The sequence below is a fragment of the Girardinichthys multiradiatus genome, chromosome 24 (genome assembly GCF_021462225.1).
Source record: "Girardinichthys multiradiatus isolate DD_20200921_A chromosome 24, DD_fGirMul_XY1, whole genome shotgun sequence".
Classification (NCBI taxonomy): Eukaryota; Metazoa; Chordata; class Actinopteri; order Cyprinodontiformes; family Goodeidae; genus Girardinichthys; species Girardinichthys multiradiatus.
Genome location: NC_061816.1, coordinates 8,586,652 through 8,657,308, shown reverse-complemented (window position 1 = coordinate 8,657,308; position 70,657 = coordinate 8,586,652). Strand labels below are relative to the sequence as shown.

Sequence of the window (70,657 nt, the reverse complement as noted above, 5' to 3'; positions counted from 1 at the left end):
AATTCCAATAAAATATATTATGTTTGTGGTTGTAATGTGACAATATGTAGAAAAGTTCCAGGGGTGTGAATACTTTTACAAGCCACTGTAGGGCTTTAAGTTAAGGGCTAAACTGTCTCATTATAGAAATGCTGAACAGATATTAGTGAATGGCATTTTGTTGTTGATATCTTGATCAGATGTTTTTTCTTGTGTTGCATCATTACTGTTAATGAGACACTTCAGATTGTCCTAGTGCCTCAGAGGTTTGTAGGTGCTATTTTATTATGATGCAACAGACGAAGTTACCGTCCAAGACTTTAATCTCTAAGACACCTGTTTAGCTGTTGGGTGAGAATCTTTAATTTGATCTCAGAGGTATTACAGGTTCTGTTTTTGTAACCTGTGTTGTTTGCATAGAAGAGGTTATATTGATTTAAAGTTTTGCACAAAGGTGAAGTAAGATGTTTACAACTATTATTCCAAACTTACTCAGTTTTATATGCTTAGACGGAAATATTACATTTTAATAAGCTTGCCTGCAACAATGTTATTGATCTATTTATGTTGCTGTTTTTTAAGTAGAAGGTTGTTATCCAGTGTGGGCTCTCATTTGTTTAAATATATTTGTCATATTGAAGCAATTAATATAATATAATATATTAATTATAATTATAGTATTATAATGTACCTAGTTGATAAACTATGGAATACATTTTCCTTCTCTTACTTTAAATCTCTTACTTTAAATCCAGCTAAGACCTGACGTAGACATCATCGTTTAGTTGATCATCTTCTATATGCCACCCTCTCAGCTAACAGCTCCTTGAAAATCGCCCTTTTTCAGGGAAAATTCGTTTTTCTGCGTGTCAACCTGCTTATCTTTGGTCCATCCCTGGAGTTTAGTAGCGATTTTATACCTGAATGACTTAAAAGCCTAAGTCATTTAAGCACGGGACCAAGGCTGTCAAACATTTAGAAAAGCCCTGCTTTATCTCAGTCTGTGCGATTATGTTGAAAACACCACAAATATTCATGGTTCTCCACAGCACACACTGTGGAAAAAAACGAACATTTTCATCTCAGTGTGTTTTGTAAAAAAAAAAAAAAACAACAGAATTGTTCAGTGCAGGATGATATTGATACAAAGGTTTTAGGAGTGATGGATGTAAAGGAGGCACGTCATGTGCTGCAGTAAGACATTTAACTACTGTGGTAGATGATTATGGAAAATCACACAGAAAAGTATTGGATGTTGATACTTGAAGTAAAATTCAACTAAGTTCAGAAAATGATCATAAAAGAATAAGATGGTCTCCCACTGGTCTTTTTGTCCACTCATATCTTATGGACCAAGAACTTTAGAAATATATTGTGATTTAGTATTTTGGACTTCAAGTATCTGGGTATTTTTTTCATGAGTGATGGGAGGATAAAGAGGAGGAAAGGGATGGACTCATTGGGCCCTTGTCTGCCGTGATGCAGGCATTACTCTGGTTTGTCATAATAAAAAAAGAGCTGGGCCAAAAAGCAAAGGTCTTGACGGGTCTATCTAAGTTCTGACCCTGACCGATAGTCATAAAGGATCAGGACCAAAGATCAAGACCTCAGATGCAAGCAGCAAAAAATGTGCTTTCCTGTGTAGTGTGTCTGGACTTACCCTTAGAGAAATTAGGGCTAGGTGTAAAGTCCCTGCTTCTCTGCTTGGAATGGATTCTGCTGTGATGCTGAGGGCACACCACTGGGATTAGGCATCAGGGTAGAGATAGAACTCACGGGAGGAACTATGCGTTTCTTTTTAGGTACCCCCAGAAGAGCTGGAGAAGAGTGTCTGGGTTTCCAAATTTCCAAGTTCAGACATAGACTTTCAACGGCAAGGAAATAGCAAGTCTTCCCACAATTATGCTAATAAAGCGTTTGACCTTTTATAACATATTTGTCAGTACATCCAGAAAGTCAAGCAGAAAGAAAGTTGGACACATGTTCTATGGTCATTTCATTCCATGTTCTGGTTTGTTTAAAATCAAGAAGACAATACAAACTCAGAATGTGAGAAATGTCATGTTAAATCTAAAGTAATAATATACAAAGGAGTCATACCATTCTATCTACCATTCATTGTTTTTTTTTACATTAATTAAGGTTTCTAAACATTTAATGGGATTTACCAAAACCACCTACTCTTGTTAAAGTCCACTTTTCCCCTTCAATAAAAGTAACCGGAACCTCTCACTTCCTGTCTATCATTCTGACCTTTTCCCTCAACTGGTTTGGATGTGTGAAGTACATGGAGCGAACATTTAGGCAGGTGCACTATTTTAACAGTCAGTCATTTTCACTCTGAATGTGGAGAAAGTGAGGCCCAAACGAGCCTGTATGGTGCTTTGAGCCTTTTTGGACCATCGTATTGAGAAATTGGTCACTACTTGAAGGTTAATTCTCTGAGGTAATGGGTGACATTTTTTGGTACAGTGGTTTTTGTTCACACTTGCACAGGTGCTGCTGAGACACTTTGATTGTCTGTTTACCTGTGAACGCTTCAGCATGTTCTGGCTGTGTTGATGAGGATAATGGTTCTGCGTCATGGGATCCATGTTGTATTTTTTACTTCAAGCGGTGCACAGCAGGTTCAGCACTGGCTGAATATTAAAAAGCCGAGTTTTAATTCTTGAATCCCATAATGTTGAAAGGAAACAGAACTCATGATCTTCTCTCCAGACATTTTCTCAGTAAGTACCCAGCTGAGATTTATTACAAGTTGTTTGCCAAGTCCTTTGTGTGTTTTCGAGCCTGACACTCTTTTGGTTTTGAGAAAGTTCAACTCTGGCTGCTTAAAAAGGAAAAGTATTCAAACACACTTAACGGTTGCTTCATATTCAGTGGGCGCTGACGGAGATAAATCTGTGCAGTATTGCAGGACCCCAGCCACAGCATATCTCTGCTCATATAGGTGCTGCAGCATCTCATATGTGCTATTCCAGCATGTTTCCACCACCATTATTGTCATGACAGGCCGTGGAAAGTTTCTCTTCCTTCTCATGATGTCATGTGAGAGCAAGACAGGAATCCATGTCCATGGCAGTCCACTGGAGGGTGACACTGTCAGTATGTAACAATGCTGTCCTGTCCACCATCGCTTCAACTGTCAAGAGGGGAGAAAGTATGTAGGGTCCAGTTTTGCAACCAACACACAGAATCTAGGATCAGACACCACAGTAAATGAGTCTTAGGATAAAATCCATGAGTGTCACATCAAGCTCTGTTTTCCTGGCTCCCGGTTGAACCAAATTAGTCAGCTTATTCAGGCTGACTGAAGTAGAGATGTGGTTTGATTGTCATCAGTTGAATGTTTTTTTCCCCACTTGAAGCAAGGCCTGACACAGTGCTTTACAAAAATATGCTGTCTATGTACAACTAGGTTCCTGAAAATTGCAATTTGTAAATAAAGTTGTTTATTGCTCAATCATGCTGTCCAAGCCTCCTTTGCGTCTTACAGTTTTTCTTTCCACATGGTTCCCATTTAATATTTTCATCTATAGGAACATTTACAGGAATCTGACAGCCAAACTAACTGGTTAACAGTGTGGTGAAGCTTGTCATTAAGTGATTTCTGCTGGCCAACATTTATAATGTCTGAAAAAGCTCAACAAGATAAATAACATACTCTGCTTCTTTAGACTATTGGATCATTTTCCTACCCAAGTCTAGGTAGAGTCTTAATTTAAGGTAGAAAATTGAAATGTTTTCACTATTGAAGAATTAGAGAAGAGACAATATGTCTGGCTAGATAGTTCAGGCTGTCAACTAGATTATTTGAAACCAAAAAGGAATGCAAATTAGGTGTTCCAGCAGGAAATTCATCCCAATCTGCCCCCAGATGAAAGGACATCAAATTGGATGTTCTGGAACAACCCAGGAACTGCGGAAACACAACACTGCCATTCACAGGAAACTGCTGGGACACCAGTTCTACATCACTATGAGCTCAGAGGATACTGACCAAAATAAATGCTGCTCTGAATGTGCAGCAGCCTACATAGATGAGTCAAAAGTGTTCTGTTTAATGCTAAGACAAAACAGTTTGGACACAATGACCAGAAATATGTTTGGAGGAGTCCTTTTGAGGATTTAAAACCTAAAAACATCCTACCAACTATGGTGGTAGCAGCATCATAAGGTGGTGGGTTTTGGCCCTTTTTGAACAGGACAACACAAAAACAAAAAAACAGGGCTCAGCATAATATAGATCTATACAATTAAGACAAAGTTCAACAAATACGCATGTATACATGGTTAATCTATCACAACACTGTTTAGTATAGACTGTAGACTGAAGGGAACAGGTCACTGGTGCGGCAAAAATATATATATACAGGTCCTTCTCAAAATATTAGCATATTGTGATAAAGTTCATTATTTTCCATAATGTTATGATGAAAATTTAACATTCATATATTTTAGATTCATTGCACACTAACTGAAGTATTTCAGGTCTTTTATTGTCTCAATATGGATGATTTTGGCATACAGCTCATGAAAACCCAAAATTCCTATCTCACAAAATTAGCATATTTCATCCGACCAATAAAAGAAAAGTGTTTTTAATACAAAAAACGTCAACCTTCAAATAATCATGTACAGTTATGCACTCAATACTTGATCGGGAATCCTTTGCAGAAATGACTGCTTCAATGTGGCGTGGCATGGAGGCAATCAGCCTGTGGCACTGCTGAGGTCTTATGGAGGTCCAGGATGCTTCGATAGCAGCCTTTAGCTCATCCAGAGTGTTGGGTCTTGAGTCTCTCAACGTTCTCTTCACAATATCCCACAGATTCTCTATGGGGTTCAGGTCAGGAGAGCTGGCAGGCCAATTGAGCACATTGATACCATGGTCAGTAAACCATTTACCAGTGGTTTTGGCACTGTGAGCAGGTGCCAGGTCGTGCTGAAAAATGAAATCTTCATCTCCATAAAGCTTTTCAGCAGATGGAAGCATAAAGTGCTCCAAAATCTCCTGATAGCTAGCTGCATTGACCCTGCCCTTGATAAAACACAGTGGACCAACACCAGCAGCTGACACGGCACCCCAGACCATCACTGACTGTGGGTACTTGACACTGGACTTCTGGCATTTTGGCATTTCCTTCTCCCCAGTCTTCCTCCAGACTCTGGCACCTTGATTTCCGAATGACATGCAGAATTTGCTTTCATCTGAAAAAAGTACTTTGGACCACTGAGCAACAGTCCAGTGCTGCTTCTCTGTAGCCCAGGTCAGGCGCTTCTGCCGCTGTTTCTGGTTCAAAAGTGGCTTGACCTGGGGAATGCGGCACCTGTAGCCCATTTCCTGCACACGCCTGTGCACGGTGGCTCTGGATGTTTCTACTCCAGACTCAGTCCACTGCTTCCACAGGTCCCCCAAGGTCTGGAATCGGCCCTTCTCCACAATCTTCCTCAGGGTCCGGTCACCTCTTCTCGTTGTGCAGCGTTTTCTGCCACACTTTTTCCTTCCCACAGACTTCCCACTGAGGTGCCTTGATACAGCACTCTGGGAACAGCCTATTTGTTCAGAAATGTCTTTCTGTGTCTTACCCTCTTGCTTGAGGGTGTCAATAGTGGCCTTCTGGACAGCAGTCAGGTCGGCAGTCTTACCCATGATTGGGGTTTTGAGTGATGAACCAGGCTGGGAGTTTTAAAGGCCTCAGGAATCTTTTGCAGGTGTTTAGAGTTAACTCATTGATTCAGATGATTAGGTTCATAGCTCGTTTAGAGACCCTTTTAATGATATGCTAATTTTGTGAGATAGGAATTTTGGGTTTTCATGAGCTGTATGCCAAAATCATCCGTATTAAGACAATAAAAGACCTGAAATATTTCAGTTAGTGTGCAATGAATCTAAAATATATGAATGTTAAATTTTCATCATGACATTATGGAAAATAATGAACTTTATCACAATATGCTAATATTTTGAGAAGGACCTGTATATCCCTTGAGGGGATCTGGAGGTTTGGAAAAGATGAATAATATTTTACAGTTGAAGTTACCAACTTTTTAGGTTCAGAATGGAAAGTAAAAAGTAAAAGTGTGTCTGGCCTAGTGGTTGGGAAACTTGTTTGTTGTTCATGTGGTTGGGAGTTCAATTCTCCAAGAGCATGTTGGAAAGGTTGAATTCTAAAATCAGTATTGACTCACCTGATTTGTAAGGAAAGACTGTTAGATTAAATGGCTTAAATTGTTTAATGTGGTGCATTGGGATTCTGGGATCAAATATTTGACATTATTATGTCTTATTAAGGTAAACAGGGAAAGTAAGGAGTCTAAAGATGAGGGGAAGCAAGTTAGATAGACACACAAGTGGCTTTAGAGACTGTGATGCTTGTTTGGTCAGCTGGTGGTAGGAGATTCAATACTCACAGTGAGAAGGGTAAATTGGAAATTATATTTAAGTGTTCAACTTGTAAGGAAAGATTAAGTATTTTAAAGAATGTCTTTTATTTGTAAGATTGATTGGCTTAAACTGTTAGAGTGCTCTTTTAATCTTCTGGGTTTCAAAACCTCAACATGATGAAGCTTTTGCAGGTAACCAAGAAAATAAAGAGCCTAAGGAATAGTGAAAGTTGGTGAAAGTATGTGTCTGGATAGCTCAAAATGATGAGAAGCCTGTTAAGAATTCAGAAGGTTCTTCGTTCAATTCCTGGTAGTAATCACATCGTGTTCATGTTTACTAAGTAATCGTGGATGTCGAATATGAAAAGATAAATGCACTATGAGAACAAGTCAAAGTGCCAAGGCTCTCATAGCGTGACCTGTTGGTCCATGACTGTAAAAATTTAAAGTAAGGTGTCATTGCTTTGTTGTGTTTCTCAGATCAATACTCAAATATGACAGTTTTCAAGGTAAATCTAAAAAGTAGAGAGTCTACAAAAGAGTGAAAACATGGTAAGGTATCTGCCTGATTAGCTCAGTGTTTAGAGAGGGCTGTTAAGAGTTCACAGGGTCCTGGGTTCAAGGTACATCTAGAAGTTGAAAGGGCTGGAAGAGCAGGTCAGAGTATGAATGTTTTTGGTGAGATTGCCAACCACCTTTGAAATGATTAGAGCTGAACTTGAGTATAATGCAGGATGTCTCAAGGACCCGATGAAGCTCAGAAGCTTTTGGTGTCGGAGTTGTAAAAGATAAAAAGATAAATGTGCTGTGAGAATTGGTTAGAGTGTGAAGGGTCCTGGTAGCATGGTGGGATTGTTCGTGACTGGTAGTTGTCAGCGGTGCAGTGACTGGTTCAAATCCTCACTGGTCCTGGACTTTCCGAGATGTAAATGGGGGTGGGGGTTATATGTCTGGTAGATCCAACAACCACTGACTAATATGCTTAACAGTAACACTGGTGGACTTTATTAATACTGTTAACATACTATGTTTGTTTAACATGGTTCAAGAACCAACAATGACTGTCAGTTCTGAGAAACTGCAACTATATTACTTGTTGTCGTTCTTTATTTAATCTTGTATAATAATTTAGTCAACAAACGTAGAATGATTGGGTGCAGGGAAGGGAAGGGAAGGGGAAGGTGAAGGGAAGGGAACAGTGTTGCTTGGACATCAAGGACTAGGGACTTAAAGGACTAGGCTAATTTTTGTTTAAGTAGGGTAGGTAGGTAGGTAGGTAGGGAAGTAGAGCACAAAGGAATGTTTGGATGGCAGGTTAACAAAAAGAATAAGTTAATTTAACAGCCTGGTTATCTGCAGCACTAAGAGACACACTCTAGACCTTGTCTTTGATTCAGTTTTATCTCCAAAGCCGGTTATAATATCTTTATACAAGAAGCGATCCAGGCCCAGTGAGGATTTGAACCAGACACTGCACCACTGGCGCCTTATGGTCATGAACAAGTCCACCACTAGACCCTTCACACATTATTGATTTAGGGTTACATAGAGAGCACGTTATTAGTTGTGATTCTTGGGGATTGTAATCTTTCAGGTCAGCTGCCCTGAAAGATTGAAGTCCTCTAAAATGGTGGGGATGATGATTAATTCCCACCCTAACCTATCGTCCTGGCTCCCCCTTGCCGTAGCATTGAAGACATACCTCCTAAACCTCTAGATTCTTAAGTTTTGACTTCCCTGTACAAACTTTGGAACACTGAGTTTGAATGTGTTTCTTGGTGAAGGATTGGAGGTGGCAGGGTTTGAACCCAGGATTATCGGGTCCATGGCAGAGTGCCTGGAATCACATGGCCAACCAACCAGTTGGTGAGCAAGGAGATCTAGCTGGTACAAATAGCACAGTGACATTAGGATTTTTTATTTATTTAAAAAGTACTTAAGATAGTAGCTTATACATACTAACTGTGTGAGAAGAAAATTTATGTGAAAGATTGAAGTTTGCTATAGGCTGGGATTGAACCCAGAATCATGGCACTCACAGCACAGCAGGTGTAACCACTCTGCCAACCAATGAGAGCACATGTATGGATATCTAGCTGATAGAAATAACACAACCAAATGGAGGTCAGACAAATAAGTAAATATTAAATATACACAAATCTTGTAAAATAAAAAACATCATATTTTTCTATATTTTCTTTTTTTTTAATAAAAGGACTTCATTAAAGGGAAAATTATAACAAAGAAAAATAAACAATCCATCTGGTTGAACAATTGGTCTGAGGAATATTTTTAGTTAATGTAGTTACAATACATCACCACCAGAGGGCAGTGACCAGTCATAATCAAACAAAAGGGTTAAACTTCATATTATTCACTTATTTTGATTTAATCCCGCAAATAACAATCTACATATTTTATACATGTATGTTATTAGAGATGGAGAATCAATATTAACACAATCAGAGACCTTTCAATGTCAGCAGCATTTAATTGATCTTTTCCCTCCTGGGAGAAGAGAAGCAACGTCTCTATCTAAATATTTAGACATAAAATGACAAATAAATATTTCCACCTTAACTAACTAGTATAGTATAGTTCAAGTTACTATTAATTACTATATTCTAACGTGTGTCTGTAAAGAACAATGGTTTCTTTGAATGACAAACATCCAAACTTTGATTCTATATTGTGAAGACAAATTATATTTGGAGTGTGATTGGTTTCATTCGGACATAACAGAATATAGTTAAAACTACAAAACTTAGTTTAAACTAAATTCTGTCGTGAAGGGAGAGGAACAGTAAAACTAGCAGATATTAGCGGTAAAACTTCCTGTTGGCTATAAAACATTGCAATCAATTATTGTTGGTCCTCTATTGTAGAGCTGTTCCTTTACCATGAAAAGTACATGTTAGCATTAGTTATTGATTCAACTTGAAAGGTTAAAGTTTCAAATAATTACTGTTAAAACGCTTAGGATATTTTGTTTGCACACCGTTTTAGCTCCAGTTACAGATTCAGATACAGACATCAAACAAATGTGATTTATCCAAACCAGTTCAGGTGAAAGTCCTGGCAAACAGGAAGTGAAAGTTACCTTTATAAACAGAGGTAAAGTGCAATGAACTAAAAGCAGCTCCAGTAAATAGAAATACATTTATTTCTTTTTAAATATTTATTTTAAACCTACATAAATATTTTTTCACTACATATGCAGTTGTGTATTACATACTTTTTTTTTTTGACATACTGCTTTTATAATGGTGTTGGTGCTTGAACGCATTGAACGCTTGAACCTATTCTCTTTGTTTATGCTAAGATAATAGGAGGAAATATTCGAGGAATGAAGAGATATTTCTGTATCAGCAACGTCATTTCCTCAAAGTAACAAACAAGGCATGTTTCAATCAATTCATTAAATGCCTTGATTTCCACAACACTGCAATATTCTTGGTTATTTTAATTTTTACAACTTATTGTTGCTGCCTGTTGATAATATAGCTTTTAACCCGGTAATACATCCTCCCGTACGGTAGGTGGCGCTCTATACGGATAGACGAAAGCATCTTTCGACACCGACATGCGGTTGTTGATTGGTAGAACACAGCAGACCTCCTGTTTTAGTGAAACTGAGAGTTTACATATCGTTGCAGGGTACTGACTTTAATAATTGTGTAAATGTTGAGGATTCCGGAGATTGCGTAGCATTTTTTTAATATGTAGCAATAATGCGCAGCTGTTATCCCACGCCGGTTTACTCCCATGCTGGACGCGGAAGCTTCCAAGACGTGTACGACCCTGCAGAGGACTCGTTCCTGCTGATTGATGCGCTGGAGAAAGACGCAGAGAGGTTGCTGCACATGAGGTGCGACACATGGTTGCATTTGAACCCCGCTGTCTGATGTTTCATTGTATGATGTTCCTCTAAACGTGGGCTGTCTCCGCGGTTTGCAGCCCCTGCGTGTGTTTGGAGGTGGGTAGTGGGTCCGGAGTGGTCTCTGCATTTCTTGCATCAGTGGTTGGACCTTCAGCTCTTTACCTGTGAGTTATTTTATACCATGCACAGCTCTTAAATACTAGTTTCTTGCTTGAATACATACAAAGTAGTAACAATTATTGAATTTTTGATGGTACTCCTAAGAACTTGTCTGGCTCCTTGTATTTACATTAATTTATTTTATTTGTAATGTGATCTCACGGAGAAACCATCTTCTAGAAATGCTCCCATGGTCCATTTATGGAGCTGAATGTAACACCCAAGTGAGATGTTATGATTCAGCAAATAAGTAAAGGACAATTTGAATGATTATAATGAATCTGAACTACCTCTGATCAGCTCTAGTACATGATTGCATTGCGTTTAGTGCTTACAGATGAGCTGTCAATGAAGGAATCCAAGTGTGACAATTTTAGATATTAGACCGTAAACTAGAGGTTGATGTTAATTTTTGCCCCTATTCATTAAGTTTACAGTTTTTGGTCAATATACCAGTATTTAATTGATGTAATTGCTCAATTTTCTGTTGGGATCACAACTACCACCTCTATCATATTTTCTATTTTCATAGGTTTCTCCTGTATATCTACTGATCCTTCCTGTTGATCTGTTAGTGTGTTCAGACGTCTAAAGCTCATTATTACTTTGGGCTTGATTTAGCTTCTTTATGCTTCATATGTGGGAGCATAGCTCACATTTCTTTTATATTATAGGGTGCATACTAATCACTTGATTTGATTTAATCTGGACTTTATTGCGTTTTTTTGATTGTCTTTCTCGTAAAGTGGTTTGATGTATTTGTTGTGAACTGGTGCTATATACAGTCAGGAAAAAATTAGGGGAGTGAAATCTTCACATATCAATGTGTATTCTGGTAAATCTAGTGATTCAATCAGAGTTAAACATAAATATGAACCCATTTCAGTCATTAAACAAAAAATGTGTAATCAAGCCAAGAAAAAGACTACAAGGCAATGTTTTTCCAATTTAGGTGAACTTGTTTTAATTGTTGCTGTCAGGAGTGGCACCCGGTGTGGTCATCTGCAGGTTTCAGGTTTCCTACGCAGTCCTGAAAAAAAAAAAACAGGATTTGATATTCCCATTTTTGAAGTCTAGATGAACACAGAGAAATGAAAACTGAGTAAGGGGAAAAGTTTAAGCTTTTCACGTTGATTTTATTTTTGGTTCCGATTGGCTGATTTGTTGTTTATGTTTACAAGCAACTGAAAAGGATAAGACAGCTGCTGGCTAGCTCAGATTTAACCTGCACTTGTCCTTGATCTCTCTAACTGTGTAAGTGTTTTAATGTTCTGCACGTCTGTTTTCCTGCTAGCTGCACCGATGTGAATCCTGCTGCAGCGCAGTGCACAGCCAGAACCGCTTCTTGTAACCGTGTCTCACTGCAGCCCGTCATCACAGACCTGGTGAGACCCCCACCTCCTGGTAGATGCAGCACTTAATTTTTAGTGTATCATCCTGATTTTTTCACACTTCTGTTTTAAGGTGGAGAGTCTCCTGCCTCGGCTGTGTGGGAAAGTGGATGTCCTCCTCTTTAACCCTCCGTATGTGGTCACCCCTTCCGAAGAGGTAGGTAAGCTCTGTCCAGCTGGGTTTGTACTGCTCCAAAGATGTGAATGTCAACATGTTTTTCCTTTTCCTTCCAGGTGGGCAGCAGAGGTATAGAAGCTGCCTGGGCTGGTGGAGAACGAGGCAGAGAGGTGACCGACAGATTTCTTCCTCTGGTTGCTCAGCTGCTCTCCAGTGAAGGCCTGTGTTACCTCATCACCATAGCTGAGAACAATCCAGGTATGTTGGCTTTTCTCTGCAGCAATATATAAAAGATTCCTTGCGTGAAAAATTAAGTCATTTTTCCTTCCAACAGAGGAGATCATGGGGTTATTGCGCCAAAATGGCCTGGAAGGAGAATCCTGCTTGTCCACCAGAGCTGGGAATGAAAGGCTGTCTGTCCTGCGCTTTCACAGAAACCAGCAGACATGATCAGCACTACAGTCCTGGGAAAGGTAGGAATGTTTGTTCGCAACACGAAAATATTCTATTATCGATGCACTCACTGGGCCACTTTATTAGGTGCACCTTTCAGTTGCTAAGGACACAAAAATCCTTAAATAATCAGGGTTAATTGGTTTCTCACAATTAAATGTTCTACTGAAATTGTGTAGCGCGAAGCGTAATGGATGAGCACTGCTGCCTTAGCGCCATATTTTATCGAACCCATCGACAATAAACGAAACTCTCGCTCTGTTATTGTTGAATCAAGTGCAGTTTATAGTGTTTATCACTAGTGCTATGAAAGTTATCCTGCTGTATAATTAATACATTAATCAGTCTCACAGTTCATTAAACAATCAATAATAAATCTAATTTTCTTTTCCAATGAACGATCAGTTATTTACACAAATATAATTCGAACAATAAAGAACTTCATTAATGGACTGGTCATATGAAAGCATCTCCACCTGAGCTCAGGCTTGCAGCCAGGATAGCACTCCAACCTTTTCCCTCCATCTGTTGAAGGAGTCTTCTCCACGGGCAGCCTGGTTGTCCTGAACGATGGGCGGAGGGAACAGGTCTCTCACCAACAGGATTGGATGTTTGGATGGATCGAGTCTTTAGGATCTCACCTGGGACCATGTCTCATCATAATGGCTTCCTGCCATGTTCTTGATGACACCAATGGAAGATGACCTCTGTCTCAGGACACATCGTGAGAGTTGGCAGCAATGTGAAAAAGAAACACCCTCAACTAAAGTTTATCAAGGGAGGATTATTTCAACACAAACTCTTAGGATATTATTGTAAGAATTATATTTATGATTTGGTGACACCACATTGTTTTAAAAGTGTGACAGTAATTTAAAATCAGCTCTAAATTACCAGACTCTGTCAAACAGAATCTCACCATTGTTAACTCTAGCAGCCTCACTATAACAAAAACACTGGAGTTCACTGGAGATTCAATTAATGTGCAATTCATCAGATTTACTGTTCAATTTCCATGTTTACTCTAAACAAAATCTGAAAATAAATGATATTACGGCAGGCCTGGTTTTGCAGCTCTGAATCGATTCATATTTCAATATAAACCAAATAAAGTGGCTGGTGAGTGCGTTGTAGAAAACAGCAGAAGACAGGTTTCAATTTTCCTAGCTAGTTTTAATGTTTTCCAACATGCAGATACTCAGACACCATCACAGGTACAACACAACCAATCAGGCTCAGTGTAAGGCAGAGCAGCGCAAATCTAACTGGAATGTAGTTTTCAATGCAGACTCCATGCTTGGACTCATGGATTATTGTAAACAAAACACAGAATTGTTAATACTTTACATCCAGTTTTATGTAACATTTGTAGACAGTTTTGATCTATGGCAAGCCCTTTCAGCATTTATTTGATATCTATTGTCTTAGCCTTGTGCTGCACTAGTAGCGTTCATTGTTTAGTCATTTTACTAGTGTTTGAAATAAGGGGGGTGCACTAAGGCTTCTGATTGGCTCTTCACCTTACTTGCATGTTACTAGTATGTATTTGAAATAGGCCAGTGTTTGTGAGCCGTGGTTCTCCAGGCTCACTGTCCTGCATGTTTTAGTTACGGCTCTGATACCAGAAGCCATTCATTTGTGTGGCAGCAGGGAAAACACCCTAACCTGCGGGACAGTGGGCCATGAGGACCAAAAGCCAATCAGAATCAACTTTATTGCCAAGTTCGTACATACAAACAAACAAGGAATTTGACTCTGGTACATCTTATGTAAACGCTTTAATCAGGAGCTGCACAATTTAGCTCTGCTGCTTCCAGACAATATGTCCGTCCTCCCCCAGCTGTACCGCTCCACTGGCCACCAACTCCATAGCTGTGGGGAAAGCTCGGTGTTCTGCCTCTCTGATTCGGTCAGACAGACTCTCCTCAGAGTCACCGACCTCCACTGGCACTGCCTCCTGCACAATAATGGCTCCTGCATCCACCTCTTCCTAGAAAAAGGAAGAACATGTTTACGGCAAGTCCTTTAAGCATTCATTTGACTTACATTTGAAAGGTTTTTCTAAGTGGTTTCTGTACACTCTACTAAAGTCCCATCAAACTTATTCTCTATTGATTTCTGTCACATGTCTAAGTGCCTGCAAAGTTCAAATTTTAAATGATTATCAGTTTTGTGGTAATTAGTAGCCTGCTTATTAAAAAAAACTTCATTAAGATGTTTTTTTGTTATCTATGAGTCTGAGGGTAGTTCACAGCTCTGAGATGTTTCAGGAGCTTCTTGCCTGTTCAGCCCATTTCAAGTCACCCAACATCATCTCCATGAAATCAAGAACATGGGCTTTGACTAGGCCCAGGATTTTTCAGTTCTGTTTCAGCTGTAAGTCATGGTGGGTTCTACAATCGTCAACTGGACAGGTCCAGCTGCAACAATGCACCGAACAAACCATGACACTTCTACCTCCAAGCTTTAGTTTTCTGAACTTCAAAATACCCTCAGCTCAGAGGATATTTTGGAGGTGGAAGTGTCATGGTTTAGGGATGTTTCACTGTAGCTGGACCTGGCCAGCTCATCACAGAACCCACCTTGAAATGTACCTTTCAGCTGATGGTGCTATTAAAGTAAATAAAAGGTGAAGCAGATATGGACACTAAAACATACAAGAAAATAAACCATGGACTAACTGAAAATTAAGAAATGCAAAGTCCTGGGCCTAGTCAAAGCCTGTAATCTGGATCTCGTTGAGATGATGTTGCATGATTTAAATGCTGAACAGGCAAGAACCTCCTCAAACATCTCAGAGCTGAAAAGTCCATCAGAAGCCACACATCTTCTTGGTATTTTATACACGTTAACATGTGACTGAGACAATAGAGAGTTTAGGTCTGAAGTAGTGTATTAACAAAATCCCAGAGTAAATTAATGCTTAAAGGACTTGCCAGAAACAGGTGAAACAAAGACTACACATCAGTACTTTAACGTTGCCTAATAAAGAATTAAGTATCTAATTTTATTGATGTGTTTGAACTGATTGTTTTGTCAGGGTGGAACAATTACACTAGTTACAATGAATTTTAAAGATTGCACTGTTCTACTTTACCCAGGCTCAAATATATACATACACTTCCTCTAACATTTGTTTAAACGTCCCACAGCGAACCACAAACCTTTTATAACCACAATCAAGGTTCTAGCTTGGTTCTGGCTGGATATTTGACAATTCTCTTATGGTAGAACTCATTTACATTGGTTGGTTTCCTGACACACTAAGCTTTAAGCACAATTTAGTGGCCTCAACTTTCAGCCTCGCTTCAATAAAACTTGATTAATATGTTTAGAAGCAATCCAGGAACAACCCAGGTCCAGTTTTACCCTTCCTCAATAACAAAAAGGTCTCTGAGTAAGAGAGAAGCCCCTTCTCCAAAAACTGAGCCCTTAAGTTCAACTAAAATATGCAGCAACATAAGGAACTTTCTGAAGAAAGAAAAAATAAGATGATGGAGCTGTTTGGAGCAGTCAAGGTGAAGCCTTCCAACCAAAGAGGTTCACCAACTGTCAAGCATGGTGGATAAAACAGGTTAACATGAAGCATTTTGAACAACCGTGACCTCAGTCCTGTTGAACATGGGTTAAAATCCTGGTGTTTACAAGTAAAACAACTCATTTCAATCAATTCTGCCAGGAAGAGTGGTCAGATATCCAGCCAGAAATTATACCAGAGGTTTGATTGTTGCTAAAAAAGGTTCATGTTGTCTCTGCACCTTGATGTGGGACATTCAACTAATCAAAGTGTATATTTGAGCTTGTATGTATAATTGTGGCCTACAACAACTTAAAACTTGTAGACCCAGTAATTCTTTGTTGGCGGTTCTAATATCATCCCACCTAAAGAAAATAACAACTCAAATGCATCCTTACATCCAAAATGTCATTAATTATCTTACAAAACCCTAAACAGGCCTTTCAGCTTTAGTGCAGAACCTGCAGTGACAAAAGGAGACTTACTGCTACGAAGTGGACGGTGCATCCAGTGACTCTCACTCCAGCCTGCAGAGCCTGTTTCTGGGCATTTACACCCTTGAATGAGGGCAGCAGGGATGGATGGATGTTCACTAGTTTACCTGAAGTGAAAAAAGCAACACATTCATTGGTAGAAATCCTGTGGGGTTCAGATTTATCAGGTAATAATCAACTGAAACAGTGCGTGTAGATGTCAGGTTTCAGTTGAACATAAAACAGCATTTTGATACCGGTCCATTTCTTGACAAATGTTCCAGTGAGGATCCTCATGAATCCGGCCAAACAGACCAGCTCCACACCAAATTCCTCCAGAACTCGGTCAATGGTGCCATCAAACTCTGCTCGGCTCCCATACAGCTTGTGGTCCACCACCTGGTTTGGGGCCAGAGTGAGAGCAGATATGACATCCCACCAATACATTGCAGTGAAGATGCTGCAACTCTGCAACTGTAGGTTCTTGTCAGACGTACCCGTGTTTGGATCCCAGCCAGAGATGCCCTCTTGAGACCCTGAACACCAGGTCTGTTGGAGATGACAACCACAATCTCTGCTGAGCTGGACGAGCATTTGGCCTGCTCTATCAGGGCCTGCAGGTTGGTACCTGGAAGGTCCAAGAGAATCACTTGTAACACAGTGCAGAACATCGTCCTCTTCTAGAAGACTTCCTTAGGTCCAGCACTGTGATCCATCAGATAAAACACACCTGTGCCGGAGATGAGGACCCCCACTCTCGTCCTTTTGCGTGGCGTGATGCTGTTTTCGTGGCATTCACTATTCCGGGCCTCCAGCTGCCCACCAGCAGATGCATTCAACAAGCTTTGCTTTAGATTATGGACCACCACAGCTGACCCCCCTGCGAGATCACAACGGTTTATTTCAAGCTGCACTTTACAAATCAGAGGGTGTTAAATGCTTTACTTTCTCACCAGGCTGCTTGTGAGCCAACGAACCCACAATCCATGCCTCGTCATGGACCTGAAGCTGGCGTAGGACCCTCTGAGCATCGGGCGGGGCCACCACCAGCACCGCCCCGAGGCCGCAGTTGAAGGTCCGGGTCATCTCCTCATCGCTCAGACACCCTTCTTTGTGGAGCCAGGAGAAAACTGCAGGGATGCTCCACCGGGATGCATCTGAATCATGAATGTTTTTGCAGATTGTCGATGTCAACACTTTTTCTACATTAAAGTTGCAAACAAGCGATCAAGTATCTGTGCTTTCATCTCACCTAATTCTACAGCCAGCTGCTGGGGGAGAACCCGGGGGATGTTTTCCAGGAGCCCCCCGCCGGTGATGTGTGCGTAGGCTTTGATAGCACCGCTGCGCAGGATCGGCAGCAGAAGGCGACTGTAGATCTTTGTAGGAGTCAGCAACACCTCCCCTGGAAGAAAAATCAGGGGAAATATCGCTGAGCTGGCTGCTTATTTTATAAAAACAACATTTAGGCGATAATGAATGAACTTTTCACCCAGAGAGAACATCCAAAGCATGCAGATTTTAGCAAAATAGAACACACCCAGGGCGGCTACTAATAAAATCAAATATAGTCCAGAGACGATATCGTCTTTAAATGCAGGAATAAAGTGGTCTGACTTGAAGGTTGAAGGTCACTCACCAACGGTGTGTCCCGGTTTGCCAAATGGAGCAGGGGAGCTGTAACTAAGCTTGGCCCTCTCCAGGACTTTGCGGACCAGGCTGAAACCGTTACTGTGAACCCCTGAAGAGGCCACTCCGATCAGCAGGTCCCCCTCAGCGACGTCTTCCAGCCGGGGAAGCAGGGACCCCCGCTCTGCCGCGCCGACGCAGAAACCAGCCAGGTCGTACTCTCCTGAAGCGTAAACGCCTGGCATCTCTGCTGTCTCTCCACCTGTTTGGTGTTTCCAGACAGGTCATGAAGTCTTTATTTGGATATAGTAACATCTAAATCATCACGATTCTGTATATTTTTACCCAGCAGGGCACAGCCAGCCATCTCACAGGCCTTGGCGACGCCGCCGACCACAGAGGCGGCCACCTCCACATTAAGGTTGCCACAGGAGAAGTAGTCGAGGAAGAACAGCGGCTCTGCGCCCTGAGCCAACACGTCGTTTACACACATGGCCACCAAATCCTGACCGAGACCGCCATGTTGTCCACATGCCTGAGCAACCTGAAAAACATCATAGAACCAGAACCTCATAAAACCTGCAAGCCCTGCTTTGTTCTCTCAAGACCCTCCTGCTTCCCTTCTGTCCACCGTTCCTGTTTATGGCCTGTCCTCCTTTTACCAAAGACCGATGAGGCTTGTATTTCTGGTGAAAAGGGGCCAATCTGAGTAAACAGTCATTTAACAAAAGAAGAATGAAGCTTGAGCCCACCTTTAGCTTGGTCCCAACACCGTCTGTCCCCGACACCAGGATTGGGTCAACAAACCCTGCAGCTTTTAAATCAAAGAGACCAGCAAAGCCTCCGAGATCTGCCTTACAGCCTGACAGACAGAAAAGGGGACAAGATGACTACCTGGACGGAACCCAACATTTCTTAGACTTTGGTTGAAGGAGAACAGTTACCAGGGCGGGAGGTTGACTTGGCCAGAGGCTTGATCATCTCCACTAGCTTGTTACCAGCAGCAATGTCCACTCCACTGTCCTTGTAGGTGAGACGCCTGCTGGAGACATGATAAGCACTCGTTGTGCTGAGAAGCTTTGACCTTTAAGTTCCAGCTTTACCAGGAATGAGAACCCTAGAACTAATCTAGAAAAGATTCAAAACGTAGCTATAAATTAGACCATAAAACACATAAGCTCCGCCTTCCATCCCCTGTTGCTGCACACTGCCTGTCAGATGGCCTTGGTTCCTAACTCTGGTAAAGTTTGGGTTTCTATTTCAGTTATTTCCAAGTAAGGAAAAAGAAAGAAAGTACATCCTGATTTATTCTCCATCCTCGTCTAAATCACCTTTTGCTATGAGACTAAACAGTAAAGCTGGAAAGTACTTGCAGACCAGAGATTTTTTAAGATAAAAAACATGATTTGTTTTTTTTTTTTACTTTTACATGCTCAATAAAAAGCTAAAGATGGAATATTTTAACCAAAGAAATACAGTATTCAGATCTTTGTAGAAAGAAGTGAATCTGTAATTCATGCAAGATCTAAAATATATATTTTATAATTTGTGACATTTTAGGATCAGTTCTCATTGGCTGTTCTCTGGTCAGTCCAGTCAGGAGCCGTTCAAATCCAATCCAAGGGCCAGAAATGGCCCCTGGTCTGAATGCTCAATTGTTCCTTCCCTTGTGTACTACCTTTTTCCTTACTTGAGTGTCCTCTGTTCATTCCTTTCCTCCTTCCTTGTATGATGAATGAAGTTCAAGAAGAAGGAGGTTAGGACCCAAGGATGGAAAGACAAGGAAGAAAGGTGGGACGGGTGGAAGGAATGATGACATCAGGAAAGTCCAGAACTACAAATATTTTTAACATCTCGTGTAACATCTTTTTTTCAGACTTTTCCAGACCTGGAAACGATTCCAGGGAGTGTAGGAACCCTAAGATCAGTGAATTTTACTGTTACACTTCCATTGTTACTTTATTAAACAGCTAAAGGGAAATAAAACGTCTATTTCTGTACTTTCTGTGCAATAAGACCCTTGAATGTTGCTGTAGTTTATATGAAAAATTATTTGCACCTAGTCATCATACCCGTTATATCATTATTTGGGACACAGAATGCTGCCGTTTGACTAGTTTTTCTGCTTTTATCAGGTTTTGTAATCCCTCATATTTCATCCGACCCAACAGAGTAAACTAAATGAGAACAGGGTGTAATGCACAGAATTTGAAAGAGAAATTCAATGATAAACAATGTGTAACATAAATGGGTTTGCAATGGAAGTAGGAAGGGAAACAAACATACCTGTTTCCTTCAGCAGGGGTAAGAATAACTGTTGCCTTAAAGAGTGAATATAACATGTTCTACATTCTGCATAAACACCCTGATACCATGAATATTTTACCACCCCGTGAGACTCTCATACCAGCCCGAGTAGATATGACCAGAGTAAAGTAAGAAACAACAAATGCAAACTGTTTATTTTTAGCCACATTAACACGGACCTGTGCTGGTTCAGGTGGGCAATGGCCCGGTGGGCGATGTCTCGCCTGTACACGGCACCCGGGAACCCGATGGCGGCCACTCCCTGATTGGCTGCCTGCAGAGCGGCCTCCAGGGTTGACCTCACTGCCGTCACAGTCAGGACTCTGCCACCACTCGACACGATGTTCCCGTCCTTCAGGGCGGTGCCTGCGTGGAACACCTGCAGGCCCATGTCCTGCACCTGGGATAGACCTAAAGGACGCCAGAGAACACAGCTTCAAACATAGAAAGCTTCAACATCAAGCTTAAGATGTGAATCCTGCATGGAGTGTACCTGTGATCTCAACTCCTTTCTTGTAGGAACCTGGGTAACCAGAACTTGCCATGACCACAGTGACCGCAGAGCTGTCCTGCTGCCACACGGGGACGTTGGAGGCCAGTTTGCTGCTCATGGTGTTTATGATCACTTCATACAGATCGCTCTGCAGCAGAGGCAGCAGAACCTGAAACAGAAACAGCATTTAATATCTCACAGAGGACAATTAGAGATATGAAGTAATGGCGAAGCCCACCTGACATTCAGGGTCTCCAAAGCGGCAGTTGAACTCGAGGACCTTTGGCCCCTGATTGGTCAGCATCAGGCCTGCATAAAGAACACCTGGAAAACAATAAAACAAACCAGATGAGCAATTAACGTAGATTATACGTTGTTCCTGCAGATAGTAGATAAAAAAAGAAACCCTTGCCCATATAAGGAGTTCCTTCCTCTCTCAACCCATCCACGGTCCTCTGCAGGATCATCTCCCTAACTTGTTGCAGCAGCTCCTGACTCACCTGTGTGGGATAAACCAACAGCTCTTAACTACAGAGAAGCAAAAGGAGCAAACTGTTCACAGTAACCATCTCCTACCTGCGGTGTGGGACAGTAGGCTCCCATTCCACCTGTGTTTGGTCCCAGGTCTCCATCCTGAAGACGCTTATGATCCTGAGCCGGAGGCATCGGTGACACAGAGGTCCCATCGCTGAAGCACAAACACTGCAAGAACCACGGCAGGAACAGTCGGCATCATTTGATTTCAGAGCAGATCGGGTTTGAAGGCGATGAAGCAGGAAATGTGGACTTACTGACACCTCCTCTCCCTCCAGAAGCTCCTCAACCACCACCGTTTCTCCTGCTGATCCAAAGGCTCTGTCCTGCAATGCAAAACGGCACAGAATTCTGTTAAGAGGGAGATATAAATCACCTCAAATAAATTCTTAAATAAAGAACGGTGATCAGTCAGCCAAACTAAATAAACACATCGCAGCGCTGCAGTTACACAAATCCCTGCTTGGTTTTTGGTTCCTTTGCACAGAAGATAACTCATCAGGAGCAGAAGGCAGGTTCTGTTTTTGTATCTAGCTTAATAATTATATGTAGAATAAAAACATTTAAAAAACTGACAGGCATCGTTCTTGTAAAAATAAACACATTTGAAATTTTCTTACATGCATTTTGTCTTAACTTCATGCAAAAATAAAAGGTAGTACAGAGCTGAACATGAAGTAATACCAACTCACCTGGTGTGAAACCTTTTGAACACTAGGTGGCGCCTATTAGGTGGCATTGCACAATGCAAGGTGCAAACTAGTAGATGAAATTGTGGCATTTTTTGATAGTTTTTGTTAACAATTTGGGCTGAAGTTTAAAATTTTTATAAAAGTCACACCTTCAACATTTTTGACTCCTGTGTAATTTGATTGTTCAATTAAATTCAAACCATGTGAAGTATGAAAGTCAAGGATTTTAGCTTTTTGGGACCAGCCAAAAATTGTATTTAGATTTTTTAGGATCTTATTTTTATTTTTTCTCATTTTCAGATCAAGTTGGAATCAAGAAAAGTGGCATTTTAGGGGCACAATTTCTGAAATTATTCCGATGTATGGTGGCAACTCACAGTATTCATGTAAAAATTGGAATAACATAATACTATATTTCTACGGCAAGCTATTGGAGCATTTTTTAGTGCAAGGCAAAAGGTGTGACTCAGATCCTTGTGTTGTAGGAGGTTTAAATATGTTCTCCATTGATGCCTTAATGGAAACGTAATAATCTGAACTGCTTAACAGGTTCAGTCTCATTGTTACCTGCTGTTGTTACATTAGTTCGGCGTGGAGTGCTTTACATGGTAACTTAATCTACCCACTTTCTGTTGCAGCACCAAAGTTTGCTGCATATTGACAGTATGGTAATAATTCATGCCCAGATACACAAAGAAAACTTCACAGCGTGGTTTTCACAACACCAGCCGAGTTTAATCGGCTCCTACCTTCATGATGTCCATGACAGCCTGGCAGGCTTCATCCTGGTCCCGAGCTACGATGACTCCCTTCCCCGCTGCCAGACCGCTGGCCTTCACCACCAGAGCTGGAAAATCGGCACTGGAGGGCCAATGAAACCAGATTCAAAACCAGACTTTTAGCCCTGTGCTTTGAGAACATGACCCGTAGGTAACAACTGACCTGCGGATGTAGCTGCAGGCCTCCTGTGGGTCCGTAAAGGAGCCGTAACGAGCCGTCGGGATGCCGTGACGCTCCATGAAGGCCTTAGCAAAGCTCTTACTGGCCTCCAGCTGAGCAGCTTTGGCAGAGGGTCCGAAACATGGCACCCCTGCAGCCATCAAGTCGTCCACCATACCTGAAGAGACACTACATGTCAGGACCACAGAGTTTTGAGTCCAGAGAGAGAAAAGCTGATGTGAAGATGGACTGACCTGCTGCCAGTGGAGCTTCTGGTCCAACTACAACCAACCCAACATGGTGGTCCTTACAGAACTGAGCCAGAATGGTGTGGTTACTCACGGAGACCTCTGCATGGAGACATCCAGAGTTAAAAGCTTCAGCTGAACAGATCTCATTCATATAAGCAGGATGAAGAACATGGTTCCATCAGGGGTTCAATTAGGATTTTTAGTCAGACTTTATACCAAGTTTCTGAATATTTTCTTATTTATCTCAGGTCACTTTACAAATAAAATGTTTTTAACTCAAAATCTGGTTTGTGATTTTCTCCTCATTCATTACATGCATCAGAGGTTAAAACCTCCGTAATTTTCAGTGTTAACAGATAAATAGGCAGCAGGTGTTTCAGGCACTTTAGGTTAAATAAAACATTAAGGACTTTTTGCATAAATGGGGATAATCTTGTAATTCCTTTATTTTTTGTTGGATTTCAAAGCACCTGTTGCATTTTTTTTCTCTTATGTGTTTTGGTCCTAATATTAATCAAACAAAATTGGAAATTTGGCATCAGAACTCCAAGAATCATTATCTGATCACTTCTGGATGTTAACCCTCTAAGGTCGCGTTTCCCAACCTCTTTCTCTCCCTGAATGCGAAAACACCAGAGTGGATGAATTTCAGGCCTTTGTTTCCACCTTTGAGAAGCAGGCTCTGTGTAATTTCCTCCCACATCATGTTGCAAACGTGCTGAAAGATGCACATTTCATGCTTTGTACTCTGGTTTTTCCACATTGCCAGCCCATGGAGTGAAAATGTGTGCAGGCAAAGGTCCAACATAATAGATACTATCATTTTTTATTTCATAAACACACTCCTAATATGTAGAGATGAGTAAAAGCAGTAAATCAGAATCAGCTTTATTGCCAAGTTCGTACATACAAACAAGGAATTTGACTCCGGTACACTTTGCTCTTTTGTTCTGTTTTTGTATTACAGAATATACAAATTTACAATTTACAATGTACAATATACACATAACTAATAAAAAAAGGTGCATTTGCAACATCTATATGCTGTTGTTTTGTACTCTATTAAATGTTCAACATAGAAACAGCCTGGGGGAAGAAACTGTCTCTGTGGCGGCTGGTTTTAGTGAACAGTGCTCTGTAGCGGCGGCCTGAAGGTAAAACTCTAAACAGTTTATGTGCAGGGTGTGTGGGGTCTGCAGAGATTTTAGCAGCTCTTTTCCTGACCCTAGACCTGTATAAGTCCTGGATGGAGGGAAGGTCAGCTCTGATTATTCTCTCTGCAGTCCTGATTATTCATTGCAGTCTGGACCTGTCCTGTTTTGTGGATGAACCAAACCACACTGAGATGGATGAAGACAGGACAGACTGAATGATGGCAGTGTAGAAGATGACCAGCAGCTCCTGTGGAAGGTTGAACTTCTTGAGTTGCCTCAGGAAGTACAGTCTCTGCTGGGCCTTCTTTCAAACAGTGTCTATGTGTGAAGACCATCTCAGGTCCTCAGAGATGGTGGTTCCTAAGAACCTGACGTGGTCCACGGCCGATACAGTGTTGTTGAGGATGGTGAGGGGGGTGTATGGGGGAGGTGTTCTCCAAAAGTCCACCACCATTTCCACAGTCTTGAGTGGGTTGAGTTCAAGGTAGTTCTGACCACACCAGTGTATCAGCCGATCCACCTGCTGTCTGTATGCAGACTCATCACTGTCCTGGATCAGTCCAATGACAGTGGTGTCATCTGCAAACTTAAGGAGTTTCACGGACGAGTCCGATGAGGTGCAGTCATTTGTGTACAGAGAGAAGAGGAGTGGGGATAGAACACACCCCTGGGGGGCACCAGTACTTATTGATCTGGATCGGGAGAAGATGCTCCTCAATCTCACCTGCTGCTGTCGGTCCATCAGGAAGCTGCTGATCCACTGACAGGTGGAGGCTGGGACGTTGAGCTGGGTGAGCTTCTGGTGGAGGATGTCTGGTATGATGGTGTTGAAGGCCGAGCTGAAGTCTACAAACAGGATCCTGGCGTACGTCCCTGGGTGGTCGAGGTGTTGCAGGATGAAGTGTAGACCTAAGTTAACAGCATCATCTGCTGACCTGTTTGCTCAGTAAGCAAATTGCAGGGGGTCCAGCAGGGGGCCTGTGATGTCTTTCAGGTGCTTCAACACCAGCTGCTCAAAGGATTTCATGACCACAGACGTCAGGGCTACAGGCCTGTAGTCATTTAATCCTACGATGGTGGGTTTCTTGGGAACCGGGATGATGGTGGATCGTTTGAGGCAGGAGGGGACCTCACACGTCTCCAGTGACTTGTTGAAGATCCTTGTGAAGATCGGAGGGAGTTGATGTGCGCAGGCTTTCAGGCATGATGGGGAGACGTTATCAGGTCCTCCAGCTTTCTTTGTTTTCATGCACTGAAAGAGCCTGTTTACATCTTCCTCGGAGATCTTTAGTGCAGGTGGAGGATCTGATGGTGGGGGGTTGGTTGCTTTATGGGACGAATTTGTTCCTGAATGGGATGTGGAGGAGATGATTTGAGGTGTGAATGGCTTCTTGTCATGTCTGCAGTAGAAGCCATTCAGACGGTTGGCCAGGAGACAACTCTGTTCAGGATGGGTGGAGGGGCTCCTATAGGCAGTCAGGTTAAATGATCCAGTTAAAGTTTAATTGTTCCTTTTAACCATCTAAGTGTTATTTTAATATGTGCAAAACAAGTCAGCAGTGTTTTTATCATCATCCAAAGACATTTTATAGATTTACTCTACCTGAAGTTCATTACCTTAAGGAAACATTGTGCAATAAGTGGAAAAAATGTTTTTCTGCTTTTATTCAGCTTCATCCTTCACAAAATGGAGCATTATGAAGCTGAATTCCTTCTGTGAATGGAAGAAAATCTGTTGAAGTTATAAGTAAATAACACAGAGCTTGCTGTGAGGGTAATGTTTGGCTTCCAGAGAATAGCTGCAGCCTTTACTTTAAATCACTGCAACCAAATTTATCTTTGTTAAATTGGAAACATGAAAACCAAACCTTTGCTCGGACCCAATATTTGAAAGGATCATACACTGCTCAAAAAAATAAAGCAAACACTTAAACAACACAATATAACTCCAAGTGAATCAAACTTCTGTGAAATCAAACTGTCCACTTAGGAAGCAACACTGATTGACAATCAATTTCACAAATGGAAAAGACAACAGGGGGAAATCTTTGGTGATTATCAAGACACACTCAATAAAGGAGTGGTTCAGCAGGTGGGGACCACAGACCACTTCTCAGTACCTTTGCTTTCTGGCTGATGTTTTGGTCACTTTTGAATGTTGGTGGTGCTTTCACACTGGTGGTAGCATGAGACGGACTCTACAACCCACTGAGCACATGTGACAGACGTGACAGAGTCTGGAGACACCATGGAGAGCGATCTGCTGCCTGCAACATCCTTCAGCATGACTGGTTTGGCATTGGGTCAGTAATGGTTTAGGGTGGCTTTTCTTTGGAGGGCTGCATGGCCCTCCATGTACTCGCCAGAGGTAGCCTGACTGCCATTAGGTACCGAGATGAGATCCTCAGACCCCTTGTGAGACCATATTCTGGTGTGGTTGGTCCTGGGTTCCTCCTAATGCAGGACAATGCTAGACCTCACGTGGCTGCAGTGTGTCAGCAGTTCCTGCAAGATGAAGACATTGAAGCTATGGACTGGCCCGCCCGTTCCCCAGACCTGAATCTGATTGAGCACATCTGGACATCATGTCTCGCTCCATCCACCAACGTCACGTTGCACCACAGACTGTCTAGGAGTTGGAGGATGCTTTAATCCAGGTCTGGGAGGAGATCCCTCAGGAGATCATCCGTCTCATCAGGAGCATGCCCAGGCGTTGTAGGGAGGTCATACAGACACGTGGAGGTCACACACAATACTGAGCCTCACTTTGACTTGTTTTAAGGACATTACATCAAAGTTGGATCAGCCTCTAGTGTGTTTTTCCACTTTAATTTTGTGTGTGACTCCAAATCCAGGCCTCAATTGGTTAATAAATTTGATTTCCATTGATAATTTTTGTGTGATTTTGTTGTCAGCACATTCAACTTTGTACAGAACAAAGTATTCAATGAGAATATTTCATTTATTCAGATCTAGGATGTGTTATTTGAGTGTTATTTTTAGGCAGTGTATTTTAAATACCATGCATGCAAACGCTGCATGCATTTGGTCAAGATGCTAAGGCTTGAAGAGTAGTGGGATAAAAATGGATAAGTCAGGAAAATGTGCATTAATCGTAATTTATATAGCAAAAGTATTGTAAATACGTGTTTGGGTAATATCATGGTGCCATAACTTACAATGAAAAGTGTCTTACATTTACCTAAACACACATGTTGCCACGGTGATACTACAACGTTGCACGTGGGAGAAGTTTCCATTATTTCATTAGCAAATAAATTGTTTTACTCGTTGATTAGGGTAAATATTTTGGGAAACAATACTTACAGACTGTTTTTGAGGAACAAAATGACAAAGCGGCCATCTTTGGAAAAGTCTGCAAAACAGTTTTGAATAGCTTCCTGAAACTCATGTGATAAATGAAAGCACTGCTATTGGTCCCTTATGGTCTTGCCTCTTTGTTGACATATTACATATTTCAAAGGGATGTGACAGACAAAAACTGGTTTGGTACCACAGCGGGTTAATCAGTCCAAAGTACAGAAGAGAGGTGTTAATACTTAAGAAGCTTCAAAAGCTACTGATAAGATGATTATTCCTTTCAATAACTAAAAGAAAGCACAGCTCCAAGTCCATATTTACCAGAGTTGCTGATCTTGCCACAGTTGGCCGTTCCTGCGTTACCCGGAACCACCAGAACTTGCTGAACCTGGGACGACTGGGCCAACTTCCATGCCAGCGCGTGTTCCCGTCCACCACCTCCAACCACCAGCACTCGCTCTGCCATCACAACTGAGGCAGAATAACTCAAACTCAGCAAACAGATCCATTTTAAAGGCAGATTTTCACTTCATTTGTGAAGTCACCATGTAATTGCATGCAAACGCTGACCTATACGGCTATGAGAGGAGTAGGCACGGAGCTGTACCAAAGCAGTGACCTTTTCAGGGGGATGGAGTACTATAATATCTCATAAAATCTAGCAAACAAGGATGCAATCAGCTGGAACTAAAACACAGGTCAGCTATTAGATGTGGACAGACACTGGACCTTTAATCAGTGAACCCAATCTGCAGCCCCTCACTTTGTGCAGCTGTGTGCAGTCAAGGCCAGATTACTGCAGAAGCACTGTCTAAATAAAAGACGACCTGACTAATCAGTGGGATAAGATGCTAAACAAAGAGCTCAGTGTTTAACTATTAGCCAAACCAGTAACTTTGATTGGAGTCATTCTGCTCATGTGACCCCATGCCACAGATCAGACAAAAAAAAAAAAAAAATGCATGACAAACTTGAAGCTTTTAGGAAAACTAACAGTGGTAGAAATGCAAAAATATTAGCTGTAATCAGAGATTTTCAGTTATAAACCACTGTAATGACATGCATGCATTCATTCTATTTTAATAGAAATAACCCACTCATTTATCCAGTAAATTTAAACTCTGAGCATTAATGCTTCATGTTGACTTTAAACTGATTTTGGCAACAATAAGTCAAAAAGCAGCAAGAGAGACTGACCTGATAATGTGAAGCAGGAATTAGTCGGAGCCAAGTTCACCTGATGTGTAGCCTCTGCTCTCTGCGGGTGGACTGACCCTTCGTGGGGGCTGCAGGGGAAAATATCACGCAACACACAACATGAACACACACTACGTGGACCCAGAGTGACACAGCAATGCACGCAGACCAAAAGCTACACAAAGTTAGCAAAAACAGCCCGAAACACGGACAAAAACAAACACGTGTGTCGCTTCTTACCTTCACTGCGAAGCAAAATGAATGGGGGACAAACTTTTTGGATCCTCAACTTCCTTTGGGAGTGGACGCGCAAAGCATCATGGGAGATGTAGTTTCTTCGCTGCAACAAACTGCTAGCTAAAAACGCTAATTAACAAAATTATTCTTCGTTTTTTTTACTCCTTGTAAATATGCTTTACTCGCAATAAATTAACATTAATTAATTAAACACTGGTATGAAATGTACTCTGGCTGTCATTCTGGTTAATTTTATAATGGTGCAACTTATTTTTTAAGTACCAGAATCTGTACATCATTTTAAATCTTTGTATAATCACATCATTTTCACAAATCAAATAAGCCTTAACTGTACTACTCAAACACCAAGTAGTCTTTTTACTGAATACTTACATTTTTTGAATCACTTCTTTTTACTTCTGCTTCAGTAAAACTATCTAATAGTGCTATTCTAACAGCCTGTGTTCAAAAGTGACGATTCATTGAGGGAGATGTGGAGGACCTTGAGGGAACGTTCCCCGATGGTCCCTCGAAGGTCAGACTGTCGGCTTTGAAAATTACTGCCTGGGACTCTTTAGGGAACGTTTCCAGACAGTCAGGATTGTACCCTAAAATTGACTGTAGTTGTAAGAAATGCAACTAGCCTTCAGGAACCTTTTTGGATTGTTCCTGGAAAAAATTGTAGAAACTTTTGAGTAACTTCAGAGAAAATTTCCTGATAGTTCCTGGAAGTTCACAGTATGAACTTTGAAACTAAAATTTTTTTAATCTTTACAAAACATAGCTTAAAGGTTACATTGCAGCAGGTGTCGTTAACATTTAGGGGACCGTTGGAGAACGTTCTAATAATCTTAATGGGATCTTCTCCAGAGGTTATAGAGTAAAAGCTTTTGGGATAAATCCCAGAAGGTTCTCTATAAGTTTCATTGCCACATTTGTGGTAAACCTCAAAGAAACCATTAAAGAACATTCAGTGTTTCTAATATATCACACTGCCATCTCCAGGAAGCATTCAGAGAACATTCCCCCTACATCCCTGCCATAATGTGACAGTTGTAGTTAACGTTTAGGGAACCATTAGGGAGCATCGTTTCTATAATGCAACACTCTCACGCTTTGAAATAAACCTCTAAAAAACATTTAGGGAGCATGTTTCATCTTCCTGGCTGATGAGAGGTGCTGCATAAATATTTCCACATAATATCCAGGAGAGAAGCATCTACCGATGCGAAGTGCACCAGCTCTTCAGTAAAGCCTCCACATAACATGAGGCCGTCTCCCCTGTGCTCTACTTTTTTCCTCCAAATCCTCATTATGGTCAAAACCTTCAATATTGGTTTCATCTGGTCTCCAAAGATGAAAGTTTTGGTGCCGCAGTGCATTTGCAAGCTATAACCGGGCTTTTTATGCTCGCTTCTTGCTCTCCAACGGGTCTTTCAGCAAATGTCGGTAGAGAACTCATGGATGAGACATTCTCACCATCTTCAGCCAGCATCTGCACACTATGTTGCACTTAAACCTCTGATATTGAACAAAAACAGGGATATGAAAGTACATAGAGTCACCCTTAGTTTACATATTGTATAATTGTCATTTTTATGGTAATTAGTTTTGCATTTATGTGATAACACATTCATCTTTGAACACTGAAGTGAGTGAAATCAATAAAATAGGAGAGAATAAGTTTATTTTTAAAAAGAAAAATAGAAGATCCACGTAAACATACCGGAACAAACAGAATTATTCTGCTATATGTTTAAACATGTGTGAAATATGGAAATACAGCTAAGAATGCAGCTTTTCTAGATCTCAGGTGGGTGAAATGCAGCTTCGAGCTGAAAGTGGAGCAGAAAAATGAACCAAACCTCATGAATGGCCGTGGCGCAGACCGATGCTCAGTAACTCCATCATCTTTAACACCGTTTTGAAAACTCAGATATCTAAGATGGAGCCGAGGCATTTACTGCTTCTGAAAAAAATCAATAAACATAGAAACTCAGCTCTACAGTTGACTGGATAAAAGGAGCTTCTTTCTATTCCAGCTTTATTCAGCTGCCTCAAAGCTGCAGGAAGCAAGGATTGAGAAGTATTTCTACAATAGGTTGTCTTAGTCCTGGAGTGACATGCCAGATGTCACAACAAAGGAACCTCAGGAGCCTTGAGGAGCTCTTGTGCCAGCTCCGTGTCTCTTAGTGCGAACAGCGTGATCCCTGAACTATAAGCTGCTGGGATGGTAATATGAGTCATCTTGGGTTTATCTTCTTCCAGCTCCTCCTCTAAGATCATGTTTCTCACTTGACCTGATGATAAGAAAGAAAGACGGCATCAAACATGGTGGTTTAAAGATTTGTAGAAGGTGCATCAAAGGCAGCTGCTTCACCTTCGACATCCAGCTCCTGCCAGCGCGGGCCGGACGGGTTCTCTGAGAGGCCGGACAGCGAGCAATCAGGCATTAATCTCTGCAGGACGTCTTCTCGACGAACCAGCAGCACTGACTGGCTGCAGAGTCTCTGATGCACCTCGTCCTCACTTACTGAACGAAACACAGGACAGCGTTACTACACATGCTTCAAGTGAGAAAGACCAGACTTCCCAGAGTTCTCAGACCCTTGTGCTCAGTTTAAATTAAAAAAAATGTACGGCAGATATTTTCTACATCTGACTGGCTTTAAATATGGAGCCTGGAAAAAACAGAAAGAGGAAGAAAAGAATGGACAAAGGAAGGAAGGAAGACATGTGCAAGTAATAGAAACAAGCAAGAAAAAAATATATGGAAGCAAAACAAAGACAGCCACAAGGAAAGAATGATTCAACAAAAGACATAGAAAGAAGGATGCCCGATCCAACAAATTAAAGGAAATAGGATACAATTAAGGTAGGAAACAAAGGAAGGGCAGAAGAAAGTAAAATAATAAGGGAAAGATGGGATAAAATACAAGGAAGAAAAGAAAGAAAGGTTGAAAAGACAAGGAATGGAGGACACAAGTAAGGAATGAAGGTATGAATAAAGCAAGAAAAATGACAAAAAGAAGGGAAAGGGAGGTAGAAATAAATGGACAAAAGCATATTAGAAAACATGACATGGAAGCAAAGACAGGAAGAGAGCTTGGAATAATAAGAGAGAAATAAACAAAGGAATGAAACGAACCAAGAGTGGAATAAAGAAATAAAAAAGTACAGACGGACATGAGGGAGGAAAAAGGAAGAAGCAAGGGCAATATTTAGACAGCAAGCTTCATGTTCCCTTTCTATAGGTGATGCATCTCACTCTGTCTTCTAGGTTTAATCCCGTCTCTTTCCAACTTAAAGCCTTTAAAGGAGCTGTTGGCATCTTCCATCCCATAGATTTCACTACTACCTCAGAACTTATGTGCAAAAAAAGAGCTTATGCTGTCATTCTCTCTTCAACATAGAAAGTACTCCTGGATCAGTGCTTCTGTGTTCTTTCTGTGTCTCTGCTCTGTTCTCTCAAACCCCCAGTCAGTCATGGCAGATGGCCGCTCACACTGAGCCTGGTTCTGGTTCTGTTGGATGTTTCTTCCCATCTTCCCATTAAAGGGAAGTTTTCCTTTCTGCTGTCTCTACATGCTTGCTCAGTATGAGGGATTGCTGCAAAGTCAATGACTCAATGCAATTGGCTGGCTTTCCTTACACAGAAACATCTTCAATCATTTGAAATAATAAACTGAATTTGACTGCATTGTTTCTTAACTACGATCGGATAAATGACTCTATGCAGCATTTCTGTATATAAATGGGATCTGTTGGTTCTTTAAGATGTCTTGTGGTAACAGTTACTGATAATTGGATCTAAATAAATTAATTATATTAATTATCAAAAGACTCCAGTAACATCCGTCTGGTTGGACTCACCCACATCCAAAGGGTTGGTCATAAAAACGGCATTGGGTGCGACTCCAAATATGAGCTGATGGTGCCAAGCGTCGGGCACCTCCTCGCCCTCGGGCACAGCCAGCTGCATGTTCATGGTCGCCACGGGGACAGCGCCCTTTCTGATCCAGTGTGCGAGCCAGCGGACCAACCTGAAGCGGCGACGGGGATAAAGGTGGAAGAACCTGCCAACCGCCTTCCCGTTGCTGGCCTCCAGAGCGCCTTGGATAAGCTGAGCGTGAGTCGCGCCTTTTAGATGTTAGAAATGTTAGATGTTAGAACAGATGTTCTGTTTTACACGTTGTGACAAATGGCTCCTTGCAAAACTATCCCAACCGCTTGAACGTCTTTGCATTTTTATCCCAGTACAACCACAAACTTTAATGCATTTTATTGGGATTTTTATTTTTTAGACCAACACAAAATGGTGCTTGGTTGTGAAGTATTTACATCGTTTAGTAATTAAATCCACTCCAACCAAGTTTGAACATCTCACAGTTCCATCATCTTAAAAAGGAAAGACCATGGCTCAACTGCACGACTAGTTGGGAAGGAGAGGATTTAATCAGAGAAGCAGCTAAGAGCACCATGGTAACTCTGGAGGAGCGGCAGAGATCTGCAGCTCAGGTGCCACAATCTGTTGACAAGACCACTAGTAGTAGTTTGCCAAAAGCCAAGTAGAGTACAAAGTAAACATGTAAGAAGGTACTCTGCTCAGATGAGACCAGAGCAGAGACCTTCTAGTCTCAACTCCAATGCACAGCACACTTTGTAGCCTTCAAAAATGTTAGGAAACACAATAATGCATTGCATTGTGTTGGAGAATCAAAAAAATCCCAAAACCATAAAATGTTCATACTTTCGCATAGCTCTGTATGGTGACGGCCTGCAGTAAAAGAGTAAAGCCATACTTCATGCAAACACAACCCATAACATAAAATATGACATGTTGGCAGCAGTTTAAAGGCCTTCTGCAGGGACCAAGATCTCACCAGCTTCACTGCGGGACAGCAGGTAGTCAGGCAGCGGAGACTCGTTCTTCCTCAGCCGGGTTTGGACGCAGCGGTCAGCTTCTTCTGGGGCCACATCAAGGCCAAGGGCCTTCAGGACATCCACCACTGATGTGGCCCCGCAGGCTGATGCTCCAATCTGCAGGGTCTGCCTCTCTAGTGCCTCCTGGATGGACCACAGCATTGCTGCAGAAGCCTCCTCCTCCTCCTCCTCCTGGTCTGCCTCCATCTGAGCTTCACCTGCACAGGGATCAGTGTAACAACATTACAGAGCACGAAAGCACTAATTTCAACTCCACCATCCATTATAAGGTGGCTACAGCGACACCTACTGTCGTTTATTTTAAATGTTTCAGTCGGTTTGCCGCTGCTCCGTTTCAGCAGCAGATTATCTGATATTTTCTTGCATGTTCTCCAAGACCGACAACCACCAGCTGACTGAAACAAGGCACAGTGAGCATGCGCACAGCACACACTGTAACATGTTCGCTGCTTCTTATCTAGGATAGAGAAACAACGCGGGAACTAGCGCCCCTACTGGTCATGAATCCCAACTGCAGCCTTACTGAAAGAATTTTCTATATGCATAAACAATATGTTTCATTTTTCCATAATTTAAATACGCTGATTAATTTACTTTGAGTTAGATTTGCTCTAATTGCATTTTTTATAGTATTTGGTGACTCTCACAATAAATCAAAAACGTATTTGCAACCTGATTTAGATATCTAATGAAGGTCCCTCCACACCTGTTGGCACCCATGAATGTATTTGATTTTTTTTGCTGCAGCATAATTTCACATTAAAATAATTTGAGAAATCTGTGTTGATATGGTCATGTTTTGGCTCAATATTCTGCTCAAACACCAGATGAAAACCCATTTGGACCTTTCTGGTAGAGTCCACCACATTGATGCCATGAAATCTTTCCAGGTTCCTAGTGCTTGTGAAGCAGAAACAAACCCATAGCATCCCAGATGCTTTGCCGTGCTCATCCGTGGGCATGCTTTTCCACTTCACACTTTGTTGAAGCTCTTTTTGTTCCAATTTTAGTATTCAGTTTTCTTTTGGAGTCTCCCAGGATGATAGATCTTTACTTGAAAATATTATCCCAATCTGCCAAGCAAAAGTTCTCTAAATCTAAGACTGTAAGGACATCTTTCATTGACAAAATCGAATCGAAAAAGTAAATTCTTGTAAAATCTTACTCATGCAGTTGAACTTTTATTGCTGACAGCAGGAATAAACTCAGGAAGATTGAATGCTGAAGAATATCAGGTTTCAATAGTTTGCACACTTAAAGGCAACCTCCCATCCTCCTTTGTTTTTCACTTTTCAACAGGTGTGTGCACACTTTCCATGAAGAGTCTTGATGCATTTCCCTTTAAGTCCAGCAGATGTCAGTGTAGCTCCATGATGAGCTCAGAAGATACTCTGATGTGGAGCACCTCCTTTCAGACCTGAAGTTTTAGGTCCTCCTCAGCAGCAGCTTTGCTTTGGTTTTCCTCTCTAATTGTAAACTCCAAATATTTAGTAGATATTTCCTGTGATTAAAAAAGCATTTGCAACACTGACTCTTAATACATTCAACCCAGTCTAGATTGATGCAGAACTTGGAACTAAAAACTATGAATCGTTAAAATAAGACAGCCGTTTCCTCCTAATTATTTTGGAGGTAAATTGTGCAAACAAGTAACTCTTCCTGGAAAACCACGAGCCACATAAGATTCCTGGATGAGTTCCTTGATGCCATCTGCTGGCAATAAGGACACCAAGTGAACTTAATACTGTCAGTTTGATCCCTCACTACTGTAACGTGATCATCGCTGATCCAGCATCCTGGTTGGTATTCCTCTCACCTCCACCTCCTCCTGCGTTTTCCCCTCAGTTACAGTGCTGAGCCTGAGCAGAGGGTGATTAAACCTGACTGAGCTCCGAGAGCGTGATCCCACAGCTGATATAAAGCAAGCCAGCAGAAGGGATGAGTGAGGAGGAGAGGGGAAACCTTCACGTGTCTGGAATGAAAGATGGAAACAGAGGAACAGCCTTCACCTCAGGTTCACCTTTCACCATCTGCAGATGTGGAGGAGTTTCAGGGATTAGCAGCAAGAAAACCAGACTATGTGCTCATTTTATAAATAATTTGATCTTAATGGCTGCTTGAGATGCGATAAGTAGTTATCAGCTTGGCTTTGATCTAACTAACTCGGCAACAATCAGTATAGCTGCACACAGGCTGGTTTTTACAGAAAGTGAAAAAAAGTGGTTTTTCAAGTCATTAACCATGATCTACAATTTGTAATTAAGTTGTAATATAATCACTGATACACATTGTTTTAATCTGCATTAAAACAAAGAACTGATTGAGTGATAATTGTTACATAATTTCTTGAAAAACATCAATGGTATTTCACTTAAGCAGAGATAAAGCCCGATTTATGACAGGCTGCTTTTAAAGCTGGAAACACTGATAACACAAGTGTAGAAAATATTTACACTGTAAACAATGTTTGAAATTAAATCAGACTAAACCTCACCTGTTTAAAGGGACTTAGGATTACCATAATTGTTTCTATTTTCTAATTTCCATAGTGTGTGGTAGAATCACCTTTAAACTATGAGATATGGGACTGAAATCATCATTTTGTGATGATCACATGGACTTTATTTCCTTTAAACTAGTTTGTAACTAACTAGACGATATAATTAGAATCATTGTTAATTTGAAAGACTCCTCTGACCTCAAGCTTTGACTTCCTGACTCATGTCTTGAGATGCTGCATCAATATTTCCTTCATGATTTCATTAATTTGCAAAGTGCACCAGTACCTCCTGCAGCAAAACACCCTCACAACACAATGCTGCCACCCTCGTATTTCACAGTCAGGATGATGTTCTCAGGCTCGCAAGATTTAAACTTTTTCCTGTAAATCTAAAAATGTTTTTTTATGACCAAGCACTACAACTTTAGTTTCATCAGACCAAAAGACATGTCTCTGAAAATGATGGTGTTGTCCCTGCATGCATCTGCGAACTGTAATCTGACTTTATATGGCTTTTGGAGCAATGACGTCTTCCTGTCTGAATGACCTTTCAGTCCATCTCAGTACAGGACTCTGGGTCACAGAACCCGTCTCCTTCCTGAACTGTATGATGGTTAGACCTTCTCATGCTGTTTATACTTGCATATACTGTAATTATTCAAACGAATCTGCTTCTAATTAACTCAGATTTTGTGGATTACCCAATCAGAAGCTTTACCAGATACTTAAATACTCGTACTCGTAGTCTTCCGCTTTATCCGGGACCGGGTCGCGGGGGCAGCAGACTCAGCAGAGACGCCCAGACGTCCCTCTCTCCAGACACCTCCTCCAGCTCCTTCAGGGGGAGCCCAAGGTGTTCCCAGGCCAGCCGAGAGACATAGTCCCTCCAGCGTGTCCTGGGCCGTCCCCTGGGCCTCCTCCAGGTGGGACGTGCCTGGAACACCTCCAGAGGAAGGCGTCCAGGAGGCATCCGGTATAGATGCCCGAGCCACCTCAACTGGCTCCTCTCGATGTGGAGGAGCAGTGGCTCTACTCCGAGCCCCTCACCCTATCTCTAAGGGAGTGTCCGGCCACCCTACGGAGGAAGCTCATTTCAGCCGCTTGTATCCGGGATCTCTTTCTTTCAGTCATGACCCAAAGTTCATGACCATAGGTGAGGGTAGGAACGTAGACCAACCGGTAAATTGAGAGCTTCGCTTTTCGGCTCAGCTCTCTCTTCACCACAATGGACCGGCACAGTGCCCCCATTACTGCGGCAGCCGCACCGATCCGTCTGTCGATCTCCCGCTCCATTCTTCTCTCACTCATGAACAAGACACTACTTGTTCATGACTGAACCCTACTTGAACTCCTCCACTTGAGGCAGGAACTCCGCTCCAACCTGAAGAGGACAAGCCACCCTTTTCCGATACTTAAATAATTTAAATTAATACTAACCATCATCTCTCTCATTATTCTGGCATCATTCAAATAAATTTTTTTTTTTTGATAATCCAAACAGATTTTTTGAGGTCTAGTGACCAGGTCAGCCTTTTTAGAACAAGTGTGAACGCTCATATCTGGCCCGTATCTGACTTTTTCAAGTCACATTTGAGCCACATTCATATGTGGTCCTGAATCCGACTCGTATCTGATCTCTTGGAATGTGACTCCAGTGGGAATGACCGAGGAGCATTAAATGTGACTTTGACATCACTTTTCGTCGCATTCGTCACAATTTTGCGCCGCCCAGCAGGAAACGGTAGCAGTTAGCAAAACAAACAGGGGAGCTCTTTAGAGCTCATTAATAAACAGAGATAAAATTTTATTCAAGCCAAATTGAAAGGCTCAAAGGAACTGTCTGAGGTTGGACGTAGCTTGTATTGTAAAATTTGTATACAAACAGAGGACTTTAAAATGCTATCGAGGTTCCGAGCATGTGATGATCTGCGCCTGCTGCAGTCCGATACACCGGATTGCATCAAGTCTTCTGCCTGTGGAGATGAGAGGAGAGGCGCTGACATATATGATTAAAAGTTGCCCTCGACATGATAAAGTTCTGAATAAACTCGGTTTCTGTAAAAATGTCAACATCCCTGCCCCCCATTGCTGGCTGTGTCTCCACATCCAAACAGTTTGTTGTGCTCAATTGGCAGTCAGATCTCCCTAAAACGGAACAATAAAGAGTTTCACTCTGCTTTTACTCGTGCGTTTCCTACACAGCACTCGCTGTCACAATAAATGGCTTCTGTTGTGCACTTAAACCATAACACCTATGTCCCCGTGTTTACTGCAGTGCTGCGCTTGACGACGCTCGTATTGTTCCTATGCGCATGCGGGTCAGTTTGGAGCCGCAACATTTTCAAAGTGATGTGAACGACCACACAAAAAAAAAACAGATTCCAGAAAAAATTGGATTTGAGCATTAAGACCTGCAGCGGGAACATAGCCTTAGAGTCTCCATCACAAAGCCCTGATCTCAGGCCCATAGATATTATTGGACAGAGCTGGAAATGTGTGTGTGAACAAGGTGGCCTACAAACCTGACCCAGTTACACCAGGTCTGTCAGAAGGAATGGACCAAAACTCTTGCTAATTATATGTTGGACCCGAGAAATTCTACCAAATCAGGAAGTATATGTAAATCTCTGACTTGAAATGAAGTTCTAGAGACAACAGAGTCACAAATACAGGAAACAGAGTAGAGCAGAAGGTTATCCTGTTTGCGTCCAGCAGTTACTTAAATTCCCATGTCCTGCAGTGAAACATCTCCTTGTTGTTCCAGAAGTTTCTCCTTTGTAGATTTTATAGGATGCACAACAACAAACAGACCTCTAAAGGAGACCAGAGACTCTAAACATACATGAACATGCTGCAAACATTATCCAGAAGCTCTGTGAGCATTAAAGCAAACACCTGGAGGCTCTTCAAGATTGTTTCTCCTGCTGGATCCACGTTTTCCATCTATTTACACCCAGAAAGGGTCATTGCTGCAGATAGCTAAATGTGCGCCCGAGGTGAAGAGTTCATAAAGACGCAACAATCAGAGCAGCAGCATTCTTAGTTAATCCTAGCCTCGCTGCATATAGAAGCGCTGGGGAAATTCATGAACCTGTCAGCTGTTTACAGGCCCCCTGCTCGTCCCGTTGGGATAATACAGGAGTCTATTTAAACACTATCTGCATGACCTCTCGGTGCACAGCGGCTCCTCGGGGATCTGCAGGATTAACCGGCGCCTCTAAGGTAAGCTGAATCATTATAATACAGCAGCAACGCTTTTGAAAACACCCATAACAGCGCATTAGCATTGAAATGAGGTAGCACTTTGTCAGGAGGTAGTTCTGGGTCACGGAGACAAACGGCGAATGGTGCCGGAGGGACCAGCATGAGCAGCAGCGTCTGTAATGTCAATAGATGCCGGATCGTTTGCAGAAGAGCACGAATTCTGCAGATGATTCACCTGAAGACTCCTCCTCATATGCAGTAAAATTTAAAGGTCCACACAAAGCCGACTTGCATTCTCCATTTCAAGCGACTGTAAAACATTCCCCACTTCTAACTTCCTTTTATATAGGCCATTAAAGCTGAAAACCAGTCCAGCTTTTACTCCCTTCCTGCAGTAAAAGTCTTCTGAAATCCAAAAGGCAGGTGCATAAATAATAAGACAGAACATTGAGTCTCTGTGAGGACAGAGCTTTTGTCTCCTGTCAGACATGAGCTGGATTATGCACTCCAGGAAACACTTAAGTGGCAGCTCCATGGGGTTTTACTCCAGTCACATAAATCCTGATTTGCAGGTAATTAAAATGATGGAGTGAAGTCAAAAACCTGTGATTTTTTTTCCTTTAATGCTTCACTTGACTGTAAACTGGAAAGCATGGATTGGTCCTTCCGTCTGCAGGAATCCAGGACACTATCTATAACTAGATGAAGCACTTGAAGTCAACTTGCTAAAGTCTTCAAACCCCTTAAACTTTGTACAACCTACTTTCACTGCAGCAAATCTTTTAACAAGCTTTGGTCATCATGATAATTATATTTTAGCCAATTCTATGCAAAAAAAAAAAAAAAAGCTAAAGCTTTGTCAGGTTATATGGAGAGCATCTCTAAACATCAATTTTCCAAGTCTCGACAGAATCTGAATTAGACTTAGGTGTTGACTTTGACTAGGCCGTTATAACACATGACTCTGCTGTGATCTAAACCTTCCATTGCATCTCTAGCTGTATGTGTAGAGTTGTTCTCCTACTGGAAGGTGAACAACCGTCCCAGCGAAGATCTCCACACCATAATGCTGCCACCACCATGTTTCATTGTACGGATAGTGTGTTCAGGGTGATCTCCTGGAACCACAGTACCTTCTTAGACATGGTTGATCTTCCCACAACATGGCTTGTGGCAAACTGCAAACAGGACTTCTTCTGAATTTCTTGACACCATTTCCATAAAGGCCAGATTTGTGGAGTGCATGGCTAATATGCCACCTATTGAAAGATTCCCACCTGAGCTGTAGATCTCTGCAGCTCATCCAGAGTTACCATGGGACTCAAGGGTGCTTCTCTGATTAATGATCTCCATGTTTAGGTGAAGGGCCATGTCTTAGTAGGTTTAATGTTTCTTCCATTTCTAGATGATGGATTGTGCGGTGGCCGGTGAGATGTTCAAAGTAATATTGGAATATTGATCCTGCTTTTAACTTCTCCACAGCTTCATTCCTGATCAAGATTTTTTTTTTTTTTTCCATTTGATAGTTAAGTCCTAGTTTGTGTGAGACTACGCATAAAAATTAGGGTTGTAATGTGACAAAAGTTTGGTAATGGTACATCAATTTTTCTGCATATTTAGAGGTGATGAAAGCCTCACATTCACTTCACCCTGTCCAACTAAACCCTGCTGATTTGTTTTTAGCTGATCGTCCTAATGAGGTGGCTATTCCTGCAGACACAATTGTTGTCCAGTCAGCCACACTTAGCATGAACTCTGAAGAAACAACAACAGTGACAGCTTGCCAGGAGCCCCGCAACAGCTGCACGCCTCGTTCAGGAATACAAATCAAAAACTGCATGCCACTCCCAATTAAATCTGGGAGAAATTCTTCTGGAGAACAACTCGCCACGCAGATGTGACATGTTTCATCAGAACATCAGGTCTCTCTGTACGGTGCAGGAACAAAAACAGACGCTCTTTGTGAATGCCTGATACTGTTTGTCTGCAACGTGGCAAAAAAAGGCGGTTTATATCCTATTATCATGTCTAACCAGCATCAGATCCAGCGCCGTCTGAGGAAAACAAATGCTCTACATCAGCAGCTAACGGCAAAAAACAAACCGTCCTTGGCAGATAATGCTCCGTCAAGTTCCTGCAGCCTGCTGATTTTCCTCCCCGCGAGACATTTGTCAGGCGTCTCCGACACAGGGATAATTTCCACTCCGTGCTCGTACATCACGGTGTTAAGGTGATGAGTTCTTTTCTGAAGCTGTCGGCGCTAAATAGCTCTGCTGACATTCCCAATCATGCACATGACATTCACAGAGCGACGAGAAAACTTTCCATCTGTTTACCTGCATCCTGATGTAGCCGAGCGGCTATTCTCACATGCTGCTACAAGGGAGATTGACTGAGAGGTGCTCTTTTGTTTCACAAGACAGTCTGGCATTAGATCATGATGCCTGTTGTGGCAGCTGTCACCAGAGAGCCTCTGCAAATACAACTTCTGAATTTATTTTGCCGCTCGGCCAAAACCTCTGACATTTATCAGCATTCTCACCATAACTGGACTCAAAAACCCCATTTGACAACCAGATAATCTGAGAGGCTTTAGGCAGCTTTATGTAGGACCATCTGCTCTTTAGCAGGAAGAGAGCAGAGCAGAATTTCCTCTTCGGTTAGAGCTCAGAGTGAAACTCATCTGGACTTATTTCAAAATGAATATTTGCAAATACGTTACAGAACTGAGAAAAACTATTGTCCTCCTTACAATTTTCTTCTGTTTTTGCTTTTTTTAAGAAATGGACTGAAAATTGTTGTCTCTTCTGTTCTTAAAAATCTTCTAAATAAGGACACGGTGTGCTGCTTTTGGAGATGTTTTGGCCTACTTCATGTTGCCAGACATGTCCTATTGAAAAGATTTTCTGGCATAATCAGATGTGGGTGTGGACAGTTAATTTGAACCAAAACATTTGGTCAATCAGGTCATTCAGGATTCAACCAGGGGTGTTATTACTTTTTCAGCTTGGTTTGGAACACCTTTTTTCCTGTAATAAATTAAACTATCATTGAAAACTGATTTAAACACTCTAATAAATGCATTTTTTTTACTGGAAAGTTACTGATATTTGCAAAATTATTTGTGAAAAAACTTTTTGAAATTATAAAAAGTTTTGTAAGGCATCACAATATATTCCGAACATTCAGTTTTAAATGAAAAGTGTCAAACATTGATCCAAATGGCTCGTGTCTTAGAATCCTCCCACTGTTTATGTCAGAAATTTGCACAAAGAATATGTTGTGGGTGATTTTTTTCTGGTCATTTTTTTTTCTATTATAACTTTTGATTCAAATCAAATGTAGCATAAAGGCCCCTTTGAAGAGCGGATGTGTGAATATGAAGCTGAAGTTTGGGGGACTACAAGCAGGTAGATTAACAATATATTTAAACAATGGCAGAGGGGGGTTCATATCCTTCTTTCAATAAACACTGAGCGTTGCCTCAGATCTGCTCTCATCAAGTTTTTCTCTCAGACTTCACTGAGGAGGGCTCATTGTCTGAAGTGATTGGGCCTCAGAGGAAAGTTTAAAACTCTCTGTGTGTGTGGGTGTGTGTGTGGTGCAGAAAGAGGAAGGAGAGGGAGACAGACACCATCTCCTGATCTCCAACCAATTTCTATGCAAATGCTACAACTTGATTTGGACTAGGCTTCCATTGTTCGCCTTGTGCAGACGGGGTTGGTTTAAGGTGGTGCTGACGCCGTGCGAGCCCGGCTCATATTTCCTGACCTGACAAATGCATCACACGGTGAGTGTGATGCATTTTAGCGCCGCATCGCGAGGCTGGAGGGCAATACTTTAACGCGGCTGTGACAAACAGCTACAGGGAGGGAGAATCGTGGGGGAGGCCGGCAAACTAATCACAAGACTGCGGGGAAATGTTCCTCTTACCCAATGGGCCAGAAAGCTGGGTGCTCATGTTTCTCAGCCAATGCATCAAACCCCAAAAGCATCACTCAGGCGGGAGACATCACCATCTGCTGAGTGCCGTGTTTCTCTGCAGCAGCCGGGTGGCGTGTTTCATCAAAGGGCAGAGGCACAAAAACAAGATCACCACTGCTGTTAATGGCTGTTGACCTTAAAACCGCTCTGTATTATAACAGAATAAAGCCGTTAAAGGGAACCAATGCAGAAGAGCTGGCCCCTCTCTGCCATGAAAGTGGCAGAGAAAAGAGGTTAGCAGAAAGAAAGAGACGTCCATCTCCGCTCGTTGATGGAGGCAGCATTGTTAGGCTGCAAAGAAGTGTGGTGTCATCTAATTTCACTGATGTGTTTTTGGAAGGTATCAAACATCAAAGGCAGCATAAACAGCAGCGACCTTGCATCCCGAAAAAAGCCGAAACCCCCCACGTCCTCTGTGGGGAGAAACGCACCACACCTTCGATGAAAAACGCTGCTTATCTAAATGCAAACATGCACCAAAGAGAAGCTTTACACTCGTGCCATCAAGGCGAGGAACCAAGATGAACATCTCCAGCTAATTATATGCTCAGACAGGCTCTGGGAAACATGGAGCTGTAGATCAGCTGCACTCAAAGTCTCGCTCTGGGGCCACTTTCAGCCTGATGGAAACTTCTGAGTGGCCCTTGAACATTTTCCTATGTGCAACCCCCCCATCCAGGGCTTGATTTCACTAAAAAAAGCAAGATCCATTATTAATGTCTAACAACGTCATCTACATCTCAACTACATAATCTGTTGCCATATTATGTTTAAATGCTCCTGTTTTAATACACTGTAATGATGATTGCTCCAAACAGCCAATAAAATAGCTCTTTAAAGTGCTCTCAAGTGTTTACAAGGACACATTTACTGTGAGGAAATATGTGCAGCTGAATGTTTGTGCAGCAGTTTTAAAATTGTATGTTTAATGGTGGATATATATTTTATTCTTGAGCTGATTCTTGCTAACTTGGCTGCTTAGAGAGAATTTTTTACTGTTGGAGAAAAACAGAAAAGTTTATTAAGGCTGAGACTGAAAAGTAACAATCAGATAAAATCTTTCTCATTAACATGTGGCCTAAAACCCGAGCGGAATGGATAGAAAAAAAATTTTAGGGTTCCTAAACATACATTTAAAATATTAACATTTCAAACTTTTACCAGCCTCAACTTTACTATATTAGAATTTAAAATGAATATAAAGAACTACAGAGTTCACTTTAAACGTCCAACAGATGTTTCTACAGTGATCAGAGATAAAGGACAAGGAATTAAAGAACAAAAGAGAAAAAAGATGCAACAGAGGAAGAATGGAAAGGATAGGTAGGACAATGATGAAGGACATGAGGAAGGATACTAAGGATGAAGGAAAGGAGGACACAAGAGAGGAAGGAAAGAAGTACAATAAGTACATAGGAAAGACTGTCACAAGAAAACTATGGCTTCATTTCAGGTGTGATAAGTTCTGAGATGTAAAAGCAAATAATAAATTAATGAAATCACATCTGTGAAACCTGGTGGTGGCTGTATTATGGACTGGGCCTGAATAGCTCTTTATACAACAGAACGGGCTAGCATCAGTTTTAGGTTCAACACAGTACACACAAGTATAAATAAATACAGAAATAAACCAAATCAAGTGTGAAACAAAGCGTTGGTGGTATCATGGAACAGGATGACAATTGCATGTTCTGTTCGTTTTTAAAATTGGAGAACATACTCCTAACTAACCAACCAAACATCCTGGTGGTAGTATGATGGTCTGGGCTTGATCTAACCCTCTGCCAGAATATGATGGCATCAATTAATTCTGATAGGGTCCAAGAGTCTGAGAATGAATCCACAAGTGTGAACATTGTGGTCATAGTATTATGGTCAATGTGAAAGTAAGCTGCGGCACCAAATAACCAAAGTACACGTGTAATTCCCAGAAGACGTTGGTAATAAAGGAAATAAAGTTCATGTTTTGTAATCAATGCTAATTAAAATGTTGCTAAAGGATGTAAAGTTAGTAGATTAATGTGTAGTATTGAACCCACAACCATTAAAGAAGCTCCTCAAAGCTTTATGTTTAAAAACATGCAACATAACAGCGTCATTGAGATTTGTCATCATAAGCTGTAACCTTGATCTGAACGCTACAAGCTGCCCTTTAGTTTGGCTGCACTGACTGAACTCTAACAAGGATAGAAGGTAAATTACTGCAGTAATGAATCTGTGTCGTGTCGGGGACACGACTGGATGAACATAAATTTCATTTATTGCCATGCATTGTGACAAAAAAACTAACAAACCAGAAGCATTAGAGCATTAAAACGTGAAACGTGCTCAGACACTTCAAACATGAATTTTACTCAGAAATCCTGAGCTGCTCATAACAAGCAGATTGGATTTACTCAGACCATTATAGGCGAGAGGAGGAGATTTGGTGACACGTTTAACAAACTACACATGCTGTCATGGAGCAAAGTATTTACAGCGTCTTTTAATTATGAGGTTTATCGTTTTAGGAGATAAGAGCCTTAACCCTCCGGGTCCTGGGAGAGTTACAGTGTCTTTTTTTAATTTTGTTTACATAACTTTGGCTGCGTTGATGAAGCAGTCCAGGTTGTGTCCCCTCTGCATTAAACAGCGCTAATTCCTCTAACTGAAAATGTATTTAATTATTTAACTATTTAACTACTTAACTACTAACTGACTCTATCGTATGAATGTCTGAAACTAACATCTCTTCAGCAACAGTGACAGTGGAGAAAGAAAGGTGGCCTGAACCAGAGTTTTAGGTCAGTGCTTTTCATCAGCAATGTGCTCCTCGCTCACTTCACACTGAACTTAAATGATTTTAACGACATCCAGGTAAATGTAACCAGCACTGGTGTGGAGACAAATAGGCCTAAATCCAATCTCAGCTGTTGGTGGCATGCAAGAATAGTCTTTGTAGCAGTAGACAAACAAGCATTCACTAGTCATCGGTGTTTTCTAACAGATTTACTTCTATGGTGCATTCAAGTACAACTTGTACATTGGATTGTTTATATATCAAAACAACTCCAAAGTATTGTAAACACTGAAAATAAAATGTTGACAGTCTTATTAAAAAAATCGCTAAACAACACAGATGATTTTCAAGTGGTTTTGATGTTTATTGACAAAATCAAAGCAAATATCTAATCAGTTCTATACTGATAAAACCAATTCATTGTCATAAAGTAAAACTTATTCCTAAAAAAAAAAAAATAAACTACTTTTATGTAGTAATTTAATTTGTTATTATTTGATTTGACTATTTATTTAATTATATGTTGCTGGAATCTCTTCAGAGTTTAATGTTGTGCTGTTTTCCACCTGGTGGACATGATTTTTGTATATACTGTAAATCTAATTTTCAATTTCGATCTGGGAAAAAACAACATTGCACACAAAGATCTAGAAATGATAATCAGTGTAGATGTGGGGGAAATTTAGATTTATTTTAAAGAAAAAGAAATAAATGAAAATAAAAAAGATTTTAATTTCCTAAACTGGTGTTTTTAGGGGAAAGAATTTCTGAAAATACATGAATATTATTGATGTATAATGAAGCTATTTAATAATCAAACCATTTAAGTTGATACAAACTGTTTCTATTCATATTGCTTCCCTTAAGACTGCCTAGTTTGTGTTGAAGAGACCTAGATGACCTAGAACAGACCTAGAAGAGTTGTTTATTTGCAAACAAATTTGCAGAAACAGAAATTGATCTAATTAAGTTTGCTGATAATCTGACACCCCAGGTTAAGAATAACAACCTCCGCCCATCCAAAAAAAGGTTTTGTGAATTATCTATAAAATAAACTTTGATTGCTAAAACTGATATTTTAAAAGGGGTAGAAATTCAGAAAATTCATGAATATTTGTTATGTATGATGAAGACAGAAGTTAGAAATGGCATTTATGGTAATTTTTTGAATTGTCCTTCTCAGTTGCACATTTCTTTTAATCTCATTCTGCTATTTTTAATAACTATACACTATTATTTTCTTATGTTGTTAATTGTCCCCTATTGTTACCTTTATGTGCTTCCATTTGCCTTTTATTTTGCTGCTGATGTTCCCACTGAGGGACAATAAAGGATATTTCTATATTTTTCTTTCCTTTAAAAGAGCATTTTTGTATGTCCAAGGTGGACAAAGAAAGAGAACCTTGAGGGTTAAAGTTAGGTTAGAAGGTCCAATAAAATAGCACCACCACCTGTAGAAGGGATGCCTGTGTCGCATACTGTGACCTTGACATCATTTAACCTGCATCTGTCAGTCATCCAAAAGAAAACTGTAGCAGGTTTTAAAACCTCTCTATTCTGCTCACATCTCGCCTGTCAGATTGAGAATAACTTGAGTTTCCCTCAATCTGCAGATCAGAATCACCGCGTTCGGCTGATGGTCGTTTCTGAACCACCCAGTTAACCTCATTTCTTTCTCGGGACTAATGAGCATCAGAAATCAGAAATCTGCGGCTCAGAGGAAAATTGCTCCGTGCATTTCCCTTTTCTCCCCTCGCTGGGTGTCTCATTACAGCGGCTGGAACCAGGTAGGAGAAGAATTTCCAGAATTACCCACCTCAACTTTACCCCAGGACCAACATGTATGAAGGCTTTTAACTCAGAATCTCATTAGTAGTAACTTTTACAAGCCTCGATTTAGAGAGATAATGAACCCTGGAAGGTAATGAAGTTTGAAACGGGATATTTTTTAACCATGTAGTTCTCATCCAGAAGAGCTAAACATGAAGAGGTTCTCACAAGATTCCTTAAGCTACACAGCAGTCGAGCTGCTTTAAATCTGGAAAGTGTCCTGCAAGATCAGCTCATTTTAATTTGAAAGCATTGTCCTCTTCCACACTGATGATTAAATGACAAAAACTACCTAAGGATTTTTAATAATAAAAACGACAGCTTGACAGGTTTATCTTCTTAAAGAACTGCACCCAGTCCAGGTTCCTACGCATTTCTCGTTCTTTCTTAAAATTTGCAGAGCTTAGTCCTGTGGAAGGGAGGAAGGACACTGAGAGTAATGAAGGAATGAAAAAAGGACAAAATGAGACTAAAGATGAAAGGAAGGACACAAGGAGACTAGGGTAGGAAGTAAATAAGGAAGGAAGAATCAAGAGACTGAAACAAGGACAAGGAAGAAAGGAAGTCAGAAAGGGAAAAAGGAGAACACAAGCAAGGGAGGACACAAGGAAGCTAAGGAAGACCAAGATGGAAACGAAGGAAGGACGCACAGAAGGGAGAACACAAGAAAGTAAAGATACAAGGAGACTAAGGACTAAGTGAGGACACAAAAAGACTAAAATAGGAGGGATATAAATAAGGAAGGAACGACAGATAAGAGGGAAAGACACAAGGAGACTAAAGGACGGGGCGACCAAGGAATTAAGTAAGTATGGGTGCAAATTAAGGACACAAGGAAGAAAGGAAGATGGGGAAAGAAATGGGGAGAGAAAGATGGAAGGAAGGACAGAATGTAGGATAGAAGCAAAGACAACTTTTAGACAGTGGGATTGGGAATAAAGTCTGAAAAATATTTTTCTTAATCTTCTTTTTCCACATTGTCCAGACCTGGATATACTGAATCAATTTCTATGCTTTTCAGGACTGTGTAGGAATCCTGTCACTCTCACCATCTCACTTGATCCAAACTGCTGAGACTGACAACTTTTAGCTTCTTCTTTCATTGTGTTTTCTTCTCCCGTCTCTGCAGCTTTAAATTAAATTATGAATTTGTAACGCACCAAAGCTTTCAGATGCTGACATGAAGTTCATATTTAATGTTTCAAATCCTTTGACGTCAACGTTGCTACAATCAATAAAAAAAACAAAAGCTGTAGGTTAAATTCTCCTCATCTTTAATTTTAAAAGGTGTATTCAACAAGACAGTACAGCGCCGCAAATCGGCTTATTTATCATTGAAGTTTTTCTTTAAGTAACTCTCAGCATTTATTATCACCAAGGTGTGTCAAAAGACCCTTAGTAAAGTGCTTTTGAATTATTAATTCCTTTTTATTTTAACACAGGGTAAGAGTACAATTGAGTACCGTCCCAGTAGGAGTGGGATCGGTAATAGCAAGGCGGCCTCATGGTCCAAAGTCATGATTTAGAGACACAACATCTGCACCATAAGCACAGCTACCCCATGCAAATACACACTCAGGTTTTCTACTCATTAGAGCAGGGCAATCCAGGTCTTTCCCAATATTTATCTACACCGAACTGACAAAATGTTCAAAAGATAATCTGTGTAAAATGACCTAAAGCGTAATATACGGAAGTATTTTTACGATTTGTTTTTCATGAAACAATGGGCAAATAGTATGCAAATTTCTATACATTGTGATCAGAATCCCTTGCAGAACCAGAAATAAACACCGTGATGTACTGTACATCAAGATGAGATTTGTGTATTGGTAAACTCACTATGACAATTTTTCACAAATCTTCATGCCACTTAAAATGTTTATTGTGACAATATTTAACCTTTGGGTGGTGCTTTAAGTTCTTGTAGAACTTCTTTAATGTCTGATGGTGCTTAGTGGCATATTTAATGGCATTTATTGAACTATATCAGTTATTACAAGGAAAACTAATTCACTACCAATAGGCTCACATTACTTATAATATATCCACTAATTTAACATATCATTAGCCTCAGATCATAATTGCCTGAGATATAAACGTCTCCCATATTTGTCAAAATATGACTAAGGCAATTATGATCTGAGGCTAAAAATATATAATAATTTTTCTGCTAAAATGATGAAGGGTTTGCCATACTTATACTATACTGATTATATGACCCTTGGGGTGTTACCATGGTTTATTAATAACCGTTGGGTCAGCTCCAAAAACGGATTATATGACTTTAGGTGTTGCCATACCCAAAACTACAATTCAGCTTGCCATACTTGCAATTCAGGATGATATTAGTATTGAGTTTGCCATACAGGATTTTAAGACATTAGGCTTTGAAAATGGCTTACATGACCATCAGGAGCTATAGGTGTTTTATGATCACCAGGCTTCCCCCACATTAGACTTGACATACACCCATTCAACATACCCATTGAGCTACCGAACCTGAATTTATAACTGTTGGACTGGCCATACTAGATTTTATGACCGTTGAGGGAGCACACATGATTCTGTGACAGTTGGGCTAGCCATATATTTATCAGGAGTATCATACAGGAAATGCGTCATCCGAGTTACATGACAATTTAGCTTGCTGTATATATTATATAACCATTGAAATTAATATATATGTTTATATAGTGACTTTGTAACTATTTGACTTGCCATTCAGTGGTGTAATGGCTAAGCCATCCCATGAGTATGTGACCACTGGGCTTGCCACTCCTATTATGTGACAATAAACTTGCCTTACTGGATTTTATGAGCACGGAACAAGCTGACCTGTTTGTCTAACTGTTAAGCTTGCCATACATGATTTGTGACCGTTGGGTTTGCCATAAATGAAGGGTTTCTACTTCTCACGCTCCAATAATGAGGTGGATAGCTATGCATAATGCTTTAACCAGTGATCTTTTGCTGCTCAGAACACAATCAATAAAAGCAAATGTATATTCTGTTCTGAATAATAGCGTTGAAGCAAGAACTGAAGTGGTCAGGTGTACCAGTGGGATGAGAGACCTTCATGTATGGCACGAGCCACAGGTTGTACCACAAGAGCATTGGATGTATTTATCAGAAGCTGTTTATCATCTCCAAAGCTCCACCAGCTCTGACTGACAGCCCAAGTCATAAAATGAAAACACATTTAAAGCTGTGACCTGCACAGATGGTTATAGTTTCACTGTAGCTGAAGAAGCTCCAGCGAATATTAAAGCCAACATGTACATCCTACATTATCATAGAGAGCTCAAAAAAGCTCTCCTTTACATGCTTGAATGTATTCTACCTAATTTGATCAAAGTACTCATAAGCCGTCTGATATTTTTCATCAAAATGTAACCGGTCAATGTTTCATCAAATGACCCACTTTTGATGCTCTGTCTTTGGTGTTTAAACTTCTTCAAAATGCCAAAAAAAAAAACAACAACAACACAGGGACACAACGTCAGTAAGCCAATAACTTCAGGAGTTATTCTACAGTATAGAGATTTTTTTGCAGCAAACACAGCCCTTCATCCTGAACGCCCCAATTCTCCATGTTGTGCTCAGCGAGAGCCGCGCTCCGGGCTGTGTACACGTGTGAGTAAAAACCTTGCGGCTGCAGCCTGTAGAGTGCAGCTGCTGTAGCTGTAAGCCAAGTTTTCAGTGAGGAATCAGACATTCATTTGCCTCTGCCAGACTCCTAAGACTCATGCCGATGTGAATGGGAGCAAGACACAGAACGAGAAGAAGGGCGTAAAACCTGCTTATAGGATGTATAACTGACAAACATGGTGGTATTATGATGGTTTGGGGCTGCCTTGATGATTCAGGACCTGAATGATTGATGATGGAAGAATATATTTACTCTAACAGAAAATGTTGGAATGTAAGGGGCGGTGTGGCAGAACAGTGAGCGAAAGGACACCAGCAAGTTCTGTTTTGAATGGCTAAATTAAACAAAATGAAAGTTATAGAATGGCCTAGTCAAAGCTTGGTCTTCAATCTGACAGATCCTGTAGCATGACCTTAAGCACCTTAATTAAAATTAGTTTGATCTCAACCATTTAGGTAGTATGAAAACAAACCAAAAACAAAAATAAAATGCACACTAGGACAAAGTAGAAACCAGCTTTGACACTAGTCATGTTTCACATTAAACACTGTAATTATTACAACCAAAGCCTCAAATAGAACAGAATAATGTGCAAGCTGCCAAGAGACTGCTACTTCATAAGAGGAGAGGCTTTGTGGGACAGAGAATGATAAATGGCTTTATTTGCCAAGAGCAGTGAGATAAAGAAACACAGGGAAGAGTATTTGGAGGAACTTGTTCCAAACAGAGCTCTTGTACCAAGTTCTAGGAGAAAATGTATGAAATTTCACCTTTGCACAAAAACATTCTGAATAAGTTGAAGGAGAAATCTTCAAAACACAGCAAGTATACATTATACATTATTTGTGTAAAATGGAATAGTTTCATTTCACTAATAATTTTCTGATGTTAGATAAATTATAGAGATGATCATAAGAATGCTCAAATTAAATTTATGCATGGTCTCTAGAAAATGGTTGGTAAAAACATCCTGAAGAGTATGTGTTGATATATGTTTGCAGCAAAACATCTTAAGGAAGGTATCTACTGACACATAGTCGGTAATAAAACCTAAAGATAAATATGTGGTGATATAAGTCGTGTTAAACACCCTAAAGGAAGATACAAATTAAGAAATCAAGTCGAAGAAGAAATCACGTGGTTAGGATGAAACATTCTTAAGACCAAACATCTTTGAGATGGCAAGAAATGAACACATCATTGGTTTGAAGCATCAAGTCAGGTAGGAATTAACACACCTTCAGTTTGAAAGGGACTTCAGTTGTGTAGAAATCAAGAGGCTGTCTAAAAGGTCCCCATTTAGGTAGGAATTGACCCACAGTCCGTTTGAAAGGTCAACAAAGTACAAAATGGTGGCAAAAGTGAGATGACTAGCATCCAACTTTGGTCTTTAAATCATTCAAGCATAAAAGGCTCCTAAATATAAGGTATTTCCTACTGTTATAGGTCCCAGCATAGCCAGTGTTTTAAAGCGTTTACATATAATTCCTGATGTTTGTTTGCAAATCTTATTTACCAGTACATTAATATTTTACGGATTGTGCTTTTAATTTGTTTATTTAAATAATTTTATTGCCATGACTTCAATTTTTGTCTCTGCTTTTAAACCTGGGGTTACATTCATGTTGTTTTCAACTGTGGTGACGTCAGCCATCTTCTATGGTGTAGTATGTTGGTGCAGCAGCTTATCTACAGCTGAAAGGAAGGGATTAGATAAGCTGATCAGGAAGGCCAGCTATGTCCTAGGAGGTGGTGCAGGTGGTGGAAGACAGAAGGACTCTATCACTGTTGGACAGTGTCTCCCACCTCATGCATGAAGCTGCTGCACAACTGGAGAACACCTTTAGTGGGAGACTTTCAGATACTGTTCATCTGGTCGAGATAGTTATAAAGCCCAAATCGTCTTTTGTCCTCCACTATCCTCATCTTTTAATCACACCCTTAACAATTAGCTGTTATGATCAACGGCTGGACAAAGATAAAAAGTAATCAAAGTTCAAATAAACAGAACTTGGTACATTAGGTTAATCTATAAACATACTGTCACCATGCTAGAGTAATTCAATGCTCACAACATGAGAAGGACCCTGTTAATATTTAGCTTATAAGAAAGTCTTTGTTCACTAACCAGCAACACCAATGCTGCAGAAAATATGACAAATTTAGATCAAAGTGCTTGATAAAAGCACTGTTAAATCAGAGCTGCAGTTATTCCTAATGACTCTATTTGTTTTAGGTTCTGACAATTTGAACCCACCTATCAGTCTCTCTTTGATCAGTGACATGCCTCTACACCCGCAGGGTTTGATTAATGAGTCACAGCAGGACCGTTGGTTTTTGATCAGCGCGCCTCGCCAAACAACAACAAAATCGCTTCAATCACCACGCACGGCTGCCTTTCCGCCAGCACACCTCCTGGTAACACACCAATCAGCTTTGCATTTTATTTTTAAAGGTGGAAATTGTTTGAGAGATAAAAATAAGAAATTCACAAATAAATTTAAGCCAAATTTGACATAAGATGAAAATGCTCTTTTAGCCCTGGAAATGGATCTTTTTTGTACTTTTTAAACACTGAATCAGGCCGTGAATTTTTCTACTTCTATCAGGGAGTTGTCATGGTAACAACTCGTACAGTCAACATACAGGCACGCACTAACTAAAATGTTAATTTATAGGAGATTTAAATAAAATACTGTTTTATTGCAGGAAAAATCCTTATTATTCACAGGCTAACATCTGTTTAGCTTAGACTATTAATTGCCTATACTTAAGTCATTACACTGCCATATATGCATTACATTACAGATACATGATTAGTTAGCTTGATACAATTTGATTCATTTTTCAAACAACATTTCTCAAATGTAATGTTTTGGTTTAACAGCACGTCATTTAATATGATGCAAAAAATAATGCTTAGCTGTGGAGAGAATAAATACATTTTATTAATTATTGTCACACTTGTTGCACTTCTGGTGACAAACAGTAGGGGTTCCTACTGAGAAATAATACTGCTCTAGAGCAAGAAGAGCAACAGAAGAAGAAAGATACTTGAGTTTATTAGGAAACAAAACTTCTCTCTCCATCTGAGCAAATCCCATTTTACTGATACAATATTTTAAAAACAGATTCTTCGAGAATCATCTATTACAACTACTTTAAGGTTGCACCATTTTGTATGAACTGGATAATCTGAACATCCCCAGTATGAACCAGTCCTCACACAAAGTTTTCTCAAAACGAAGATTTTCTTCCACTGCTCATGCATCACAATCTGGTTTGTCTTTTATGTGCTTTCATCATAGCACATCCCATGTTTGTGCACACAGTCAGTGGCGTCATGAACATCTTGGATGAAAGAGGTCGACAGTAGACGGACCCAAGGGCACACTTCACAACCTCCATTTTTGCCCTGAGATTTGCCAATCATTTTGTCGGTTGCATTGATCAATGTTAACTTTATTGTCCAAAATCATTTTCAGCAGGTCAACAAATCAAATAGCATATTGTACTAAAAAATGCATTGAAAAAGAAGCAGGAGGAGGGGCAACATGAACAACATAGTATCTTAAAAGTGGAGCTTTGACACCACGCATTACTTTTTCTAAACAAAATCCTTTATAAATTTGATAATACCCCCTTTAAGGACGCTATGTTGGCATGTCAAAGCCATTAACTGTTAAAACAGTGCATTAAAACAACTCCGCTGAGCCCACTAACATGACTAACATAGTGTAAGTGCCGCACGAGCCAAGATCACCGTTTGACTTTGGAGATTTTGCAGCAAAGTTGGACGATATCGGTACAAGAATGACCAGAATGGCCAACGCTCTAACTATTCTGGAAGGTAAAGTGAGCAAGATGTAATGAGACCTGATGACCAACGCAGCACAAATCAGCGAAGTCCAAGCTTGCATCAGTGAAACAGAAGATACACTCCAGAAAGCTGAAATAGAGTTGAAGACTGTATCAACCAAATCAAAACAAAACGGTGCTGGTCAGCCTTTTGAGAATGCAAGAAAAAAAGTTGGTCTATCTGTAGTTTGTCACATGATGAAGCAAAAATCACATTTGCACAAGACTTCTCAGACTATTTCGTGGATTCCTACATAACCCCTGCAGGCTTAGGATCCTACATGATGTCAAAAATACATCCCTTCGCAATGCCTCAGGAAGCTAGAGAATTTAAAAAGAACCCTCCTCAATCAGCAGCAGGGGGCAGTGATAAGTGAGGCAAAAGAGTCATGCTCCAGTACACACCTGAGACAGAAATAAGGTCAGTTTACAGGACTGCATCGTCACAGCGAACATGTGACATGTCCAAAGTATTCAAGACTATAGTTAAAATGTTTAACACTTTCTACATAATATGTGGTTCTAAGAGTGTCTATGGTTCAACTAAATCTTTTTGACAGTTAGTTGGGAGTCATTCTTCTAAGGAAAATGTTAATATTCAGTGAGGGGTTGTTATTTTGTGTGGATGTTTGAAGGTGTGTGTAAACTCGCGTCTTTACTATAATGTTTGCTATATCAGTTCTCTCAAAAACCTAAAGTTTTCTCCTTCATAATAATGATTATAGAGAATCATTACACATAAAGCGATATATTTCAAGCTTTTGCTTCTTGTAATTCCGATGATTATGGCTTACAGATAAAGAAAACCCAAAATTCAGTGTCTCGGAACATTAGAATACTGTGAAAAAGTTCATTAATGGAACCTCATCGTGTCCCATCCTAATCAGCTAATTAACACAAAACACCTGCAAAGGTTTTCTGAGGCTTAAAACGGTCTTTTACCATAGATCATAGGCTACACAATCATGGGGAAGACTGCTGACTTCACAGATGTCCAGAAGACACTCATATATACCCTTCACAAAGACGGTAAACCACAAAAGCTCATTGCTGAAGAAGCTGGTTGCTCACAGAGATCTGTATCCAAGCATATTAAGAGAAAATTTTGTGGAAGGAAGAAGTATTGTAGGAAAAGGTGCACCAGCAACATGGATTGCAGCCTTGATAGGATTGTCAAGCGAAATCCATTCAAGAATTTGGGGGAGCTTCGCAAAGAATGGAGTGAGGCTGTAGTCGGTGCATCACAAACCTCTGAAACAGACAAATACTAGACATGGGCAACAAATGTTGCATTCCTCGTGTCAAACTACTCCTCAACCACAAATAATGTCAGAACAGTCTCCCCTGGAATAAGGAAAAAAAGGAACTGGAATATAGCTCAGTGGTCCAAAGACCTGTTTTCAGATGAAAGTAAATTCTGAGATGTACCTGATTTTATTTTCCAGCAGGACTTGTCTATATTGCCAAAGGTACGAAAAGCTGGTTTAATGATTACGGTTTTCCTGTTCTTGACTGACCAGAAAACTGGCCTGACCTGAACCCCATAGAGTATCTATGGGCTGTTGTCAAGAGGAAGATGGGAGACACCAGACCCACCAAGGCAGGTGACCTGAAGGCAGCTATTGAAGCAATCTGTGCCACATTGATGCAGTAATTCATGCAAAAGAAGGCCCATAGAAATGTGCATACTTTTTAGAAAACTGACATTTGCGCTTAAAACATCCTTTTTGATCAGTCTAATGTGATATTCTAATTTTCTGAGACACTGAATTTTGGGTTTTCTTTACAGCTAAAGAACTCTATGTGGAATGGATCTCTATAAAATAACCATTTCACTTTCTGAAATGACTGGCAAAAAATATTGCACTAGGAAATATTCTAATTTTTTTTAAAGTACCTTTACGTGCTAGAATGTCAGAGGTATGAAATATCTAGTCAGGGGGAAACAAATATTACACAGGAAGTATTTAAAATTTTTAATTTTCTTCATAAAAGAATCACACTTGACTGCATCAGATACACAGTTGCTGGCTAAAAGACTGTACTAGAGGTACTAGATGCTTCCCTTACCAGCCAGGCCAGAAGATTTGTTCACAAATCAATACACATTTAAATCCCAAAACCACATAGAAGGTATAATATTGTTCAAGCCAATATTCTATTATGAAAAATAAACTTTATAAATGTATATGGTCCCAATAATGATGACCCATCCTTTATTGAAAAATTTTGATGTATGCCCCCTACTGCAGGTCCCTTGTTTACAGCACAGCAGCTCTATCATTATAGGATGCACTTCAGGTGAAGTACCACAGTACCGCCGTAGGCCTCTAAGTCAAACACATCTGAGCCAGGATGCCCTGGTTACTCACCCCTGGATGAGGCATGCAGGGGTTGCATACACGGCAGCGCTCCAAAAATCCTAACATGGGCAGCCACTGCTCTGAGAAACGGCGGGTGTCAAAGTACCAGTGAAGTGCACAGAGGAGAGGGATTGTGTTATACTCCCAGTTTTATCATTGACCCATGACTCGCCATGAGGGGACAGCGTGGAAACATGCAGCTAAAGAGATTTGTTGGGAAGCAAAGTTGGCCCACTGGGAGAAGGCGATGGTGAACTCTATTACAGTGAGGGCAGATTGAAATGGGAATGAGGCAAAGAGAAGCTGCTTTTGAATAAGGAAGAGAGACCTAAAGTGTTAGGGAGCATTATGGAACCGATGGAGGCTCTGTATAGATTCCCCCCGGAAAGTATTTACAGCGTTTCACTTTTTCCACTTGTCATTATGTTACAATCTTGTCCCAAAATGGATAAATTATTTTTCTTCTTAAAACTCTACACACAAAATTGCATAATGACAACGTGAAAAACCTAGATTTTTGAAAACATATATATATATATATATATATATATATATATATATATATGTATATATATGTGTGCGTGTGTGCATGGTTGTGCTTTGCACAACTATGTTTGGGCAGTTTGACTCTTTCCTCTTTACTGAACCTCAAAAGCTCCTTTAGGTTGGATGGAATCTGTTAGTGCACGGACATTTTTAGATCTATACAGAGATGTTCAAACGGATTCAAGTCTGGACTCGGTTTGGGTCCATCAAGAACATTCAGAGTTGTCCTGAAGCCACTCCTTTAAAATCTCAACTGTGGTCCATTACCCGCTGAAGGAGTCTGAGGTCAAGAGCGCTCTGGAGCAGGTTTTTAATTCAGGATGTCTCTGTATTTTGCTGCATTCCTATTTCCTTCTATCCTGACTAGTCTTCAGGTTCCTGCCACTGAAAATCATCCCCACAGCATGATCCTGCCACCACTATGCATCACTATATTGATGATGTTGGCTATGTGATGAAAGCTGCCTGGTTTCCTCTGAATATGAGGCCTGAGATTCATGCCAGAGAATTTTGTCAATCAGAGTCTGAGAGTCCTTCAGGTGTCTTTTGGCAAACTCTAGGTGGGCTGCCATGTGACTTACTAAAGACTGGCTTCTGTTTGGCCACCAACTGATACATGCCCGATTGGAGGATTGCTGCAGAGACGGTTGTCCTTCTCGAAGTTCTCTTTATGCCTGATTATCTCTTATAGGCAATGAAAACCCAAAATTCTATTTCACAGATCAAATATTGCATAAGAGCGATACAAATGTTTTTTTTAATACAGAAATTTGATGTTATGACCTACACCATCCTGGGAAAATCTGCTGACTTGACAGTTGTCCAGCAGGACAACACTCACACCTTCATTAAGGATTAAGTCGCTAAAGGTCACGGCTAAAGATGCTGGCTGTTCACGCATGCAAGCATATTCACAGAAAGTTAGGAGGACGGAAAAAGTATTGCAGAAAATGGGAATTTAGATCACTTCATGCTTCTCTCTGCTCACAAGCTTTAGGGAGATGCGGATTTGATTTTCAAGCAGGACCTGGCCCCTATCCACCCTGTCAAAATTGTCAATACCTGCTTTTATATCCTAAACTCCATAGAGAATCTATGGAGAAACTGTCAGGAATGAAATGAAAGAGATCAAAACCAACAAAACAGACAATCAGAAGGCCACAATTAAAGCAAAGTGGGCTTCTTGAACACTTCACACACTGCACTAATGCAGTTATTCATGCAAATTTAGTCCCTAGCAAGTACAGAGTGCTTATCATGTACAGTGCATGGACATAGTTATCAGTACCACACATTTATCCGTTTTCATTTGTCTGAAGTAATATTCAAATTTTCAGACAACACATTTTAGGGTTTCATTAGCTGTAAACCTTGATTATTAAAATGACTGACTCTGTGTATAATAAATGAATTTATATGTTTCACTAATGGAATGAAATTACTTAAATATTTGAGATGTACCTGCATTTAATACTACAGCTAAAATGTTGTTTTGACATCATAAGCGTAATCATGCTTCAGTTTTGCTGCAAATAATGTTTACACTTTTTTTCCATTTCTACATTTAAGGACCACTTTAACACAAAACATGTAATTCATGTAAAAGTCTGAAGCATCCTGAAGAAGCTATTTGCTATGATCATAGGTAGTTAAATGCAGCTGGCAACACTTAACCCAACTGCAGGCAAAAAGTGTTTGCAATTAGAGAGGAACATCTTCTAGGCGCCATTTCTCTTCACCGTAGAATGCTGCTGAACCAGTTCTGACTCGAGTCATTTTTCAAAATGCACAACACTGTAAACGACTTACAAAACATAAAAAATTATTTTATTTTCTCTGCAGGGATTCAAGCCCACTACAGAACTGAATGTGTGCAGGAAGATGGTTCACTGAAGGTGGGCCGCCATAAATCAGGAACCACCAACATGTTGCCATTTTTTGATCAGACACAAATCAGCTTTTCCTTAGGTATGGTTACTTTACACCAGGGGTGTCCAAGGTGCGACCCTCGAATGAAAATTAAAGAACAGAATCAATTTGGATTGCCGGCTCCAGTGGTTGATCCAGATTCACGTTTAAAAACAAATAAGGCTACAATTTTTACTGATGCAAAGCCTTTCAAAACAGATCCAGACAAATTAAAACCTTCTTAAAATGCTAAATGTACAGTGCAACTCCAAGAATTCATCTTTTATTAACCAATGTTTTTGCTTTAATTAAATTTGATAGTAAATAGGACCACAAACATCAAGTGAGCCATATATTGCTCTTGTTGTTGGGACCACAGCCATGAGTTACAACGTGAAAGGCCAGTACAAATTTTCCTGGAACTTTCAAAATAAATTGCATTAACCTACTTCCGGCACAGCCAGGAAACAGGGTAACTGCGGACGTCCTGTGACATCACTGGCCAAATAAAAGCACCCCCTTTCCAACAAGCCCACCTCTACCACCCGGGACTCTGCTGAGAGGCTGGCCGGAGAGGACAAAGCGCGCTGATGTTGATGTCTCTTTACTGGCAAAAAGACATAACTCTTCATCTGGATCCAAGAGTGTCATAAGATCACGCGATCATATGCCCAAGTTACGTACGAGTGAATAACTGTTTGTGTACCCAGTATTCATTCATAAAAAGGGGAAATGAAGGTATAAGCATTGCCTGACTCTCTCTCTGAGGCCTGCAGAAGCAAACGGTGTTCCAGAGAAGCCCCTGCAGAGACGCGGTCTCCCAGTCTGGAAGGAAGACAGCAGAGACCACATCACCGAGTTAACGTGCCGTGTGGTTGGCGGACACAACGAGCCGTCTTTCATCCACAGCTACACAGGTTAGCTGTAGCTAACCGTTTAAAGACTGTGGACGTTTCTTCAAACTTCTCCGCCCTGAACAACGTTCCTCACCACAGTTCATGAGGTTAAGTGTTTGGGCAGAATAATAGAGAAGAGATTTAGATTGAAATGATCTAAACGTTTTTCATTTTATAAAGTTTAGTTTTGTTTGTGTTGAACTCAGCTATCTTGGTGCCAGCAGAATATCTGCAGCACACGCGTTCAGTTTTGTGTTCTTTGTTTGTGTGTTTTTAAAGTTAAGACAAACTTTATTTAAAGGGTGATTTTAAACAGAAGGTTCATCATAACGCGCCGTCTGAGCTTATGCATTTTAACCCTTTTATTAACGGTATTTTAAAGGTATGTGTTGATTCTGGTGCTAAGCTATTAGCTTCTTTTGTTAGCTCAACTGCTAACCGGTAAGAACATGTGCTTGCTACTAAAGAGTATTTAACAGAAAGGTTGTTAGTTTTCAAGCTAGTGAATAATAGTCCCTAAACATCATTTAATAGATTTGATAACTAAGTAAACACCATTAAGCCCCATTTCTCCAGAAAGATTTGGCTCTTTTCCAAAATACTCCCTTAATATTTCTTTAAATATTATTTTAATAAATAAAGGCAGCTAATGAGACACCGTTGAGAATTGATCATCCAGAAGGTTGATTTTATTCAGCAGATCATTATTTAAAACATTCTTTTGTTAAAATATTTTATCTGATCTTGCATTGTGAAGGGTGGTCTAAACGTCTGCTGATTATTGCTTGAGTTGGTTCCAAGACTAACTTAACTTCATTTTAAGATTCTTCAAGATAATCCTTCGTTATCAAACATAAACATTGCATGGTAATGTTGCATCAGTCTTTCAGTCATTGTTCTCAATCATCTTTAATCAACTTGTTTATATTGTACATAGCCCATTAGTCTTCATTATTCTTTAATTCTGCTTGTTAGTTTAGTTGGATTGTTTTAGCATAGGAAAGAGTTTGTTGATTGAAGTATGTTTGACTTTGAGTTGACTTATTTTTGGTAAAAAATTCTTGTATTTTAAGAAATTGTGTGAATTCATTCCATATATGTGCAGAGTTTATGCTGTTCAATAATGTCAGAGCTCATCTCACACCTTTCTATTTTGTCCTAATACCATCACCTTACTGGGCTGGTATTCACAGGACAATCCTTAACAGACCGAAATATTATTTGATAAAATATTAATGTTAAATATTAAATAATATTCTCAGATTCATAATCATAACATTGTTGACGGAAAAAATACACACACACCCCATCTAGACAATGACATTAAACCAGAAAGATTTGGGACCTGGTATGCTGTTTTTTATCTTCATTTCAAATTTAATCAGACAAACTGTGAGACACCATTTAGGTTTTGGATCTCCAGTGAATTACAGATCCCTTTTCTGCAGAAATCAAACTACTTTGCTTGTTTCATTAAGATATTACTTGTTTAAGTTTATTGTTGAGCAAGTAAAAATATTGTTTTTGCAATTTTACTTTAAATAAATTAATAAACATTTTGCCATTTTTGGCTCCATGACACCACAGCTTTACACTGTTGTATGTTTAAAGGTTTTCAACTATTTACTGTCTTGCATACTTACAAACATGACATGAGAAGGGGAATTTATCACAGTGGCATTAATCACTATAGTTATCCTTATATCAACCCTCAGAAGTGGAGAGGTTTTAAAGCTTTCTAGTCCTTAAAACAATTTAGATTTCCTAGGGTAATGAGATGCTTTGATAATACACTGCTCAAAAAAAATAAAGGGAGCACTCAAATAAAACATCCTAGATCTGAACGAATGAAATATTCTCTTTGAATACTTTGTTCTGTACAAAGTTAAATGTGCTGACAACAAAATCACACAAATATCATCAATGGAAATCAAATTTATTAACCAATGGAGGCCTGGATTTGGTATCACACACAAAATTAAAGTGGAAAAACACACTACAGGCTGATCCAACTTTGATGTAATGTCCTTAAAACAAGTCAAAATGAGGCTCAGTATTGTGTGTGGCCTCCATGTGTCTGTATGACCTCCCTACAACACCTGGACATGCTCCTGATGAGATGGTGGATGATCTCCTGAGGAATCTCCTCCCAGACCAGGACTAAAGCATCCACCAACTCCTGGACAGTCTGCGGCTCTCCAAAGAAATGCCACCCCACACCATTACTGACCCACTGCCAAACCAGTCATGTTGAAGGATGTTGCAGGCAGCAGATCGCTCTCCACGGTGTCTCCAGACTCTGTCACGTCTGTCACATGTGCTCAGTGTGAACCTGCTTTCATCTGTGAAGAGCACAGGGCGCCAGTGGTGACTTTGCCAATCCTGGTGTTCTCTGGCAAATGCCAAGCGTCCTGCACGGTGTTGGGATGTGAGCACGACCCCCATTTGTGGACGTCGGGTCCTCATACCATCCTCATGGAGTCTGTTTCTAACAGTTTGTGCAGACACATGCACATTTGTGGCCTGCTGGAGGTCATTTTGCAGGGCTCTGGTAGTGCTCCTCCTGTTCCTCCTTGCACAAAGGTGGAGGTAGCGGTCCTGCTGCTGGGTTGTTGCCCTCCTACGGCCTCCTTCACGTCTCCTGGTGTACTGGTCTGTCTCCTGGTAGCGCCTCCAGGCTCTGGACACTACGCTGACAGACACAGCAAACCTTCTTGTCACAGCTCATATTGATGTGCCATCCTGGATGAGCTGCACTACCTGAGCCACTTGTGTGGGTTGTAGAGTCCGTCTCATGCTACCACGAGTGTGAAAGCACCACCAACATTCAAAAGTGACCAAAACATCAGCCAGAAAGCATAGGTACAGAGAAGTGGTCTGTGGTCCCCACCTGCAGAACCACTCCTTTATTGAGTGTCTTGCTAATCACCAAAGATTTCCCCCTGTTGTCTTTTCCATTTGAACAACATCATGTGAAATTGATTGTCAATCAGTGTTGCTTCCTAAGTGGACAGTTTGATTTCACAGAAGTTTGATTTACTTGGAGTTATATTGTGTTGTTTAAGTGTTCCCTTTATTTTTTTGAGCAGCGTACATTAAAAAAAAAGAAGCTATTTCTCGATTTAAGATATGTTTATTGGCAAAAAATACATAAGAATAAAATATTGGAATAAACTGCCTTTGGTATCAATGTCAATTATTCAAAGCAAACTTTAGAAATGCTGAAAATTGATGCACATTTCAAGTGTAAAAACCTTTCAGTATAACAAACTTGATACCACAGGTTCAATATATATAAGTTTACTTACCGTATTTTCCGCACTATAAGGCGCACTTAAAAACCATAAATTTTCTCAAAAAATGACAGTGCGCCTTGTAATCCGGAGCGCCTTATATATGGATCAATTGGTTAATTGGTTGATCCATACTGGTTGTACACGGCGCTCTGTCAAAATGTTTCAGTACGACTGGTAAACTACAAAGCCGCACCGCTTGCAGCATTACGGCTACCGTAGTCAGGGGTGTCGTCAAAAGTAATAGCGGTAAACACCTGTACTGTGCTTACTCCTAGTCCAACACTACTTGTGTGTGTATAACGTTTGAATGTACTGTTGCAGGAATTGCCTGAACTATATGTGATTAGAAGCTCAGTGTGTGGGGTGTATGTTTCGTGTGTGTGTATGGAAGATGTTGACATTACTCCTCCGGACAGAGGTGGCGCTGTGTGCTGCCGTAGCTGAGAATCAAGAGTGAAGGAGTGACGTCGGTATTATTGTGTGTGTGGGGTGGGTAGAGACGGCGACCGGAGCAGCGGTGTATGAGTCTGTAAGCCCTGTGTTTTTACGTGCTGCAAAGTCATTAAAAAGAACCCCGAATCTCGTCAACAACTCAGTGTTTTGATGCTGTTTCTTCATGCTCAACTCAGCAACGTATGAGTGAAGGAGTTAACCCCGAGGAAACTAGTAACTTCGGCCCTGGAGAAAGCGTCTCCCCTGTGTCATCAGACTACGGTCAGGGGACAGAAACAGGAAAGGTTAACAGTACTAACGTTTGATTTAGTGCATCAAACTGTTTCTTTTACGTGTTTACTGAATCAGGGAAAAGTTCCCTTTGACGTTTTAACTAACGTTTGATTTCAACTTCAACTTCATAGACTCCAATGCATTCCTAACGTGCGGTTGGCTCTATTCAATAGAATTCTATGTAGAGGAGACCTTACCATGAGAGTGAATGGAGTTATCAGAACGCTGGTTTGTAGTGTATTAATAAAGTTTGACTGACTTATCTGACTGTTTTGTTGACATTCTCTTTAGCACAGCTCCATCTAGTGGATGCACAACGCAACCCCAGTCAAACGTTTGACTGCAGTAGCTTCTATTCTATGCGCCTTATAATCCGGTGCGCCTTATAGTGCGGAAAATACGGTATTTATTAATGCATGGAAAATAAGATTTAATTGCCTTTGAAGAACTAAAATTAACCTTGTTTTACTTATTAAACAAACTAAAAAAGTTTTCTAAGTGGGAAAAAAGTTAGGACACCCTCTCCCATTTTCAGCTAGCATCAGTTAGATGCTTCTTGTTGCCAGTATCAGTCTGAGGAATGTTTGTCCCACTCCTCACTTTTCAGCTCTGAGGTATTTGAGGGGTTTCTTTGATATTCGGCCCATTTCAAACCACCTAACGAAGATCAAGATCTGAACTTTGACTAGGTGGTCTCACATATTCCTTAAGCAACCTCTGATGCATGGTAGAATGGTTTCTATGATGGTCCTGCTGCAGGAAAAGCAACCCTAAACTATGACACTTCCACCTCCATGCTTTACAGTTGGTATAGGGTTCTTGACCAGTAATTTGGTTTATGCCAAACACTTCCTCTGTTCTGGTGTTCAAATAATGTGATTTTGGAACCATCCAGGCAATTAACATTGGTCTAGATCCTCCGTCTTCTTTGTTCTTTCATGAAAACTTCAGTAAGACCTTTATGTTTTTCTTAGGTGTGCAAAGGGAAACCTGCTCTTGAATATGAACGTTAAACTTGTGCAGTCTCTTTGTGATTATACAGACATGGACATTCATAATAGTAGCAAGAACCTGCTGTAGGTGCCAAGATGCCCTTTGGAGACTTCTTTTAGCATGATGTGATCCGCTTTCAGGGCATACATGCTTGGACGACCAAACCTGGACATGCTGTCAGTTGGTCTGAATCTCCTCCATTTGCTGAATATTTTCTATATAGTGGGATGGCTGATTTCAAATTATTTTAATGACCTCCTGGCAACTCTTTGGATCTCACCATGTTGTTCACTCTTACTTCAACAGGCAGGAGCACCAAAGTAGATGTGAGATAAAACTGAAATGAATTGAATTTAAACAGGGCAAATCTCCTTTAAAATGCTCGTTAATGATGCTCCAGTCATGTTCCCCTAGTGTGATACACCGTCACTTTAGACATTTAGTTTTTAAATTCCACTTTACAAAAGCTTTTTAAAGTTATTTCCTTCAGTTTTTGCTTATTTGTATTACTTGATTTTTTTGTTTGTATTATTTTAAAAATTGATATTAAATTTCCATATGTCTGTAAGTAAGAGGCATAGAGACACAAACAGGCTGTGTTAGGGTGTCTTTTCTTTTTCAGATGACCTTAATATTTGGATGCAGAGCATGAAAAACATGAAATATAATAGCCCACCAAATATTGCACCGAACCCTTCAACCAGTCTTGTTCTACAGAGATTTTCAGCACTCATAGCAGCGATTATCTACTACACTGCAGTGCTCATCATTTTTACACAAAATTGTTGTTTTGTAAAGTTTCTGTTGCTTTATCTCAAAGCAACCAGCCGAGCAGCTTCAAAACATCAATTTTTTGTTGCCAATACCTCCATCTTCCTGTTTTTGTCCTTCTGCATATTATCAGTCTAACATTTCCACAACATAGAAGCTGTGAAACCACAAGGACTCATTGAGAAATTAATGTTATTAAAATGCTTTCTGAAATAAAAGCTGCTTAAATTAATCCCCTGGCTGGATCAGACTGAGGAAGGTTGTCTCTTTGGTGAAAGCAAAATGTTTTCCTGAAGAGACCTTTTAAAGGAACATGTAAGCCTCTCATCTCACCATAAAACATATTAAAATAGAACAAATTGAGAAAAATCAGAAAATATATGAATAAACTTTTTAATAAAGGTAGAACACATCGTTTCGTCTTTGATAAAAAAAATAAAAAGGTATGTGCACCTTGATAATCTGATCTGCAAACAGACTGATGCAGCAGTTTCCTATTTTTATTATAAAATGTGTTTATCGTTTAACCTCAACATGTTTAAAATGCAAAGACCAACAAAGCCAGACGGTAAAATCACCATAGGTTGCATAAAAAAATGAACAAAGAGGTTATTAAACAAACTGTGTGCAAACAATTGAGGTCGCAGGTCATAGCTGAATTTGTATGAATGTATGCATGGACTGGCGTCCAATTTCCCGTGCAGAAAATTAAAAGAGGCTTTAAAATATAATTCAAGGGCCCGGTGTGGCTAGGGATGGTAGAGGTTGCAGATACTGAGGTCAGAGCTTTGTATATTCATTACGTTTTCCCAGCATCCGACATCATCTCATTAATCTGTATTAACAGTGGACAAAAGCCGTTGTGGTTCTGCAGTTACTGGGAAAAATGTTTGAATTTCACTCTCATGCATCTTTTACCAAATATATACAGTGCTGTGAAAATGTAGTTGCCTCCTTTACGGATTTTTTCTGTTTTTGCTGTGTTCTTAAACAGATCACCTGAGGAAAAATGCTGTTATTAAATGTTTTTTTATTTATTAATAGAAAATGCTCCCTAAAGCATCCTGGCCTAATGTGGCGTAGGTAACTGCCCCCTAAACTAACCCCTGGCTGCAACAACTGCCATCAAGCATAGGAAATAACTTGATGCAAGTCTTTCACAGCGCTGTGGGGGAATTCGGCCTCCATAATGATGTAAATGCTACTACAAGCATAAATAGCTTGTTTAAGGTCCGTACTTTAATTAGACCAATGAAAACCCATAGGCTGCAGCTTTCATGAATCCAACTACATCAACTACAACATGTTTTCTAGATCGTGAAGCAACGAAACAGCTCCAGACCATCACCCTACTATCGTGCTTGACTGTCAGTATTATCTTTTCCTGAAAGACTGTGTTGATTTTACGGCAGATATAAAATGGAGGAACACCTTTCAAAAAAGGTCTTTCCTCCCATCAGTCTAAAAAATATTTACGCAGAAGTCTTATGGATCATCAAGAAATTTTGTCCGAAATATTAAACAGGCCTTCGTGTTCTGTTTGGTCACCGTTGTTTTTGGCCTTGGCACTCTCCCATGGAGGTCATTTGTGCCCAGTCTCTCTCTCTCTTATTGTTAAATCATTAACTCTGACCTTAACTGAGGCAAATTAGGCCTGTAGTACTCAAGATGTTGTTCTGGGTCCTTCTGTGACCTCCTGGATGGGTGGCTGATTTGCTCTTGGAGTGATTTTGGTAGGTAGGTCACTCCTGGGAAGGCTTGCCACTGTTCCATGTTTTGTCTAGTTGTAGATGAAGGTTCTCAATGAGATTCACTGGAATCCCAAAACCTCAAAATGGCTTTGTTACCCTTTCCAGACTGACAGATGTCAGTCACTTCATTTGTCATCTGTTCTTGAGATTCTTTAGATCGGGGCATTTTTAGCCTAGTTTATGTCATCAGACAGGATATTAAATAATTTCTTAATACTACTAGTATAAAATGTAATTATTGACAATGCATGATTTAGCATTTTTATGTCACATACAAAACTTTGGACACATTTTTCCCTTCAAAAAAAAAAAATCATCATTTGCAAACTGCTTTTTGGTTTTAGTCAGATCATCTTTGTTTAACATTCAAATATGTTTGATAATCTGCAACATTTAAGTGGGACAAAAAAGGAAAATCAGGAAAAGACTAGGGGAGGAAATAATTTTCCACAGCACTGTACATTAGGATTGTAGTGTTTATTATAAATTACAATAAAACCCATCATACTACTTAGTGTCAAACATAAACAGTTGCAGTGAATAAAGGCCGTCCATCTTCTGCGCCTTGTCAATAACAGAAGAACATATGATTGGTGGCTGAGGAGGCAGATGATGAAGAGGGTCTCAGCCAGCATGTTGGACAGAAAATAATGTATTGATTGGAAATGTTTACATTATGGAACTCAGACATCCTATATTTTAGAGTTGTACACCAGCAAAACATGTCGATACTGTTCATCGCACCAATTTTCTGCCAGGCTGCACGGTCAGAGTTCAATCAAACAAACCTCTGACTTCACATCAGAGTCTAGTTAAGCCTTATGGCAGTGACAGCTTCATCCAGCAGATGTAATCCAGGATGTAATTCCTCTGCAGAAACTTTCCCCTGAGACAAACAGACTGTTTACAAGATTTTTTGCTCAAACAGACGATGATAATTTCTCCCAAAAACATTGCTGTTCAAAAAGTACCCAGGAGAGGCAAGTCTTTGATGAAGGAGTAGTACTTTTTAATACTTTTCGGAACTAGATAAAGGGGAACTGAATACGTGACAGAGATAAGGGGTACTTTATAGGGTTGCTCTTGAATACTTTATGCGAGAATTGTTAGTTCTAGGGTTCGTCTGGATCTTGGGAGCGCAGTGGTAAAAATAATGGCTCAACATCAAATGATCTAGCTCAAATCCCACCTCTATGCACCCCTGCACAATATGAGATATTTTGATCATAAAATGTGATTATAACAGTTGCTGAACAGTTATTGCACTGATGTAGTTTAAGAAAAAGAATAAAAAAAATAAAACTATTACAAAGATCAGCAAACAAAAACCAAAAGTTGCCAACAGCCGATTCGATTGAAAAATCACAACTTAACATTTATCTAATTAACTTAATTTATTTTTGTTAAAAAAACAAATTTTAGTTTAATAATTACATTACATCAGACCAAGAAATACAAAGCCTTCTTAATATAGAAATGTGTACCAGCTGGAAGGTATTTCCATGTACTGTACAGAATAAACACTCCACGTTGGTAGAGTTGCTT

The 70,657-nt window shown here is 40.4% G+C and overlaps 3 protein-coding genes across 6 annotated transcripts; 1 reads left to right on the top strand and 2 right to left on the bottom strand.

Annotated features, from left to right (window-relative positions):
* The first annotated feature begins 9,930 nt into the window (after positions 1-9,930).
* Positions 9,931-17,450, top strand: n6amt1 (N-6 adenine-specific DNA methyltransferase 1). Of its 3 annotated transcripts, none has more exons than XM_047355365.1 (7): positions 9,931-10,234; positions 10,324-10,410; positions 11,700-11,790; positions 11,870-11,953; positions 12,031-12,172; positions 12,249-12,387; positions 17,314-17,450. In XM_047355365.1, exons 1-6 carry the CDS (start codon positions 10,098-10,100, stop codon positions 12,362-12,364), a joined length of 657 nt encoding a protein of 218 aa, XP_047211321.1. In that variant the 5' UTR covers positions 9,931-10,097; the 3' UTR covers positions 12,365-12,387; positions 17,314-17,450. The 3 variants fall into 3 exon arrangements, with proteins under 3 accessions (XP_047211321.1, XP_047211320.1, XP_047211322.1); XM_047355364.1 differs by lacking the exon at positions 17,314-17,450 and adding an exon at positions 12,902-13,426; XM_047355366.1 differs by lacking the exons at positions 10,324-10,410; positions 17,314-17,450 and adding an exon at positions 12,902-13,426.
* Positions 14,131-29,196, bottom strand: gart (phosphoribosylglycinamide formyltransferase). 2 transcript variants are annotated; one of them, XM_047355361.1, is made up of 23 exons: positions 29,115-29,196; positions 28,875-28,963; positions 27,999-28,148; positions 23,206-23,301; positions 22,955-23,129; positions 22,762-22,873; positions 21,578-21,646; positions 21,363-21,488; positions 21,199-21,286; positions 21,025-21,110; positions 20,787-20,955; positions 20,473-20,704; positions 18,931-19,028; positions 18,739-18,848; positions 18,332-18,530; positions 17,997-18,248; positions 17,610-17,762; positions 17,311-17,514; positions 17,088-17,237; positions 16,855-16,985; positions 16,615-16,756; positions 16,370-16,485; positions 14,131-14,357 (listed from the first exon to the last, which is right to left on the bottom strand). In XM_047355361.1, the coding sequence occupies exons 3-23, from the start codon at positions 28,141-28,143 to the stop codon at positions 14,166-14,168; spliced, it is 3,045 nt and encodes a 1,014-aa protein (XP_047211317.1). In that variant the 5' UTR covers positions 28,144-28,148; positions 28,875-28,963; positions 29,115-29,196; the 3' UTR covers positions 14,131-14,165. The 2 variants fall into 2 exon arrangements, with proteins under 2 accessions (XP_047211317.1, XP_047211318.1); XM_047355362.1 differs by having other exon boundaries at positions 18,931-19,025; positions 29,115-29,195.
* Positions 29,197-30,781: 1,585 nt separating this feature from the next.
* On the bottom strand, positions 30,782-42,114 carry LOC124861554. The gene is made up of 5 exons (XM_047355363.1): positions 42,096-42,114; positions 33,995-34,252; positions 32,985-33,251; positions 31,492-31,644; positions 30,782-31,411 (listed from the first exon to the last, which is right to left on the bottom strand). The coding sequence occupies exons 2-5, from the start codon at positions 34,239-34,241 to the stop codon at positions 31,245-31,247; spliced, it is 834 nt and encodes a 277-aa protein (XP_047211319.1). The 5' UTR covers positions 34,242-34,252; positions 42,096-42,114; the 3' UTR covers positions 30,782-31,244.
* Between the last annotated feature and the right edge of the window lie 28,543 nt (positions 42,115-70,657).

Coding starts and splice junctions, on each gene's coding strand:
- n6amt1 (XM_047355365.1), top strand. CDS start 10,098: ATGCGCAGCTGTTATCCCACGCCGGTTTACTCCCATGCTGGACGCGGA. Junction 10,235..10,323: donor GAGAGGTTGCTGCACATGAG/GTGCGACACATG, acceptor CGCGGTTTGCAG/CCCCTGCGTGTGTTTGGAGG. Junction 10,411..11,699: donor GGACCTTCAGCTCTTTACCT/GTGAGTTATTTT, acceptor TTTTCCTGCTAG/CTGCACCGATGTGAATCCTG.
- gart (XM_047355361.1), bottom strand. CDS start 28,143: ATGGCAGAGCGAGTGCTGGTGGTTGGAGGTGGTGGACGGGAACACGCG. Junction 23,130..23,205: donor AGAAGCTCCACTGGCAGCAG/GTCAGTCCATCT, acceptor GTGTCTCTTCAG/GTATGGTGGACGACTTGATG. Junction 16,486..16,614: donor ATTTGTCAAGAAATGGACCG/GTATCAAAATGC, acceptor TTTTCACTTCAG/GTAAACTAGTGAACATCCAT.
- LOC124861554 (XM_047355363.1), bottom strand. CDS start 34,241: ATGGAGGCAGACCAGGAGGAGGAGGAGGAGGAGGCTTCTGCAGCAATG. Junction 33,252..33,994: donor GCTGTCCCGCAGTGAAGCTG/GTGAGATCTTGG, acceptor AACATCTAAAAG/GCGCGACTCACGCTCAGCTT. Junction 31,645..32,984: donor GACCAACCCTTTGGATGTGG/GTGAGTCCAACC, acceptor TGTTTCGTTCAG/TAAGTGAGGACGAGGTGCAT.